The sequence below is a fragment of the Leucopleurus acutus genome (assembly GCF_964270905.1).
Source record: "Leucopleurus acutus genome assembly, chromosome: 8".
NCBI classification, from domain to species: domain Eukaryota; kingdom Metazoa; phylum Chordata; class Mammalia; order Artiodactyla; family Delphinidae; genus Leucopleurus; species Leucopleurus acutus.
Window position 1 is genome coordinate 104,299,638 of NC_139151.1, and position 66,954 is coordinate 104,366,591.

Here is a 66,954-nt window from a genome sequence, read left to right on the forward strand (position 1 = left end):
CCGAGTTGGAGCCGTCTGCATCCCAGCCCGCTCCTCGAGTGCTGAGGAGACTCCTGGGGACCCTTTTCCCACCCTTACTCACCACGGCCCTGCACGGGAGGGGGATTATCGCCACCGTGCAAATGTGGAAAAAGGCTCAGAGAGCTTATGTGGCTTGCATTCTCCTCCAATTCTGTCTCCACGCAGACGGCAAAGTGGTCTTTTAAAACATCTGATTCTTTTCTTCTGTGTGTTAGTCTTAAATAAAACTTTTTTTTTTTAATTAAAGTATGCTGCCAAGTCACTCCTCTGCATAAAACCATCCCTTGGTTTTCCACTGTGGTTAGAATAATATGTGAACTCTTGACTAAGGCCCACAAAGCTCTGGTCCCTGCCTACCTCTCCCAATCGCATCAAGTCCTTCTCTGCCCCTCTTTCATCTCACTCAGCCACACAGGCCAAGCTCGTTCCCATCTCAGGGTCTTTGCACGTGCGTGCTTTTTTCTATGCCTGGAAAGCACTTAACCTTGCTCTTTCACAGGGGGATCTTTTCATCATCGGTGTCCCTGCTCCAGTGTCACCTCTCAGAGAAGCCGTCCCTGACTATGCAATCTAAAGTCAGTTTCACATCACACAGTGCTTACCCAAAATTACCTTATTTTACACTGTCTTATTCACCACTGTGTCCACTGTGCCCAGAACAGTGTTTGGCACTAAGTAGGTCCTCAATAAATATTTGTGGACCACATGAATGAGCGCTTCGCCCAAATCCCAAATGCTTTCAAGTGCGAACTGGGATTTGAACTCAGGTTCACCTAGCTCTAGGGGTGCTCATCCTCCTGCACTCACCCGACCCACTTCATTTTATGACTTCGTGTACAGAGCTGAGTCAATCCTGCTTCTCAGTTTATGACACATCATCACTATGAGCAAGGCCCCTCTTGAGTTACGTTATTTTCCCTCCTTCTCTCCACCGTTTTCCTCCTCCCTTTCATCAGATCCCACATCAGTGTGCTCAGTCGGCTGCCTTGAATTCTGTCTGGCCCCCTACTCCACATGGCATTGGCTCGTATGTGGATGTGTTTGCAATTTAAAAACATGGAATCATGTATAAAACTCATTCTATTTACATTTTTTTTTTTTTTTTTTTTTTTTGCTGTACGCGGGCCTCTCACTGTTGTGGCCTCTCCCGTTGCGGAGCACAGGCTCCGGACCCGCAGGCTCGGCGGCCATGGCTCACGGGCCCAGCCGCTCCACGGCATGTGGGATCTTCCCGGACCGGGGCAGGAACCCGTGTCCCCTGCATTGGCAGGCCGACTCTCAACCACTGCGCCACCAGGGAAGCCCTGAGGTATTTTTATATATACTAGTGGATTTAATTAGTTGAACATTCATTTAGGATTTTTCATATTTATATTTATTAGTAAAATGGGTGTATATTTTTCTTGCCTTATGGTATAGTTATCTGGTTCAGAATCAAGATTAAAATAGCCTCATAAAATATGTTGGTTGGCTTTCCCTCTTTTTCCATTTTCTGGAGCAATCTGTATAGGATACAGACTACTTGTTGCTTCAGAATTTGGCAGAAGTCGCCTGACAAACTTCCTGTGTGGGTAAAAAAAAAAAAAAAGCTAAAAACAAACAAAGCATGTTTCCCTTTCACCCCAGAGGTTCCACCTCTCTCAGGGGACTTTGGGGGGGAAATGAACCAGCATAAATATCTGAAGCCCTTAGCACGTGGGGCAAAGGGGACGGACAATAATTCTTCGCAGTTATGAGGATGGAATGAAGACAGTGCACAGGTCCCAAGACATTCCCTTTATTCGGTTACCTAAACCTCGAAAGTGGGAGCAGAAAACTCTTACAGCTATTCTTCACAGCTAGTTTCCAGAGGCGGAGAGAAATGTTGTACTACCCCCGAAGTGCCTCACTTCTATCATTCCTATATTTCCTAATACTCACTGGGCAACTACTATGTGCCAGACACCGCGGAGGATTCCATGGTGACGACACATCCAGCCAGGACCCCACAAGGGACTGTCAGTCTCTTGGGGAGTTTACGGTTCCCACAGGAACACAGAAACCCTCCTTCCTCTCTTTCTTACTCCTAGTTTTACTTATTTATTTATTTATATTTAAAGAGAAAAATCCAGGATGCAAAAGTCACGACTATTGTGCTAGGTATGCTAAAAGAAAAAACCCAGAAAGGAATACACAAAAATAGTAGTTTTAGGGGGTGGCGTTACCGACGGGCCCCCAGCCCCCGCTCCATCCTAGTTCTGTAACGCTGTTATACTATTCCTACAACTTAAAATAGAGTGGCACACGGCCACTTGGGAGGGCCCAGTCTATATCAGTTCAATGACACAATTGCTAGGGACGCCCCCGCCCCGCCCGGCCGACTCTGGCCCCGCCTCTCTCACCTCCCCTAGACAGCCTCAGGCCCCGCCCCTGGTCAGATCCGCGCGCTCAGCCGCAGCGCAGAGAACCAATCACTGTCCGTTTCCACGTTCAGGCCCTTTACGGCGTCTGCCCTTAGCCAAAATGGCGCCAGTTCGGAAGTTGCCGAAGTTGACGAAGCAGGTCCGGAAGCTGCCGAGCGAGTCCGGAAGTTGCCGAAAGAGAGCAGCGGGGAAGGAGGATGGCGGATATCATCGCAAGACTCCGGGAGGACGGGATCCAAAAGCGTGTGATAGAGGAGGGCCGAGGAGAGCTCCCTGACTTTCAGGATGGAACTAAGGTTCGTGTTTATCCCCTTCCCTTAACCGTCCGTGGCGCGGTGCGCATGCGAGGCGGGAGGAGGCTGTAGGCGAGAGATTGCGCATGCCCAGATAGCAGTGGTCGGTGACCCTACCTCTCACATGCCGAGCTCGACGCTGATTGGTCTGGATTTAAGTAGAGGGTGAATTCGGATGCGTCTGCCCCCGCCCCCTGGCTTGGCCGTGTGGCCACATTGGTTGGGGAGGCCGTCAGTCATTATAAACAGGTTGCGGGAGGTGGGAGGGTTGACCCTATTGCTTGCACAGACCCAGCGCTGGAGAAGACCCTAAACCGGATACCTGGGCTCTGGGAGGGGCCCCTGGTTTGCAAGGCTCAAAATCTATAGACGGAAGGGTCTTCTGAAAACACAGACCAGCTCCATTTCTTAGATGGGAAAATCGAGGCCCTGGGACGACGCACCAACCGAGAGAACAAACAGGCCCAGAGGTTGGGTCTGCCAGACCAGAATCCTTTTGGCAGCCTTCCGAGTGCTCTTCGTGGCATTGCTCGGGACAGATAAGGGCTGGGAAATAAAGAGCCTCCCATCTTCCTCCTTTGCACATCCAGGCCCCCACCTCCAGCCTCTCCGGCCCCTTCCCCCAAACAATGTACATCTCCAGGCTTACCTGCTTCTGCTTATGCAGTTCCCTCCTCCTGGAGGGCCTTTCCCTGTTGCCACTTGCCTGTAGAGTAAGGAGTTTCCTGGGGGCAGCCCCTGTGCCCAGCAGAGCAGTCACATAGGACACGCATCTTGAGCGAATGAGTAAAGATCCTGGCCCCCAAAATAACTGAAGTGACATACCTTGTTGATGACTACAACAGTTTAACATTTAAAACATACTGGGGCCGGGCTTTCCTGGTGGCACAGTGGTTGAGAGTCCACCTGCCGAAGCAGGGGACGCGGGTTCATGCCCCGGTCCAGGAAGATCCCACATGCCGCGGAGCGGCTGGGCCCGTGAGCCATGGCCGCTGAGCCTGCGGGTCCGGAGCCTGTGCTCCGCAACGGGAGAGGCCACAACAGTGAGAGGCCCACATACCGCAAAAACAAAACAAAACAAAACATACTGGGGCCACCAAAAGTAAAAGCTACTGTGCCAAGATCCAGCAGGTAAAGATCCTAGCCTCTCTCAGTGTGAGTGATTTGAGGCAGAGCTGCACAGCCCTAGTGATCAGTGATACCAAGAGGGATCCTTTCCCAGATGCGAGAAGGGAGGTGGATGTGGGTGGATTCCCCCATGGGCTGGGGGGTTGGTGGCCTTGAAGAAGGTCCTGGCAAGGGAGATCCTGGATGGAACAGACACCAGCTGGAGAGAACACTGTAAAAATAGTGAAGATTTGTGAACAATGACCCTGAAGGAACAGGTACAGGTAAATTAAAAAACCAATCACCAGCATTGATTGAGGGCTCAGATGAGCACCATGCTAAATGCTTCACAAGTTTATTTTCTTTCCTTCTCACAAGAGGAATAGGTACTATTGTTGACCCCATTTTACTGATGTGGAAACAGAGCTCAGAGGAGTGGCTAGTGGTGGTGGCAAAGAGTGTGGGTTCCTCTAACCATATCCTGTGGAGGGTTCAGTGTTTAGACCTCTTCTCTCTTCACTCTCCCTGAGATGATCTCATCCAGGCTCATCTCTTTTAAAAAACTCTCCATGCCTGGGCCACTCCCAGATGTCTATCTCTAGCCTTCCCTCTCCTTTAAAGTTGATATCCGGCTCCCTACTCACCATCTCCACCTGGATGTCTGGTTGGCACCTCAAACTTCACCTGCTCCCCCCAAGCCTTCCCATCTAAGTTAAGGGCACCTCCAGCCTTTTGGTTGTTCAGGCCCAAAACCTCCCAGTCTCCATGGCTCCTCCTGTTCTCTCACTTCCCACAGAAGATCCTCAGAATACACCGGTGGTCTGACCACTTCTCACCACTTCTGCCACTACCACCCTTGTCCAGGCCGCCATCATCTCTCTCCTGGGTTATTGCAGTAACCACCTTCCTGCTTCTGTCCTCCCTCCGCTCCAGCCTCTTCTCATCCCAGCAGCAGCAGAACCCACGTCAGATCATGTCCCTCCTCTGCTTGGAGCCACCCGCTGGCTCTCAACTCAGAGTGAAAAAACAAACTCCTCACCACTGCCTGCAGGCTCTGTGGGGTCCATCCTTGCTGACCTGGTGACCCCGTGATGCACAACTCCTTGCCCTTGTTCACTCTGCTTCTGCTACACTGGCTTCCCGTTTTGTGAGCACCCCACACACTGTCCCTCTGCAAGGCTTTTGCACCTGCTATTCTCTTGACCTAGAAAGTTCCCACCCCTTCCTACCCCAGCACCTGCCTGGCTTGCTTCTCCCTTCAGATCTCTGGGGTTTTTTTTGGCCACACAGCACAGCTTGTGGGATCTTAGTTTCCTGACCAGGGATCGAACCCAGGTCCCGACAGTGAAAGCACTGAGTCCTAACTACTGGACCGCCAGGGAAGTCCCTCAGATCTCTGCTTAAATGTTGTCCTCGCAGAGACTCCTGCCCCCTGAACTCACCCTGCCTTACCTGCTGCATTTTGTTTTCTGACCCATAGCACTTAGCTCAACCTCACACAGCACATGTTGAGGCCCATCTCTTTCCTCTAGAAGAAGTTCCATGTGAGCTCCATGGGGGCAGGGACTTTTGTCTGTTTTGTTCACTGCTGGGCCTAGCACAGAGCTCAGGCATGTAGTAGGTGCTCAGTAAATATTTATTGAAAGAATGATTAGTGCCAGACTGCTTGGGCTCCTGTCCCAGCCCGTCCACCCACTAGCCATGTGATTTGGACCCCTTCCCTCTCGGTGACAGTATCCTCACCTGGGTGATGCGGTAAAGCCAGGTGTAAGGTTGGGCGGTGACCCCTGGGAGAGCCCTGTCCCTTGTGCCATCTGCAGGCTGCGAGCTGGGCTTGTCCTTGGGGGATGGGGGAAGGCTGTGCCCTTGTCTGATCCCATTTGCGGCCCGCAGGCCACGTTCCACTACCGGACTCTGCGCAGTGACGAGGAGGGCACCGTGCTGGACGACAGCCGGGTGTGTGGCAAGCCCATGGAGCTCATCATCGGCAAGAAGTTCAAGCTGCCCGTGTGGGAGACCATCGTGCGCACCATGCGGGAGGGCGAGATCTCTCAGTTCTGCTGCGACGTCAAGGTACCCGATGCCCTGTGCCTGCCTGCATCTGTCTGCCCGCACCCAATGGCTAGGCCACCACCGACTCCCTCCAGGGCACCACACCACCAGGACACTGGCGTCCTGGCCCCTATTCCACCTTTTCCTCTCCCTTAGCCGGACTGCAGCCAGGGACTGGCTCTCAAATGCAATGACCCACACAACTCCTTACTTCAAACTTCTCTGGCTCCTGGTCACTGTCGAGCTAAAGTGTAAGCCATAGATGCTCACATGGCCCTGCAGGGTCTCCCTCCCACTCACCTCCCTGTGTTTCCATCCCTTTCTTGGCCAAGATCCTCCCTCCCACTTCAAACTGAATTCCTGGGTCACCACCCCCAGGAAGCCTTCCCTGACTACTGGTGGTTGACTTGAACCCCATCTCTGGGTTCTCCAGCCCCTCATGCTCTGCATGGCCAGGATCTGGTCCTCTGTCTGCATCTAAGCTACTTCAGGGCAGGGATTGGGCCTGTTTACCTTCAAAATGCGCAGTGTGGGCCAGCCCAGAGCCAAGACTCAGAACACATCTGCTGGCTGGATGAATGTTAGCCGAGCAGTCTGCCCTGTGCAGGGTCAGTGAGAGGAGCTGGTTAGACTGGGGTGAGGGTGGTCTGGCTCCCGCCATCCCAGCAGATGTTCCTAGTGAAAGGTCAAAAGCTAGGTCTCCAGGAATTCCCTGGCGCTCCAGAGGTTAGGACTCAGCGCTTTCACTGCCGTGGCCCCGGGTTCAATCCCTGGTCGGGGAACTAAAATCCCACAAGCCTTGTGGCCAAAAAAAAAAAAAAAGCTAGGTCCCCTATGCCTGAGGGTCTCCGTTGAGGGTTTTGAGGTTGCTGCCCTAAACCCACCTCGGAGATAGGCCCTGAAAGGGGTGGGGATGGGGCAGCACAGAAGAGGCGCCAGGAACAGAATGTGGAGGGACCCCAGTGATGGGGGGGAGCCCAGCTTGTGGGCTGCAAGCCTGGGAGAAGGAGGAGGGGCAGAGGTAAGAATTCCACTGGGCTCGTAAGGACAGGGGAGACCGGTTGACAGCGGGAGTGTGTGTTTGTGTGGAGGTTGGCGGGGTAGGCGCTTGGCTTGGGTTGGTGGCCAGAAAGTGTGGCAGGAGCTGAGGCCCGCACCGGGCTGGAGGGCTGAGAGGCTGGGGGAGTCCCGAGGGAAACGCCCTCCTGTGTTTCTGCTGAACCAGTTCCTGCCCCTCTCTGGGCCTTAGTGTCCTTTCTCAGATGGTGATGGGGCAGGGGGCTGGGCCTCTTGGGCTGGTGACCAGCCAGCCCATTGGTGCCCACTCACCCTCCGGCAGCATGTGGTCCTGTATCCGCTGGTGGCCAAGAGTCTACGCAACATTGCAGCTGGCAAAGACCCCCTGGAGGGCCAGCGGCACTGCTGCGGCATCGCCCAGATGCACGAGCACAATTCCCTGGGCCACGCCGATCTGGACGCCCTGCAGCAGAACCCCCAGCCTCTCATCTTCGACATCGAGATGCTTAAGGTGAGGGGCCACCAAGCCCCAGGCACCTCGCCAAACTCCCACTGCCCAGCTTCAGAGCGGGTGCTGGTCCCACCTGCCTGCCCAGAATTGGTGGGCCCACTGACTGTTGGTTGGGCTTGGGATGGGGCAGGCACAAGGACACCTTTGTGGACCCCCTGGCAGTGTCCTCCCCCTCCTTCAGGTCACTGCAAGGGCAGGGATTTTCACCATCTTGTTCGCTGCTCTATTTCTAGGACCCGGCACAGTGCTGGGCCTGTAGGAGGTGCTACATAAACAGTTTGTTGAACGGTCAGAGAATGAACAAGTGATTCTGTTTCCGGTGTCCAATGTCCCAGGCCCGGCCAGCCCAGAGGCTGGCCCTCGGCCCTGACTTGGCCTACACCCCGGCAGGTGGAGAACCCTGGCACGTACCAGCAGGACCCGTGGGCGATGACGGATGAGGAGAAGGCAAAGGCAGTGCCGGTCATACACCAGGAGGGCAACCGGTTGTACCGCGAGGGCCGTGTGAAGGAGGCTGCCGCCAAGTACTACGACGCCATCGCCTGCCTCAAGAACCTTCAGATGAAGGTGCCGCCTGGAGGCTGCAGTGGGTGAGTGGAGGGGGTGAGGTGGGGCCAGGGGGCCCAGGTTTCAGCACCTTTTGCCCTCTCCCTCCCCCCATGCCCCCAGGAACAGCCTGGGTCCCCTGACTGGATCCAGCTGGATCTGCAGATCACACCACTGCTGCTCAACTACTGTCAGTGCAAGCTGGCGGCCCAGGAGTATTACGAGGTGCTGGACCACTGCTCCTCCATCCTCAACAAGTATGATGGTGAGCACCGCGCGCTGGGCCGCCAGGGTGGGCCAGTGGTTGGTCCGTAGAGCAGCCTCCTCCGTAACCCCTGGGTACTGGGGCACGAAACTGAGCCTTTAATATCACCCCCACTCTGAAGTCCCGTGGGAACCCGACCAAATATCGCCCACCCAGGCAGGACCATGGGCCCTGTTGCGCCAGTGAGATATGAAAGGGGGTTCGGGGTGGGGTTGGCCTCTGCATGGGCTCCGTCCCATGATGGGCCCCTGGTGCCAGAAGTCAAGCTAAGTAGCTGGCTGGTCCCCCCTTTGTGCCCTGTGTGCCTGCTGCCCACTGGCACCCCCTGCAGACAACGTCAAGGCCTACTTCAAGCGGGGCAAGGCGCACGCGGCAGTGTGGAATGCCCAGGAGGCCCAGGCTGACTTTGCCAAGGTGTTGGAGCTGGACCCCGCCCTGGCGCCCATCGTGAGCCGTGAGCTGCGGGCCCTCGAGGCAAGAATCCGGCAGAAGGACGAGGAAGACAGGGCCCGCTTCCGGGGCATCTTCTCCCACTGACAGGGCCCTGCTGGCCCAGCCACCCTGCCCAGCTCACTGCTGCTGCGAGCAGCCCCCCCGCCCCCGCCGTATCATGCTTCTCTGTATATAAAGGCCTTATTTATCTCTCTCTCTCTCTCTCTCTCTGGGCCTGCTGAGCCGATCCATTGGCAGAGCTGGGGTCGTCACCCCTCATTTCCTGGTCCTTGGGTGGTTTGGGGAGGCAAAGAATTGGGGTTCTAATCCCAGCTGCCCATTCACCAACTCAGATCTTTTTGGGCCCCAGTGTCCCCAACAGAGAAGTGAGGGTGGTCTCTGTCACAAAGGAAGTGTTTCTCGCTGGCCAGGGCTAAGCTGCCTGGGAGCTTTCAGTCTTAAGGGGGAGACAAAGCAAGTGCAAGCCAGGGGGCCTAGTGTCCGGGTGAGGCGGGCTCCCCTCCGATCCCATGGCCTCAGCTAATGCAGGCAGAGGTTCCAGTGAGAAGCCAAGTGTGGCCCCTGGGAACTGAAAGGCCAGCCCAGGTGGTGATCGGAGGGCGGGGGTAGGCTGGCTCTCCAGGCCCCAATCCCGGCCCTGTCCTCTGACCTGCTGCGTGACCCTGGGCACATCCTGACTCCTCTTCGCCCTTCAGCATCTCTCTTGAACTGGAAACTGGGGGCTGGGCTGCCCTGTGATGCCAAGTAGGTGGGCAATCAGGTGGGATGCAGGTGGTGTTTATTTGCATGGATTTACACACACTGGAAAAGCCTCTGGGCCCTTGCTGCTCCCTCCTCCCACCCCCAGGGCTGGGTCCCCCAACATGAAAGGGAACGAACACCGAGGGGCAAACAGAGATGCAGGATGTGGGGCTGGGGGCCCAGCCTTCCACATGCGGCCACGTGGGCCTCTCAAGTGTGTGAGTAAATAACCCAAGTCCAGCCACAGTTTGGGCCTCACTCTTCGCCGTCTAGCTTGAGGCTGATGCTTCGGGCCTTGCCTCGCGCCAGGGTGGTGGGCGGCGTCCCTGGGCCCTCCCGCTCTGCCTGGCTGGGGCCCCTCGAGCGAAGCAGCTGGCTCTGTTTTCGGAGGAAGTCCACAGGGGCAGCCCCGCCATAGCTGCTCTTGGCCAGGGCGGCCCTCGAGGGTCCCACGGGGGCATGAGGGTGGGAGCTGGCCTCCAGTTGGCCCAAGTGGGCCACATAGCCATCTGACAGGAACTGCGGGCAGAGGTGGGCAGGGATGAGGGGATGGCTGGTCTCAGGCCCACACGCTGCCCTCACCTGTCCTCCCCAGGGTCCTGGGCAGTGCTGGCTGCATTATAGGCCTGGCACAGCCTGACCAACCCCAGGCTGAGCCAGGGCACCTTTATTCCTGGCTCTGCCTCTCTCTGGGTCTCATCTTGAGTTTCCTCATCTGTAGAATGGGATTTTGGAGGAAAACAACAGCAACTAACGTTTAGCAAGCACTTGCTTTGCGCCCAGCCCCGTGCATGCTGATATGCAGTAAATCACGTGCTCTTCATGATAGCTGTTGAGGTCTGGTCCATCTTATCATTTCCATTTTGCAGACGAGAAATTGAGGCTCAGAAAGGTCAAGGCCTATGCCCAGGATCGTGCCAAAGTGGAACCAGTACTCAAGGTCTTGAGCATAGTATCAATCCTGGCCTGCCCAGCACCTCCAAGCTGCTTGTGACCCCCATCCTAGGAGGAGCCCAGGTTCCCTGATGCCAGCCATCCTTCTCACAGCCGCCTGCCTTAGGTGCTTCTTAACACATGGGTGGTCCTTCCGGCCCAGACCCAGGCTCCCACTCCCCAGCTGGCTCGCAGTCCCCACCTTCACTTGGTCCTCACCTGGCACTGCGCCTGGAGCTTCCGCACGGCGCGGCCCACGATGTAGGTCTGGCCCGGGGGTAGGCCCAGCGCCGCATATACGGCCACATCTTTGGGGGACCCGTAGCCGGCCACGATGTTCAGTTCCACCTGTGGCCAGAGAGGCCAATCAGCAGCCCCGGGGGGGCGGAGTCGTGAGGCAGGGGGTGGGGTCTGGTGGGCATCCGGTTCAGAATGTTCCGGGTCGAGGCCATATGGTCTACCTCACCAGGTCCGGGTGGGGTCGGGACCGGCCGTATCTCTCTAGTTGGCCCCAAGGACAAGGGGCCCCTGGGACCACGAGGGCCTTGGTGGTCTGTTAGGTTCGGGGGCCGATGGGGGTGAGACCAGATGGGCCTCCTCCCGGGGCGACGGCGGGGACGGGACCCTCCCCAGTCGCCGCACCTCCTGCACCAGGCTCTGCAGAAACACCGCCTTCTGGCGCAGCGGGTCGTGGGTGAGGCCATCGCAGAAGGAGACTACGCCGTGGGGGAAGTTGTGCTGTGACAGCCAGGCCACCACGCGGTGCTTCTGCATGTCGGGCCGGCCCGTTACGTACACGATCAGGTAGCCCGCGTCCTGCCAGTGCCTGCAGGGTGGGGCGGCGGTCAGCTCCACGCGCCAGGGGTGGAGACCAGTCACCACGGCGAGCCGGGCGGCCGCTCCTACCTGACCACGTCCACGGCGCCGGCGCGCACCTTGGGGTCGCTGCCCATGATGGAGACGCTGGCGGTGAAGGAGCCGTCGATGCTGAACACCACGGCCTCCGTGCTGCGGGCCACGACCGTCAGGCAGCACTCAGCGTACGTGTGGTCGCCCCTACGGCCCAAGGGCTGCTTGAGCGACATAGGGGCGGGGCCCAGAGGAGCCCCACCCCGCAGAGGCCCGGCCCACCCCGCGCTCACCTGACCACCATGCGCACCGGGTAAACGCCGATACCCAGCGCACGCTCCACGGGCACCGGGAAGGTGAGGCGGCCCGAGCTGTTGGTGACCTCGGTGCCAAAGTGAATCCACTTGCCTGACAGCGGCTGCGTCATGATGTAGATGTCCACCTAGCAGGCAGAGGGGGCGAGAGGGTCCCCCCGACGCTGAGCGGAGGAGGGCCGAGGCGGGCCTCTTGTTGGGGGAGGACGGGGTTGGGGGCTCAACCTAGTGTGACTGGGAGCTGTCCGTGGGACAGGAGGCAGCACCCGGACCTCCCGCTTGGGGCGAGTTCGGCCCGAGGGCGGCCGGTCTACCCGGGACTGAGGCCTCTGTGTCCTGACCTTCTCTCCGGTGAGCGTGACCACGTCCAAGGGCCCGTACATGAAGCGCCCGTTCAGCACCTGGGGGCGGCCCTCGCACACCACCGTGTCGCTCGCCCGGTGGTTGGAAGTGACGTTCTGGTGGGAGGAGACGGCGTGAGCCCGCAGCAAAGAGGTGACAGGGATGCGGGAGGTGCTGGTGAGGGGGACCCGCCCTCAGACTGGGGTGCTCGGCCTGGAGGAGGCGGGGTCGCTGCGAGAGAGGGGCGAGGCCCGAGGGGTGGGCGCTTTTGCTGACCCCGATCTGAGGTCATGAGGGCCTCTGTGTGGAGGGCGGTTCCGAGGGGCCGGAGGCATGACAGGTTGGGGTGCAGAGGATGAGGAGGTGGCGGGATGGTTAAGGGAGGAGACCAGTTGGTACCCAGGGGCGGGGCCGAGGCATGAGAAGGTGGGGCCAGGACCCAGGACCCAGGGTCAGCGGGCGGGATTGGACCCCGGAAGGTCTTGAGGGGCGGGGATCCTGGGGAGAGTAGGCAGGGCCTCGCTCTTGAGGGCTCGAGGGGCAGGGCACGTACCCGGATCTTGACCTGGGTGCGTTTGCGCTGCCACTTCTCCCTGGGGAAGGCCGGGCTGTAGATGGACGGCTCCTCGCACTCGGCCAGCTGCGGCTGCTCCTTCTCCATCACCTGCGAAGAATCGGACCAGCAAGGCCACGTGAAGGGGGCAAGGGTGCCTGGGGCTGCCCCTCCCCCAGCCCACGGCTCCCTATCATTGTCCGGTTCCCTCTCCCACCCCGCATCCCTGGGCCCACCTGGCGCAGGATGAAGGCCACCACATCCGCCGACTCCCAGTAGCTGGCGTGGAAGAGGTGGGGCAGCGAGACGGTGGGGAAGGCGGTGAGCGCCTCAGGGCAGTACAGCGAGTAGTCAATCCGCTTGGTCCCCCACCAGCGCTCCAGGACTGTACGGCCACGGTGGGCAGTGAGTCAGGGGTGGCCTCCCACCCCATGCCCACCCGTATGGCCCCTAATGCTCTTCCCTCCCTCTTTTCTGCCAACCCTGCTGAGTCTGGAGTTGGGTGCTAGGGCGCACTCATTCCAGAGCAAACGCTTGGGGCAAGGGTGTTTCAGCTGGGCGTTGAAGGTGGAATAAGTACTCCCTGCCCAGGCTGGGTGGCTGGCTGACTTACTCTTAACCACCTCACTGGTGGTGCTGAGGGCAGCTGGCTGGGCTGGCAGATCACTGCCTAGCTCACTGCCCTTCCAGAAGGCTCCGCTGGTAGAGGTGGGCGTTGAGGGCACCAACATCTCCAGCTCCTCCAGAAAGAGGCCTGAGTGGGTCTGCAGAGTGTCAGCTGTGGGTGGACGGGCGACCTCAGTGGCGGGCTGGGCCAGGCCACCCTCCTGTCTTCCCACCCAAGGTTCCAGGACAGCCTGGCCCCCATCCCTCCCCCATCCCCCCTGCCAGCCCTCCCTGGTTGGGTCTTGGCTAAGGCTGAAGTGCCCCACATCTGGGTGGAGGTGAAGGGTGGGGGCAGCCTCTCCTGTTAGCTCACCCCAACAGCCAGCCGCATTCCTGCCAGCATGACTGCCGCCACCACCTGGACCCAGGCCCACTTGTCTCATGGGGCCAAAGGGCTACTCACTAGCATGCACATGAGTACACACCCCAAACCAATACACGAACACAAGTGCATGCGGAGACACAACGCATCCCTACACACAGACACAGCAGCCCCTCTCCCCGCCGGCGGTGGGCGGCTGCTCTCAGTGTCACCACCTCCTCCCTTCAGCCCAGTTGTCACCACTGCCCCCAACTTCTGGGCAGAGAATGTTAGAGGGTCTTGGGGATCCAGACTGCCCAAGGGGCCAGGGGAGGGCTCCCTGGTCCTGGGAGTGGTGACATGAGAGAGTACCAATGATGTGGGAACTACCTCATGTCTTCTTGGGAGAGGGGGGCCCACACCCATCCCTCACTGTTGGTGCCGTCCTCTTTCTCCCCTTTATCTTGGTTGGCGGCATACCCAGCAGCAGGGATGAGCCGTCTCCCAGGGGGAACTTCTGGTAGCGCGGCACAGCCAGTGGGGCGATGGCCTGGAACTTGGGGGCCAGCAGGGGCTCAAGGCGGGAGGCGCAGGGGTCGGCCGCATGGAAGAGGTTGTAGATCTGCTCACAGGCTGGCCGCATCTGGGCCACTGGTACCCAGAAGATAAAGGGGGGAGGGGATTCATCTGGGCATACTGGGAGGCAGGGGTTGTGGGAAGCGGCACCCTGACATGCTGTGTGACCCTGAACCAGCACTTCCCAGACTCTACTCCCTGGGAGGTCCCTGGGAGTGCTTAAAAGTGAGACAGGTCTCTCGGCTAAAAAGAGATCAGAGCCTTCGATTTGCTGATGTTCAAGATGAAGCGTTCCCCATGCCTGTTGGACCCCCTCTCATGAAAGCATCTGTGGGTATGCGTTCCTCCTGGTGCACTTTGGGACACTTGGCCTTGGCAAGTCCCTTCTTTCTGGGCCTCAGGTTTTCCCTCTCCAGCCAAGCCATTTATTTGTACAGTGGGGAATGGTATAAACACCCCCTTTTCAGACGAAACAAAGAGGAGATGGGGGAGGGGCAGGTGAAGCCCACCCCCACCCTGAGGGCTCACCCTCCAACGTGGGCATCACGGTTTTCCGCAGAGCCAGCACCAGGCCCAGAGGGGAGCCAAAGAGGAAGAAGCCGGAGACCTTGAAGTCAAGGCGGGTGGCACTGGTGAGACCATCAGGAACCTCAGAGGCGGCAGCGGGTGGACAGGAGGCTGTGCTTGCCCTTCGGGGTTCCCCAGAGGAGGTGGCCGAGGGGACCGTCTGCAGGCTGGGGGAGGGGGGGGAGGGTGCTCAGTGCTGCTGCTTCCGCAGCCCAGCACAAGCCCAGTTTGGGGTTGATGGGGCAGGAATGTCACCTGTTTTGAGAGCCCTCGGGCTCAGGACTGGCCATGTCGCTGTGGGTGTGCTGGGCAGGCAGCACTGAGGGCTCTGGGCTGGCCCGGCCCAGTCCCTCCACCCCATCTGCCAGGGGATCCCGCACTGGGCCAACCTCCGGGGAGAGCAGCTCATTGTTCTAGACGGAATAGGGGACAGAAACAGCCTTAGGACTGGAGACAGTCGATTTCTACTTATTTGGAAGTGAGGAAAGAGGCTTGGGGGTTGGGCAGGGACTTAAACAAAGAGTAGAGCCCCAGAGGAGGTGGAATGAGGCAGCAGGGGACAGGCCGGAGAGAGGGCATATTCCAGGGGCAGAGAACTCGAGCCGGGGAGACACCGGCCTCCTGGGGAGGCGGGTCCAGCCACACTGACCGTGCTTCCGCGGCGGCTGCTGCTGCGGCTCCCAGTGCCCGCGCTGGCGCTGTGGCAGAGTGCGTCAAAGCCCAGGATTCCACCGACGCCATCCCCAATCAGCACCACCTGGGTGGAAGGGCAGCGCCATCAGGAGGGGCTGCAGCAGAGGCAGGAGGATGGGGGGCTCCCGCGGCAAGTTCCCCGGGAACATCCCTAACTCCTGACCTGCCCGCAGAAGCCGACACCCTCAGACGAGCGCAGGAAGGCGGCGTAGGCCTGGTTAGTGCGGGCAATGACCGTGGCCACAGCGCCCTGGTATCGGGAGGATGAGGTGGCCAGCAACGGCAGGGCAGCCAGTGGAATGTGGTCCTGGGAGCGGGACAGGCTGTCACCGTCATGGCTGTAGGGACTCAGGCTGTAGGAGGAGGGGGTATAATGGATGGGTGGGGGGCCTCCAGGCCCTCCACTGCCCCCTCTAAGTCCCCTTGACCTGTTGGCAAGTCCTAGCACTGGAGGGCCTTTGTGGGGACTGTCGGTATCCCAGAGGCCTTTGTGATGGAGCCATTGACTAGAAACTGAAATCCAGCTGGGTAGGTGACTAGCCCAGGTGTTTGGCTTCCTGGCCTCCTCCCCCTCCCCCCATGGGGCCTCTCTGGTCTCAGGAGCCCCCAAGTGGCTGTCCACACCTTGGGGACCCTGTGTGCCCCCCACCCTCCCATCCCTGACCAGTACTTGGAGACAAGGGCATAGGCAGCGGCACAGATGGGTGGGCAGGGCACCAGGCGCAGCGCCACGTGGCCCAGGGCCTCGGGGAAATGGACGCGGGTGATGGCCTCGAAGGCCAGGCTTAGCGTCTGCACATCCGCCTGCTTGGAGCTGGTGTCTCCAGGGCCTGAGTCTAGGATGTTGCCGCTGTGCAGGATGAGGAAGAGGGCGTGGACTGCGCATGTCTCCGCCCCCAGTTCCCCCGCTCCATCCGGGCCCTGCGGGGCACAGGGGGGGTGCCAGGGATGTCAGAGCAGTGGCCTGGCCGGTGGGTGGGCAGAATGAGACGCGGGGTGGCCGACCATACTCACTTCTGGGTCCCTGGGTGCTCGGACCCCATCCCCAATATCTTTGGTGGACTCGGTTCCAGGGTCTGCAGGATGGGGAAAGCCAGTGAAGGGGACTGAGGGGTCTGTGGGGATCCCTTCATCTGGTACTTCAGGTACCCCTGCTCTGCTGTCTGCCTGAGCACCCGCCCTCGCCCCCCATCTTCCTCTGACCTTCTCCTCTCACCCGACTCTCCCAGGTCATTTCACGTTTCTGCGTCTTTGCACATGGCCAGTCCTGCTGCTGACAGGCATGCTTCTCCGCACAAGCCCTGTTTGCCTGGAAAATTCCCTCTAATCCTGCCCTGTCCAATATGGTAGCCACTAGTCACATGTGCCTACTTAAACGGAAATGAATTAAAATAACAATACCAATTTCAGTTCCTCAGTCCCACTCGCCACATTTCAAATACTTGCTAGCCACATGTGGCTAGTGGCTAGAACATTTCCATCATCTCAGAAAGTTCTTTTGGACAGAGCTCGTCCAATCCTTCAAAATCCAGCTTAGACATCACCTCCCACGTGAAGCCTTCCTGGACTCCAAATGAATTCCTCCCTTCTCTGTGCTGTGTCTGAACCCTGAATACACGCCCCACATCCATCCACCCACCCGTTATCTGCTCATTACTCGTCTGTGTATTTAATGAGCACCCTTTCTGGACTGACATTCATCTCAGGACCCCATTAAACTTAGGAATGAGTTGTTCTCCAAGTCCCCACCGCATACGGAGTGCTGGTGGCTGGCAACTGGATGCGGGATCTTTACCTGGCGCCCCTTCTGCCTCCATGGGGCAGGCAAAGGCGTCGATGAAGTCATTGGAGTTCCACTTGGTCATCTCCTTGGGGAAAACCTCGTCACTGTCCGAGAAACCTTCTGAAGGGACGAGGGGCTGTGTCATGGGCTGGCGGGAGCTGCTCAGGGACCCCCCCCCACCTCCCCTAACAGGTCTGGGGTGCTGACCGTGGGCATCAAAGAACTCCTCCTCAGAGCTGTTCTCAGAGTCTCGGGCGATGTTCTGCATGCGCCACTCGGACAGAGTCTGGGGAGACACGCCCCCTGCAGGGCCACATTGGCCTCAGCCTGGGAGTCCAGCCTGAGGGCCGCTCCCTCCCGCCCCTGTGCCTCAGCCTCACCTCCATGCTGGGACGAGTAGGAGGAACGGGAGGACGAGGACCACTTCTTGCCAAAGCTGGCATCGGGCGAGGCATCGGGGCCTGGGGGCACCTCGGGCCCATCGGGGGTGCCAGCACGGCTGGTCCCAGCCCGGGCCTCAGTGCTTGGCTTCCCGGGGGGCTGGGCCTCGGGCCCCTCACTGCCTGTGTTGCACTTGGCCATGCGCTGTGCCAGCATGCGGGCGGTCTCTTCCTCCAGTGCCCGGATGTCAGCCATGCTCAGCTCTGTCCACTCGTCCTGCCAGCACCAGGCCTGGCGGTGGGCCCGCAGCATCACCCGACGCAGACCTGTAGGGGCCCAGGCATCAAAGCCATGTCCTCCCCACCCACACGCCCCAGCCCCGCGTTTCCCTGCCACTGCAGCCACATGCCCAGCCCGTGAGTTCAGGTAATGGCTCCCCTGGGCACACCACCCACCCAGGCCCACAAAGTATGGCGGGGTGAGCGCTGTCGGGAGACGGGAGTGGAAACTGGGGCATCTGTCTTCCTGCCTCGCCTCCCTCCCTGCCCACTGCCTCTTTTATCCCTCTGGACACCCCAACTCTGAGCGCTGAGCCCACCCCGACACCCTGGGAAGCTGGGAGCAATGTTTGTTCTTGCTTCTTTCAGCTGGCTTCCTGCTGATTTCTTCACAAGAGTTAACAATTAAGGCGTTGACAGTTAATGAAATTGTTGATGGTTAATGAAGGTGTTAAGAGTTAGTGGAAGTGTTGGCGCTTAATGAAGCAAAACATGATACCCATTCTGGGATATTTTCATCCTAAGCAGAGGACTAAACTTAGAGACTTCAATATCTAGGAAATACAGTCATGATGATTGAATTATTGTTGTAAACTTCTGGAAGGAAGCCCACCAGAACCTTAATAGTGGTTATATGTGGGTGAGTTTCATTTTCCTAATTTGTGCTCTTCGGCATTTTTCCAAATTTAAGATACGGTGCCTGTATTACTCTCCGAGTTAAATTTCCTCATCTGTAAAATGGGAATAAGAATTGTCCTTACCTTGAGGGGTGTTGGGGGTGTTAAAGGAGATCTTGCATGGGAAGTGATTAGCAGAGAATTGGGCATGTGGTGATCAATATTAGCTTTTTACTATCTGGCCCAAACTCTTCCTCATTTACAGAAGGGAAAATTAAGGCGCAGAGATGGGAAGTAGCTCCCTGGAGGAGAGTTTCCATGAGGGTCCGTGGTGGAATGGAACCCAGGTCCCTGGACACCCCCATCCTTCTACCTGCAGGTAGTCTACCCTCAGACCTGGGAGGTGGGGCAGGGCTGAGCCACAGGAACTGTGGGGTTAGTTTTAGGGGGGGCATGAAACAGGGCCTCCTGGATAACAGGGCCAAAGGATGGGACTCGGAGAGAGCGACAGAGTCACAGCTTTGGCCTGCACTCCTTAGCGTGTTGCAGGTTAGAGCTGGTGACCCGCCTGAGAGCCTCTAAGTCTCGCTTGACCCACAGAACACTGGAGAGTCTTACAATTTTAATGGATGAGAAGCAGCATCTCTGAATGTCAGAACCGGCATGGACCTCAGAGATCACGTTGTCAGCTTCTTGCCCGCCTGACTCTCACCTGTACCTCAAGGCTAGGCTCCCCCAACCCCTAGCTAGGCTGTGCGGCTCCCCTCTGCCTCAGTGCCCACCACATCAAACGGAAATGACGGCTTTATGTTTCTGTGGCCCCAGTAGACTGAGAGCATCCCTGGCTCAAACGCGCAGCCTGGTGCATGCCGAGTAAATAGAACCTCGCAAGGCTGGGCGCTCACCGACATCGTGGATGAACTGCTCAATCTTGGCCTGCATGCCCCAGTAGCGGAACTCAACCTTGCACAGCTTATAGGCGCACATGAGGGGCCCCGTCTGGGCTGCTGTGCGTGCCCAGTCATCAGCCAGTGGTCCTCGGCCTGTCTTGGCCGAGCGGTACAGCCGGGGGTCTTCTTCTGCTTTGTACTCGCCTGGGGCCACTGCATCCCGCACAATGTCGATGGTATCTGGGGGGGTTCCGGCAGCGCTGAGCAACAGCAGCCCCCTCCGGCCCCTGCCACTCCTCCCCCACCTCGGGATTGGGGGGGCAACTTTCATGCACAGGAAGCCTAGACCGGGAGAGAGCCTGGGACTTGTCAGAGGCCGCCTGTTGAGGTGGCAGGTGTCCTGAGAGGGGCTCCACGGTCCCCCCGCTGGCTCCAGGCCTCACCCAGGATGCGCTGTCTCCGCTCAGCCCCACTCAGGTTGAAGACATTCGGCTGCTGCCCCCCATCAGGCAGGTAATAGGTCTCTATTTCAATGGAGAATTTCTCCACAAAGGGGCAGGTGTACCTGGGCAGAGGGTGGGGGTGAGGGTCACGGCTGTGCCCACCAGGGCTGTTCCCCTCCTGGCCCCAGACCTGCCCCACCCACTCACCGGGTGCGGGTGTAGGGATAGGCATTCCAGGATTCCTCCTCCACCTGCAGGGCGGCCTTGGGCAGCAGTGCCCGGAACCAGCCTGGGATGTGGGAGCCCACGTGGTACACCTTGTGTGTGTACTGCCCACTGCCACCGGGCCCATCCGTGTAGGGCCGGTTGGCCAGGATCTCCACGCCACTGCCCTCACCACTTGACTCTTCTCGGCTCTTTTTCTGCAGCCCAGGGCAAGAGTAGAACGGGCAGCTCAGACCCAGATCAGCTCCTGGGATGGGATCCCAAGCTAGACCTGGTCCCCTGTGTAGCTCTGAGGCCCTAGTCCCAGCCGTTCTAACTCTCTGAAACCTGACCCTGGTCCCCTGTAGCTCCTGGGGTCAGGATTACAGCCGCTGTCCAGTCCCCTATGGGGTTCTGCAAGCCAGGACTCATTCAGTCATTCAAGTATTTGTTGTCTGCTCTATTCCAGACATTGTTTGGGATTATGTTAATTGGGATCTGTTGATGTACAGAACACAGACCCCTGCCTGCCCCTGTGCAACGTATGTTCCAGTGGAGGGAGATAGATAACAGACAGAAAACAAAAAAAAGCAAATTAGAAGGTGCTAAGTGCTGTGGTAAAAAGAAAGCACAGAATAGGGTAAGGGGGATAGGGCTGGGGGTTGCAATTTTGATGGGATGGTCAGGGAAGGCCTCATTGAGAAGATAACATGACCTTGATCTGAAGATGACCTGGGGGAAGGGAGGGTGCTGAGCAGGTGTGAGGTGGGGGCACTATTCGAGGCAGAGGGGAAGCCAGTGTAAGCTCCTGAGGTGGGCGCATGCTGCGTGTGCTGCTGGCAAGAATCCAGGAGAGTAAAAGGGGCCCCCACCTTTCTAGGACCCCAACACCAGCTCCTGCCACACCCCTCACAGTTGGAGAGCACTCAGATCCCGTCCTTACATAGCTCTGGAGTTTGAACCTGGCCCACTTAACCCTCTGAGGCCAGATCCCGGACCCCTTGCCTGCTCAGGCTCTGGTCCCACATTTCTGGGGAGCACGTCTGGAACGGGCACCAACCCTCTCCCCTCCCTGAGAGCCTGCTCTGGTTCATTCTTCCCGACGTCCAGGGCCAGACCTCTACCCCCTTCCTCTTAGCCCAGACCTCAGCATCTGGGGTCCCTGCCTGCTCCTCTCTATGACAGGTTTGGGGCCTGCTCCTCAGCCCATCTCCCTGACCGCCTGGGGCTGCCGAGGTCCTGCCAAGGCCCTCTGGGAACCCCTCCCAGTCTTTCCCTACCACCTGGGACCTGCTCCTCACTTTCTGCCTCCCGCTCCTTTGCATCCTCATGCGCTCCTTTGCTTACTCCCAAAGGATTACACATTCTAAGGAGGATTAAAGGAGGTCAGATGGGGGCTGAGCGCCCAGGAGGGGCTGGGCACTTGGGGTGGGGAGGCACCACTAGGCCCTTCTGCCGCTCTTCCCACAGACTTTAACCACCACCACCCCTCCCCCACATCCGACCGGGGAAGCTCTCTCTCCTCCTCTGGCCTGAGCCCTTCCAAGCCCCAGAGCGGGACTGGAGGGGGATTGAGCTGGGCCCGGCCCCTGGTCCCAGGTGCGGCCTGCGCGCTCCTGCGGACACCCAACATGAAGCATACCTCCCCCCACCCCGCGCCTTGGTCGCCTACTTCCCACCGCCCTCACCTGGATCATGTAGAGCTGGGCCACCTGGTACTCGTCCAGGCTCATGGGCAGCAGAATGTGGTACTCCTTGATGAGCATCCTGAAGGCGCTCGGCCGGCGGTGCGCGGCCTCCGCTCCCGCTGGCGCAGGACACCGCGCGGCCGTCAGTGCGGGGCGGCGGCGGCGCGCGGCCCCGAGCCCTGCGCGAGGGCCGAGGGGCTCGGGCCCGGCGACCCCATGCCCGGGCTCGCCGCAGGGCAGGCAGAGGCGAGCCCAGCTCTGCAGCCAGCGCCGCGGGGGGCCGGGAGCCTCGGCGAGGCTGAGCGCTGACCTCTTTTCCGCGCAGCCCCCGCCCCCCGCCCGCCCATCGCCACGGCAACCGCGCGCTGACGCTGGCCCCCCGGAGCCGCGGGCTCAGGCCGGCGGGCTGGCTGGCCAGCCTTGCCTCTTCGGCCGCGTCCGCGTCCAAGCCCCTCGGAACGGCATCCCTCGGGGACCCGCCCCCAGGAACCCCCGGGCCCCTCCTTCCGGGCCCGCCTTCCACAACCGGCCCCTCGGGGCCCGCCCATTGCATCCCTTTCCCCGAGTCGGTCCCGTGTCCCCCACTCTTGGACGTCCACTTAGAACCTTGTCCCCTGGGGTGTCTCTACGCGGAGCAGCCCCGTACACCCCTCCTCAGCATCTCTGTCAGTGTTCCCCACCCCCCGCCCCCGAACCTACCTTCAAAGACCAGATAACTAACACCTCCGCCCTTTAGACCTGCCTTCCCCACCCTGGCCGGCAGCCCAGTCCCCAACTCTCCCCTTCCCAGCATCCTTTCTGGACCCCCGGCACTTGTCTACGCAGCCGCCCCATCATCCTTCCCGAGGGCTGACCCCTCTTTGGGCTGAGGCAGAAGTATCCCACGGGCCCCCGCCCTGAGAGACCCCCTCCGTCCACCTGCGCCTCGGTTTCGTTGCAGCCCCTACCTACACCTCGCACGCACTGAGCAGACGAGAGGCCCCCGTTGTCTCCACTTCCTTCCACTCCCCGGCGTCCCCGTCCCCCGCCGTGCTCTTGGCCCGCCCGCCAACGTCCCGGCTCACCTCTAGTTTAGGGCGGGCGCCCCTCACCCGTTACGGGCTGGGGCGGACGGGCGGCGGGTCAGAGCCCCCAGCGCCCCGAGCCCCGGCCTCGGATTCCAGCGGTGGCCGGACCCCCTGGAGGCGAAGCGCGGGCCCATGGCCCCGACCTTCCTCCAGGTCTGCCCGCCGGTGCCCCTGCTGTCCCTCCCCGTCGCCCGCCGCGTCACTGCGGCCGCCCCGCCTCCTTCCTGGGCCCGGCGGCCCTCCCCCCCACCCGGGCCGGGTCCGGGCAGCCCCGCCCGCGGCGGAGGAGGGCGGCCCCATTCTTCCTTCCCCTAGGCGGCGGGGAAGAAGAGGCCCTTCTCCAAAGGCTGGCGCTTCTCAGTCCCGCTGTATTCTTTGGGATCCCCAAAGCACTCTGGGTTCCCACCTCCACCCTGGCCCAGCCCTCCTGTGTGCTATGGAAATATGACAGAGTCCCATTCCCAACTTCCCAGGCCCTTGGATCCTGAGGCCCAGGGCGGGGGAAATGCCTCCCCGTCCAAAGTGCAGCCAGAAGCTGGTCTCTGACTTGCCTCTACCTAGCTGGTGCGGTTCCAGTGCCCCAGACCTCTCGGGTCATTCTGCCACACACACAGGCAGAGGCCTGCAGTCACTCCAAATCTTTGCGCTAGTCCCTGAATGGGGACCCGTGGCTTTCTCCACCTATATCTTCTGGGTCCACAGTCTGGTCAATGGCCACCAGATCCTGTGCAAAGGCTGAGACAGCCTAGGGTTGGGCTCGTGGGACCACACCCAGTCAGCTACAAGGCACTGGGACAGTGTATGGCAGCACCGAGCTAGGTCTCACCCATGTTGGAAACCAGTTCTCTCTCCTTGACTGTTTCTCAGGTCCTGTGGGGAGGGAAGCAGCAATGCTCCCTTTCTTTCCTCTCTGAGGACTCAGAGATGGGGTGTATTCAGAGCCTCCAGGGCTGATTCCGAGCTTAGGATGTTAGGGCATTAAGGCATGTGAGGGTGTGGCTTAAGTGAACTGGCATTTCCACCAGCTAGGCACTGCTAGTCCAGGGAAAGAACCCTCTAGGCTCAGGCTGGAGACAGTGCCCTCCAGCCGTGGAGGCAGCCAAGGCCCTGCGCTGCCCCCTGGTGGCATCACGTGAAGGAGGGCAGGGCGCGCGGCTACTGGTGCTCAACCCTTTCCACTACTTACAGCTGGAAGGCTGAGGGCCAGAGAAGGGCAGGGTTCCACTCAAGGTCAATGGACAGTGGAGGCAAGGCAAAGCCAGGCTCCGTGGGCCTCTCTCCCACCCACTGCACCCCACCTTCCGCCCATCCAGGCTTAGCAAAAGCACCAGACTCAAAAACTACGAGCTGAGAGAACAACTCCAAATTATCTTTTATTCATACAAAAAGGGCATATTTAGCAAAAGACACACTGAGAAAAGAGTCGCCACGGCCCAGGAGACAGGGCAGGGAGGCGACAGGCCTTCTGAGGCCCTGCTGGGGAGAAGGGGTCTGGGAAAAGTGGTGAGAAGTCCTGGGTAAGTGCTGAGTGGTGGGGGCCACAGAAAGGAGGAAGCTCCAGTTGGATCGACACTGTTGGCAGGTCATGGGTGGGATTCACAGTGACCTCGCTGCTAACTCTTTTGGGGGTTTCCAGTTAGTGCTGCCGACTGGAGCGAGAGCCACCCACTGGTTCCTGGAGGGCACCCACCAAAGGACACAGAACAGGAAGCCCAGGATGGGAAGTGCAACTCGGGGTGAAGGCCAGGGAGAAGCAGGTGCTCTGCAGTGGCCAGGAAAGGTCCAGATGCTGAGGCGGAGTCGAGTCCTGTTACGTGCGGGCGTTCCGCTCTGTCTCTGCCAGGCACTCTCTGACTAGCGCCCGGGCATGGATGATGCCTGGGGTGTGGATGCGGAAGTAACATACAGGATCTCAGCGACCCTCCACAGTCCCAAGTTCACCCGCCAGTGAAAAACACCCTCCCTCTCCATCCCCTTCCCTTTCAGTAAAAGGGACTATAATCTAATGAGGGGCTGGATGAGATTAGAGGTTTAGAGGTTAATCCTCAAATTTGCCCTGTTGAAATACAAACTCCCAGGTCCTTCCCTGGAAATTAACTCAATGTCAATTCAATTTAAAACGCCTCTCTGGGGGACTTCCCTGGTGGTCCTGTGGTTAAGACTCCACGCTCCCAATGCAGGGGGCATGGGTTCGATCTCTGGTCGGGGAACTAAGATCCCGCATGCTTTATGGCGTGGTCAAAAAAACACACAAAAAACCCCAAAAAACCCCGCCACTCTGGATAGTGATCCTGGCCCTAGTCCAGGCTTGGCTCAGGTGGCCTCCAGATGTCTTTCCTTCCCTACCTAGTGAAGCACTGTCCAGTGTTTGTCTCCCGGGCAGGGGCGGTGGGCCTGGCCTCACTTACCTCTCTTCAGGCGCTCCATGGCGCTCTTGCTGCCAGCATAGGTGGGCCGGATCTCTTTGCCCATCTCCTCTATGACCGACAGCAGGTCGGTGTAAGTGCTCTGGGAGCCCTGGGCGCCAGGTGGTTTCATTGCCTATGTCAAAAGAGAACAGGGCAGTGAGCTCAGGCCAAGAAGGGGCCCCCAGTCCCCGTCCATAGGCAATCCCTCGGCTCCACTCACCTGCACATAGCCCATGGAGGGCGGTCCAAAGTCGTTAAACAGTGGTCTGAAAGGGGCAGCGGCTCCTGGCACCGAGCCCGACGGCGATGGGACACTTCCGGCTGCAACATGCGCCAGTAAGAGGTCAGCGTGGGGCAGGGACGCCTCGCCCCGACGTTCCAAGCCCCGGACCAGATTCGCCCGATTCCCTCCAAAGGGCTTCATTCCAGGCTGCTAAACTTCAGGACAAACCCCTCCCCCTGCGCTTCACCAACAAGCCCTTACGTGACCACGCCCACTTCACAGGCCAGCGAACTGAGGCTCAGCGAGGGTAGGCGGCAGGCCCAGTATTGCAGAACTCAGGCCGTCTTCTCTTCGAGACCTCGACCGCCCGGGCAGGCAAGCAGGGGTGGAGCTGGATCCTCACCTGTAGGGACCGGGGTGCCGGGCCCAGGGGTGCTGGAGCCGGGGGTGCTGCTGGGGGCGGGGGCGATGGGTTTGTAGGACATCCCCAACTCCTGGGTGCGGCAGACGCCGGCCGGCCGCTCCTCCCGGGTTGGCTGCCTGGCCGCTCAGCCGCGCTCTGATTGGCAAGCCGGCAGCACGCCCCTGGTAAATAGAGCTCAGGCCGGAAGGGCGGGCGGGCACGAACGCTCCTTCACTCCCGATTGGCGCGCGAAGATGTCACTCGGGCCTTCTCATTGGCCGAGACCGGCCCCAACAGGCCGCAACCGCTGCTGATTGGTCTCCGCCTTCCGGACCTCGCACCTGTCTGCTTCGGATTGGGCGGTGGCCGACGCCCTCCGCAATTGGCGAGTTCGCGGCCCGGGCCGGCGCGCTCTCAATCCGATTAGTCCCAAAACCCGAGAGGCGGGGCCTCGGAAGCCTGGACCTGGGTCTGGTCCGCCGCGGTTCGCGCCGAGCCGGGCTTCCCGGGCTTGGGTGCCGCCCTCGCGCCTCACTCACGTTGCTTCGTACGTCAGCTTCCCGCTGCCCGGTCCCGGTCCAGCTGGGCTGCTGTCGCCGGCGCCGTCGCCGCCGCCGCGCGCGCGCGCGCGCGCCTTTCCTCAGCTCTGAGTGCCGGAGGACGCAGGGCTTTGACGTTCCCAACCCTGCGCCCCACCCCGTGCGCTTTTACGTCACCTTTCACCGGTTCAGCAACCTGTCCTCGATCGGCGCATGCGCCCTCCTGAAGCCTCCATCTGTTCCCATGGCAACGGGTCAGTCACCAACGCTGTTGATGCGCCTCTTCCTCCCAATTGCCTGGACCTCGGGTCTAGGCTGGTGTAAGGTCCAAGGGCGACCTCAAAGGCTCCTCAACCTGCACCCCACCCCCCACCCCCCTAAGGCCCCACGCCGGTGCCTCATAATGACAATGGCAGGAACAGCTAACCTTGAATACTAAACTGCATGCCGGGCCCTGTACCATGCGCCGTCCTGGATCATGGACTACAGCACCATCTGGAGTCAGACTGACTGTTCGAATGTCACACCACCTCAGCTAGCGATTTGCCCTTGGGCAAGTTACCTCAATAGGCCTCAGCTTCCCCGTCTGTAAAATGGGGACGCTAATAATAACTATCTCTTAGGGTTGTTGTGTGGATTAAGTGAATATTCATAAAGTGCTTACTGTTTCATTCTTAAGCATTTGTCAAAGAGTGAGCTTCAATCACGAACATTTTTTTAATGATTTAAAAATCATTTAGGAGGTCAGGGGATCCCAGGATGGAATGCAGAATATGACAAAAGAATCAAACTGTATCACAAATGTATGAAACAGCTTCAGTGAAGGGAGTGGGGGAATAAGGTGCTAGTCTGAAAATGAGGGGTGTCTGTAAGAAAAAGACTAAAAGCACTGCACATAAGCACTGGACCCTAGTTGATGACGTGGTTTCCCATGGGGGTATGGGTTAACAATTCGGAAACCACTACACATGTACGTTGGAATCAAAAATTATGTCAGTGTAGAGTGGATGATTTCTCACTGTTGGAATGAGAAGTTACAGGTAAGCGAGGAGGAGGCGGCTAGAATGATCCATGTGGTAACGGATTAGAGTTGGAGGTATCAATAGGAACTCATGTTTAGCTTGATATAAATACAGTTGGTTACATACAGAAATATTTTAAAATTTCTATGTTCACAGGTTAGTATACATATATATCTCATCACTCTATCAGCTGAGACGGCCTAGAAGCAAGCTTGCACCCAGATCTTGGTTTCGAATACCATTCTCCAATAAAATGAAGCAGGGTTCCTTGGAGAAATGGCAGATTCTAGGACTGGGGCAGGAATAGACAAGATGATTCTGAAGCATCTAGTTGTGCCAGAAAGTAAGAAAATGCTAAAATGAAATAAAAACCCCCAAACCCAAACACCCACAATAATGGCGGTATGTCAGAGGGACACAGGAGCCAACTGAAAGAGCTCCCAATGGCCAAAGGTAGAGCAATTTGAGCAAGAAAATAAAATAATAGTACTAGATTATAACTTGTATAAAATAAATATCTATGAGTCCATATTGATGTAAAAATGATAGCGCAAATAAATAAATGGAGAAGAGACAAACTTCCCGGACAGAAGAATTTCAAGTAATTTATGTAGAAACTCAGCCCTTAATGAGGTGAATTATAATGCTCCACCCCCCTTAAGCGCGGGCTGTGTATAGTGACTTCCTTCCAGAGTATAGTATGTAACAGGAGAAAGAAAAAGAGTAATTTTACAGTACAGAAACCTGACAAACACTACCTTAAGCCAGGTGATCAAGGTCAACAGCATCAGTGATATCATGTTGATAGTATGCACCCTTCATATGTTGGGATGAGAACCCCATTCTAATCGTGAGAAAAACATCAGAAAAATCCCAATTTAGGGACATTCTATAAAATACCTGACTGGTCCTCCTAAAAACTGTCAAGAGGGACATCCCCGGTGGCGCAGTGGTTAAGAATCCGCCTGCCAGTGCAGGGGACACAAGTTTGAGCCCTGGTCCGGGAAGATCCCACATGCCTCAGAGCAACTAAGCCAGTGCGCCACAACTACTGAGCCTACTCTCTAGAGCCTGCGAGCCACAACTACCGAGCCCGCGTGCCACAACTACTGAAGCCCGCGCACCTAGAGCCCATGCTCTGCAACAAGAGAAGCCACGGCAATGAGAAGCCCATGCACCGCATCGAAGAGTAGCCCCCGCTCGCCGCAACTAGAAAAAGCCCGTGCGCAGTAACGAAGACCTAACGCAGCCATAAATAAATAAACAAATAAATAAAAATTTTTAAAAAACTGTCAAGATAATTTAAAAAAACAAGGAAATTCTGTAAAACCATCATGACCAAGAGAAGCCTAAGGAGACGTGATGCCTAATGTAACATGGTGTCCTGGATGGCACTCTGGAACAGAACAAGGGAAAAAGTGATAAAATCTGCATAAAATGTGGACTTCAGTTAATGTGCCAGTATTAGTTCATCAGCAGTGACAAAGGTACCATTCTGACGTAAGATGTTAATAGAGTGTCGTGGTTAATTTTGTGTGTCAACCTGACTGAGTCATGGGGTGCCCAGACCTTCGGTCAAACATGATTCTGGGTGTGTCTGTGAGGGTGTATCTGGATGAGATTAACATCCATTGAATCTGTGGACTAAGTAAAGCAGATGGCTCTTCCCAATGTGGGTTGAAGATCTGAATGGAAAAAAAAAAGGCTGAGCAAGAGGGAATTTTGCCTGCCTGACCTTTGAGCAGGGTCATCAGTCTTCTGCTCTCAGACTGGAACTTACAACATTGAATTTTCTGGTTCTTGGGCCTTCGGGCTTGGGCTGGAACTGTATCACTAGGTCTCCTGTGTCACCAGCTTGCTGAATGAAGATCTGGGGACTGCTCTGTGCCCAAAATTACCCAAGCCAATTCCTTACAATAAATATCTTCACATACACACACACGCACACACACGCACGCACGCACGCACACACACCCCTCGTATTGGTTCTGTTTCTCTGGAGAACCTTGACTAACACATAGGAGAAGCTCGGTGTGGGGTATTTAGGAGCTCCCTGTCCAATATTCAAAATAATTCTGTAAACCTAGAACTACTCTAAAATACAATAAGTGGATGTAATATCTTTATCTGGGTGATGGTTACCCGGTGCACACACATGGAAAAATCCACTGAGCTTTACATTCGTATACGTTACTGAATGTATATTATACTCCAACTATTTAAAGTGGACTTAAGGTAAAAATCTCAGCCGACAGCTTCTCTTGGAAAACCAGAAGATGCCGTAGCTCCCGCCTGCTCCAGCTGGCAACAGTCAGTGGAGTTGGGTGGAAGGTGCCCCCTTTAGGCGGGGAAGGGGCTCTTGGCTTGCACAGTCGCTGCCTGCTTCCTGTTCCTCCCAGGCCTGCTGCCTGCTCCAGCTGTGTCTGTTTGGAACTTCTGAGCTAACAGCCTTTCTGGGGTGGGAGGGCACGTGTGAGATTTGGGGGAACTGTGGGCACTTCTGATGCCAGCAGACACACGGCAGCCAATTAAAGTCATCCCCCCAACCATCCCCCCTCCCTTGCTCCAGGCACAGGGCCTGACAAGCTGGGGCCCGTGGGAAGGTGACCTTGAGCCTGCTCTGGTCTTCCCCTGGCACCTGTCCATCACTCTCCCCAGCCCCTGCAGAGGGGACAGACCTCTCAGGCAGCAATGCCATCTGTGCCGGCCAGTGGAGGGTGGTGGGAGGGCGTGTGGGCCATGGCTCCCGGACAAGCTGCAGGGCTGGGGCAACTCCTCCTCAGCCCCAAGCCTGCCAGACTGGCAGGAGAGATCACCCAATTGAGGATTAAGCATTAATTGTGATCTGCCAGGCAAGTGGTGCTGAGGCTGCGGCAGCCAGCCCTGGCACCTCGGGGTCCAGGCTCCAGGCTGAGCAGAGTGCCGGCGGCTGCCCGCCTGCTCTGTCTTAAGGCCATCTTGTTGGCAGTAGCCATGCTGAGGACCAGCCACGGGCACTGAAAGCTCCTCCCCCTTCCTGACCTGGACATCAAGCCCATCACACCTCCCGGCAGGTGGGAATGGCGTCGGGTCAGGCAGTGCTTGAGGAGGCTGAGGCCTGTCCTGGGTCTGCTCTGACCTGGAGGTGCCCTTTCTTGTTGGCACTGTGATTTTAGAGTCCCCAGGCCTGGGTGAAGTCCCACCTCTGCTTCATCCTAACCTGTGTGACTGTATGCCAGTTCCTCCCCGGAGCCTTCTGGTGCCAGGCAAAGGGGCCAGATGAGCCTGGGGGCAATGAGGGATCATGGCCAGTTTCTAGAGTGTGACAACACGCAAACGGCATTTCAGGAAGAAAAATGTGGCAGCACGCGCTGCATGGCCTGGAGGGGAGAGATGGCAGTGGAGCTGCGTGACCTCTAGCAAGTCACTGACACCCGGCCTCTGGGGTTCCTCAATATGGCACATGGGGTTACAAAGACCGTGGCAGGGCTGGAGTGAGGAGATGTGTCATTTGGTCTCCCCGGGAGGCAGACACTAAGCTGAAGTTAGGGACATAAAAACGAGGACGCACGGTGAAGCAGGATTGGGCAGACAGCTTCCGATTCGAGGCTGACCTGACCACACCTCGGCTAACCTGGAGGGGAGCTCGGAGCGGAGACCACCTATGTCCTCGGTCAGTGGCTGGGGGCTCCCGGGAAGAGTGAGGTATCAGCCCCAAAGCTGAGGTATGTCCTGAAGAGGCCTGTCAGCTCACTCACTCCTCCCAGCCGACCAGCAAGTTCTTTTTTTGGAGGGAGCACCGCGCAGCACCCTTCTAAGAGGAAATGGGATGGAGCTTGGGAAAAGCCCTCAGGCACGTGCTCCTCTCATGTCATCCTGGGTCCGGTAGGAGCCCTTCACAGGATGAGGGGCCACCGCGCACCCAGCTCTGGGAGAAGCAGCTTGGGTTTACTCATCCGGGGACGTTTCCCAACACTTGCTCTGGGCTGGGTGCAGGATCCGGGGAGGGCCCCTACCCACCCAAAGTTCACAGTCGAGGGGACTTCACTTTTGGGGGCCAAATACCTGCAGGGTGAACAAGTGAGTGGTGAGAGCTGCTCAAAGATGCTTTATTGTCAGAGAAATAGAGACGGGCGAGGGGGCTTGGTGGACGAGTGGGGGTGGAGGTGAGGGCAGGCAAGGGCATTGCACACAGGCCGGGGCAGGGAGGAGAGGATGAGGGTCCCAGCTGGAGGCGAGGGGCTCTGGTGCCAAGTCCTGTCTGCTGCCTCCAGCTTCTGTATAGGCTCAGCGAGACATCATTCGCACAAACTCTGCCAGGACAAAGCCAACGTTTTCTGGTCTGCTCTCTGGACTCCCCAGGAGTGAGGCTAATATACTGGCCTTGAGGTGGGAGGGAGTGTGGTCAAGACAGGGCGTGCAAGGGAGTCCCCTGAATCTGGTAGGGAATAGGCCAGGAAGAGGGGCTTCATCTTACAGGGAAAAAAAACCAAATCTTGTAATTGAACCTATTTTCCTCTTTGCTTTGGCTGCTAGGAAGCCAGGAACACTCTGGGGCCTACCTTGGAGAATTTCTACACACTGATTTTCCTTGGCTTCCTATTTTTATTTAATCCTTTTTTCCCTCTTTTGGGAATGAAGCATAGAGAAAGAGCTGGGTTCTGGGTAGGCTGCCCGCATTCAGATCTTGACTCCATCCACTTCTTTTGCTAAGCACTCACGCTTCCCTAAGAACCGACTTTCTTCTCCTGCTTATGGGGATAAGAGTTCCTTCCTCCCGGGTTTTCGTGATGATTACCTAGGAGAGGACACAGGCGTGCTTAGCACAGCGCCTGGCACACACGGATTAAGGCTCTTCCTCCGTTAAAACCCTCCCAGGGCGAGCGGTCCTGAGCTTGGTGAGCGGTGGACGGTACCTTCGAAGTCGACCAGGCCGTCCCCGTTGAGGTCAATGTCATGGAAGATCTCGTCCACCTCCCGCTGGCTGAGCCGCTCTCCCAGCAGGGCCTTCAGGGCCGCCCGGAGTTCACCCAAGCTGATGCAGCCGTCCCTGTTGGTGTCGAACTGTGGCGGCGTTGGTTGCGGCATCAGGTCACAGACCGAACCGTTCATTCGTGCAGCCCCTCACTCACAACAGACAAGCAGCCCCGCCCCCTCCAGCCCCGGTGACCCCACCTCCCGGAAGGCGTCCCGCAGCTCCCTGACGCCAATCATGTCCGCAGTCTCCGCCAGCAGCTTGGGGCCCATCAGCTCCAGAAAGTCGTCAAAGTCCACCTTCCCGCCACCTGGGGGCCACGCCCATCAGAGACCTGGGACCATCAGAGACCCCTGCCCAGCCCTGGCGCCCTCTGCCTTTTGTCCTTCCCTTCTGGCCTGTGTCCCTCTCCCCTGCCCCACTAAATGGGCCTTTCCCTCCCTCTGGGTCTCACAGGCTGGGTTATCTGTGTCTCCTGAGGGCTTTTCTTAATTTTTCTGAAGAGTTCAGTTGGGTTCAAGTCCTGGCTCCAATGATCTGACTTTGTGACCTTAAGCATGTCACTTAACCTTTCAGAGACTCAGTGTGGAGAATTTCTACACACTGATTTTCCTTGGCTTCCTATTCTTATTTAATCCTGTTTTCCCTCTGTTGGGAATGAAGCATAGAGAAAGAGCTGGGTTCTGGGTAGGCTGCCCGCATTCAGATCTTGGCTCCAACCACTTCCTTTGCTGAGCACCCACGCTTCCCTAAGAACGGACTTTCTTCTCCTTATGGGGATAATAAGAGTTCTGCCCTCATCTAAAAAGTGGGCATGATGGTCCTTGACTCACCCACATCCTAGGGGATGGTGAGATTCTCTGGAGGCAGAGAGCTTGCCTTGAGAATGACCAAGGTCCCGAGCTCTGGGGGCCAACCTGTGTAGATACCTCTGTTCCCTGGGCTGCCCAGCTGCCCTGGCCATGGGCATGGCCTCTGGAGAACTGGGGGTGGGGCAGGTCTCAGGCACATACTGATTTGCTGTGAAATCTCGATGAGCTCCATCTCCGTGGGCATGTAGCCCATTGTCCGCATGCAGGCTCCCAGCTCTCCGTAGCCGATATAGCCGTCCCGGTCTCGGTCAAACTCCTGGAAGGCGGCCTGCAGCTCTGCCAGGCAGGGCAGAGTCAGTCCTTCCCCCACGTCACCCTGGACCCCATCCTGGATTGGACCTTCTCCCCTTGGTCCAATCATTTCCTCTTTCTAAACACCCATTTCTCTTTGCTGCCTCAGGGCCTTTGTACATGCTATTCCTTTAATTCATTCTGCAAATATTTAAGGAACATCTGCTATGTGCCAAGCTCTGCTCTAGGTACTGGGAATATGGCAATGAAGAAAGAAAAAAAAGGAAAGAAAGAAAGAAAGAAAGAAAGAAAGAAAGGTAGGAAGGAAGGAAGGAAGGAAGGAAGGAGAAAGAAAGAAAGAAAAAAGAATGAAAAAGAGAGGAAGGAAGGAAGGAAGGAAGGAAAGAGGAAGGAAGGGAGAGGGAGAAACAAATCCTTGACCTCTTGGAGCTCACATTCTGGACACTCTCCCCTCCTCTTTGGTCCTTAAGTCACCTAATCAAGGAGGACTTCCCTCTCAGTTCAGTCCCCTCTGGCCCATTTGTTCACTTCCTTGAGAGCACTTAGCACCATTTGTACTTGTAGTTGACTTATTGACGTCTGACTCCAGAGGACACAGGCCATATCTGTCCAGTTTGTCACGTTTCCCAGTGCTCAGCACTGGGCCAGGCACACAGTGGGCACCCAGGAAGTGTTCGCTGAATGAACAAATAAAAAAAGGGGACCGTGACCCACCTGGCAAGTGGGACCAGGGAACTGACAGCTGGGGGTTCTCTCAACCCCTCCCTGCTCAGTCTTGTCCCCATATTCTCGCACGGATCCCCTGCGGCCTTCCTGCTCCTCCTGGAGCCTGCTCAGGCCCCCACCCAATGCCCCGCACTCCGGAAATTCTAGTTCTTTCCCCAACCCTTTACCTTCAATCTCCTCTGGCCGCAGCTCCCGGTCCTGAGGGGACACAGAGGGGTTAAGAATTCCCTGGACCCCCCCAGGCACCTGCATCCCTTCCTTCTTGTCCTTTGGGGCCCCCTACAACATACAGGCACAGGGCCAGCAGTGACACTGCTCCGACCCATTCCTCCCACCATTCCTGTTGATGGACCTGGGCACCTGGCCCCTCTTCCCTGTTCCCCGTGCCCACCCTCCTCTAGGGCCAGAGCTCCATTAGCCAGAGATGGATCTGGGGCTGGGCAGAACCTTGGGCTTGGCCATGGGGGCCTCAGTGTCAGCATATGTTCCTCTTGTTCTCTCTGTCCCTCTCCTGGGAGCCCTGTCCCCTCCCTGACCATCCTCTTGGTGGCTGTCTCTGCCATTTCTCTGGATTGCTCTCGGCCCCCTCTTCTTTCTTTCCTGGCATGTTTCCCTGGGTCTCCCCCATGTTTGATCCCATGTCTGTTTCTCCACTCCTCTCTGCCCCTTACACCCCTGGGTCTGTGTGCTTTGCTCTGAGATCCCCACTCAATCCTCTCCCTCCACTCAAGGAGAAGGTGGGCACAGGCGGCAGGCAGGTGGTGACCGTACATATGAGCTGGGTGGCGGCGATGCTGGGCCTCAGGAAGACGCAGGCAGGCCCCACCAGGCTACTGAGTACGGAGTAGCAGCCCTGAACACCCGGCCCAGGGCTCCTCTGCTCCTTGGGGCTGGGGCCCAGGCCATGGCGGGACCCCCTTGGCGGGGAGCCAGGCCACTGCCAGCAGTCCTGCAGCAGAGCCAGCCATGAGCTGGGACAGTGACCCCTCTCCCCCCTCCCTCACCAGCCTCTCCTGTCATTAGAACCCAGCACAGAACAGTGGACCCTCACCATCACTCTGTGCTGGAAGGGTCCACCCCCTCACTGTTCAGTTGGGCAAACCGAGGCCCAGAAAAGGCAAGAGACTTGGCCACGGTCACTCAGAAAGGCAATGGCAGAGTGAGACCCTGAGCTCATGTGCTGAGTCTCCCAGGCCAGGACTGACTAGCAGAGGGCAAGGGTAGCAGCAGGGATGGGGCAGTCGAGTGGGCAGCTGGGGGCCCTGACGAGCTTTGGCAGGGGAAGCCCAGTGGCCTACAGGAGCCAAGACCAGGATGGGCCAGAGTCTGGGGGCTACCAGGGAAAATCTCGGTCTAGGGTGGTGGGAACCCACCCCTCCATCCCCCAGCTGCACTGTAACCCCAGCTCAGCCTCTCACAGGGCTCTGCACCCCCCCCCCCACCAGAACCTTTCAGGGTCCAGCCAGCCTCCTGGCCTTGGCTTTCCCCCTTGACACTCCTACCTTAGGCCCCCGGTGTTGGGGCCGCTTGGCAGAGTTTCCCATGGGCCCTTGAACCATGCCAGGCCTGGAGTCCCGGGGGTAGCCCAGGGCTGGGCCTCAGCGGGTGCTGTGGGCTCCCCCCAGCCCCCAGCCACTCCCAGTGAGAGTCTGGGAGCACTGCAGGGGATTTTCCTAGGGTTTTGTGGCGGAGATTGGGCGTGGGTGGGCAGGCAGGGACCCTTGGGCACAGGGGCTTGGGTTCTAATCTGGGATTATCTCTGAGCATCTCTGCTGGTGAGGGGGGCCACTCGGGGCATAAGGCCCCCCTGGAAGGCACAACCTCCCCATGCTCATGAGGGTCTTCCAGACACTCCCTCTCCAGGACCCTCTCCCCCCACCACTACCCCTAATCTCTTCTAGTCAGGAGAGATTTAATGTCTTCAGAAGCAGGGCCCGGACCTGGGAGGAGGAAACCAGGTGGCTTCTGTGCTAGAGCAGGCTGGGTCATCTCTCCCCAGAACAGCAGACCCAGGAAGCCCCTGGCCCTCCCTGTCGGACCCTTGCGCTCACCCCAGAGCATCCACCCAGCCAGCCTGCTCGGCACACCTGCCTGGACCTGCCCCCTGCCCCTTGTACTTGGGCAAGGAGCCGAGGGCAGCTGACTTTGGGCTCTGTGGGCTGGAAGCAGGCCTCAGTGAGGGCAGAGGTGGGGAGGGATGCCAGCCTCCCTCCTGGGCAGCTGAGTGACTGCTGCCCCCTCTGTCACTGTGCACGTCCGAGGTCCCCTCCCTGGGCTCAGCCCTGGGTTGGCCCAGCGGGCCGCGGTTGGGATGTGGCATCCCCACTGTTCCCTCACGACCCCCCAGCTGAGGATGGCTCCGCACCCCGGCCCCCTTTACCTGCCCGTAGGCGGCCTGCACCTGGGTCTCCAGCTCCTGGAGGAGCGCCCGCCGTCTGGTGGCTGCTGGGTTGGCAGGGGCCTGGCTAGGCCCTGGAGTGCCCTCGGAGGGGCTGGGGTCCCCCGTGGGGAGGCTGCCATCTGCCGGGCCCTGGGGAAGGGCCATGGAGACAAGGGCTTGGCACCTCCTGCTGGCTGCGGGGCACTGCCCCACTCCGCTGTCCAGGGTCCTGCGGAAGGACAGCTTAGTGGGCAGCTGTGGGTGTGGTCCCCACAGGGTCCCTGCTACTCTTCTCCCTGTTCCTCGCTCCGCGGGCTGATGGCCCCCAGGTCCTCCAAGGCTCCTGTCTTTCCTAGCTCCCCAGGCCCCTCACACAGCCCCTCCCTGAAATCCTAGCCTTCCCCTGAGCTGCCGCCCTCATGCTGGCCACAGGCTGCGCCCCGGGGCCCCTCCGCATCACATCGGCCTCTCTGGTTCCTGGGCTCTGCGTCTCCCCACATCCTCTTCCACCTCTGATTCTGTGTTGTTCTCTGCCCCCCTCTGTCCCCTCTGCTCCATGGGTGTCTCTCTTTGTCCGTCTCACCTGCCCTCCCCTCTCCACCCCTGTCCTCTGTTGACAGTCTGTCCAGCTGTGTCTCTGTGGGTCTCTCTGCCTACTCATGCCCCATTTCTTTGTCACTTCCCTCCCTCTGTTGTGTGAGACTATTTCTCACATTGGTCTGTCTTTCTGTCTGTCCATCCTTGCCCTTCCTATTCTCCCTACCATCCCCCTTCCCAGGATGGCTCCTGGATTCTGGAAAGACCATCCCCCCCAAGTCCTGCCCCAGACCTCCCCGCTTCTCCCCACCCAGAGCCCCGGGGTACCTCTGCACCTCCCACTTAGCTTCTGCCAACCTCGTAGGCCAGGCAGCCCGCCGTGGCCTCTTGTGCCCCCTTGTTATGCCCCGGCCCACTTACCGTGCAGCTGCCTGCCCCTCACCTCTCCGAATGAGGTCAGTCGTCCTGCCCCGGCCCTGCTCCAGGCCCCTCATGATTTATTCACCTGCCCCCCGCATCAACCTTTGTCCAAGGGAACCAGATCCCACCAGGCACCTGCCATCTGAGCTGGTGGCTCTGGCCTCTTTCGGCCACTCATGGCCATCCATTCACGTATTTCTTTTGCAAACATCCGAGGTCTGCCGGGATCCAGCCCCGGGCCGGCTGCTGGGGCCACATGACAGACCCCGTCTGCCCTGAAGGCCCTGCTCTCAGGCACATCTAATTCAGAAAAGGGCCAAGAGACAGCCTCCAAGTGCTTGGGGGCACAGACTCAGGCATCAGGAAGGCTTCCTGGGGGAGAAGGGGGGATGGGCGGCATTCTAGGCGCTGCCCACCAATGTTTAACTTGGCCCTGGGCAAGCGTCAGCATCCCCGGCAGGGATCAGCTGTGAACGGGCACCGGCATCCAGCAGGGTCTGTGGGTGGAAGCCCTCAGGAGGGAGGCGGGGGTGGAAGTCCCTGGAAAGGGTGATGGTGGCAAGAGGCTGGAGGAAACTTCAGAGACTGAGTCTTCAGCAAATGTTGGTGAAGCCCCTGCTGTGTGCCTTCCCGGGTGCTGGGAACCAGTCCCTGCCTCAGGCCGGCTGTGGAGGAGCGAGGGCAGGGGAGGGCCCGACAGGCAGTCAGGGGGACCCTGCGGTGACGGGGGCTGAGGCAGTGACCTGTGAGCCAAGGTCAGAGGGATGAAGGGAGTGACCGCGTGAAGACGGGTGGCCATGCAGGCAGAGGGACATCTTCCACAAAGCCCTGGGCAGGGCTGAGGGTCTAAGGAAAGGCCAGGGCTGAGAGGCGAGTGGACGCCGGCCGGCGGTCTAGGGTGGGAAGGGCTCATTGTGACCATTCACATCGATCATCTGGAGGCTCAGCTACAGCATCCTTCAGCCCCTCTACACCCCGGGTCACATCTCCTCCCAGAGGCCAGGAGCGCACTGCATCCCCGGAAGCACAGCAAACATCCCTCAGAGACAGGGATGCTCCTGTTTTCTGCAAGGTCATAGAAAGGGCCTGCAGGCCTGGCTTCCCCCATGCATTTGCTGTGTGACCCTAGGCAAGATATTTCACCTCTCTGAGCCTTAGTTACCTTATCTGGAAAGTGGAGGTGGACCTAGTATCTGTCTCATGGTGCCTTTGTGAAAATTAAATGATAAAAGGCCTAGCAGGTTCCCAGCGCATAAGAAGCGTTCAAAAAATGGTGGATGTCACATGTGATGAAAGATTCCACGTCTAAATAACCATCTAAGAAGGTGGGAAGTGTTGAGAAATGTGTGTCCCAAAGTATAAGCCAAAGGAGTGGGAACTATAACTGGTCAGGGAATAGTGGGTAGAAGTATTTTCAATGAAGGAGCAAAGCCTTCGTGTCCAGCTCCAGTGTCCAGGATGGCCAGGTGGATCAGTGGTGGACAAATGAATGGACGGATGGTTGGGTGGATAGGTGGGTGGTTGGATGGGTGGGAGGCTGACTTGATGGATTGGTGTTTGAATGGTTGGTGCTTGGAAGGATGGACGATTGAGTAGCCGGATGGATAGATGGACAGACGGACGGATGGATGGATGGATGAATGGATGGACAGGTGGGTTGCTGACTGGATGGAAGGATAGGTAGGTGATGTGACGGGCTAGTGGTTAAATGGTTGCATAGACAGATGGACAGTTGGCTGGCTGGATGGGTGGGTGAATGAAAAGATGGATGGATAGACAAGTCGAGGATGATTGGGTAGGTAAATGAGTAGTAGGTGAGTAAATGGAGAGGTGGATGTCTTTTGTTCGTTTTTTTTTTTTAATTTTTATTTATTTTTGGCTGTGTTGGGTCTTCATTGCTGCACACGGGCTTTCTCTGGTTGCGGTGAGCGGGGGCTAGTCTTCGTTGCAGTGCGCTGGCTTCTCCTTGCGGAGACTTCTCTTGCTGCAGAGCATGGGCTCTAGGCACGTGGGCTTCAGTAGTTGTGGCACGCAGGCTTCAATAGTTGTGGCTTGCGGGCTCTAGAGCGCAGGATCAATAGTTGTGGCGCACAGGCTTAGTTGCTCTGCGGCATGTGGGATCTTCCCAGACCAGGGCTCAAACCTGTGTACCCTGCACCGGCAGGCGGATTCTTAACCATTGCGCCACCAGGGAAGTCCTGAGAGGTGGATGTTTTGATGGACTGCTGGTCTAATGTTTGGTTGTTGGATGGCTGAACGATTGGGTAGATGGGTGTATGGATGGACAGATAGATAGGTGGAGGTGGGTAGATGGCTGGGTGGATGGACTGCTGGTGTAGGTCTTTACAGTCTTCATTCAAAGAGTCCATTAGGCTGGAGACCATATCTTATCTATTTCAGTGTCTCCCATGATGTCCAGCCCACTCATTGCTGAGACACACTAATTAATGTGTGAATAAAGACTTTTTCTTTATTCACCTATCCACCCAGGAAGTGGGGGCTTCCCTGGCGGTCCAGTGGTTAAGACTCTGCGCTTCCAATGCAGGGGGCTCGGGTTCGATCCCTGGTCGGGAAACTAAGATACCACACGCTGCACAGCACAGCCAAAAAAATAAATAAATAAAAATAAAAACAAAACCCAATAAGAATTTCTAAAAAAAAAAAGATGTGTCTATTTATCTCCTCCTACTCTGAGCTGAGCTGTGATTGCTCTGATGGCAAACGACGTCTCCTTCTTTACTCCGTTCCCTACAAGCCAAACCCAGGCTTGGCACCTGGTAAACACCATACACAGATCCACATTGAGACACCACTTCACACTCACCAGGACAGCTAGAGTGAAAACAGACAGACAATCACAACAGGTGAGGATGTGGAAGCTGGAACCTTCACATGCTGCTGTTGGGTTTATAAAATGGTGCCGCCACTTTGGGAAAGAGTCTGGCAGCTCCTCAGAATGCGTTACCGTATGACTCAGCAACTTCAGTCCTCGGTACATACCCAAGGGAATTGAAAACGTCAGTGCACACAAAAATTTGTACGCAAATGTATACAGCAGTGTTACTCATAGTCAAACAATGAAACAATCCAAATGTTCATCAGTGTATAAATGGGTATGAAAAATGTGTCTATCCAACCAATGGAATATTATTTGGCCATAAAAACGAATGAGGTACTGACACGTGCTATAACACAGATGAAGCTTGCAGACACTCTGCTAAGTGAAAGCAGCCAGACGCGAAAGGCCACATAGTGTACGATTCCATTTACATGAAAAATCCAGAAGGGGCAAATCCACAGGGACAAAACAGGTTAGTGGTTGTCAAGGGATGGGGGAGTGGGGTTGAGGATTGATGGCTAATGGGCACCGGGTTTCTTTTCGGGGTGATGAAAACGTTCTGAAATTAGTGGTGATGACTGCACAACACTGAATATACTAAAACCCACAGAATGTACCCTTTATAAGGGTGAATTTTATGTAGCAATAAAGCACTTATAGATATTTTAAAACCCACCAAAGACAGGTGCTGATATATACGTGGACTGGAGGTGGGGGATGGACACAGCGAGGTGTCTGCTCCATTTGGCTTCTCAAGCTGTGCTTCTGGGCCCCAGAGCAGGAGGCCATAGGGTGGCCACAGAGCTAGACCACAGGCTGGGCCGGTGGAGCCAGAGGGCTGTGGGTAAAAGCAGTCACTGAAACACCACAGCAGAGCGTCAAGCCAGCCTGGCGGACAGCTTCTCCAGGGGACCTGAGGAGTATCATAGCTGGAGGGTGTGTGAGCTGGCAGGAGGCCGGCCCCGCTGGATGGCAGGGTGCCTCCCACACTCCCAAGTCTGGGATGCTGGTGCACAAAAGGAGCGCATGCGTGCTCCAGGCCAGAGCAGGTGGTGGAAACTTTCTGAACCTTGGTGTCCTCTTCTGCATAATGGGAACAGGAATCCCTCCCTCCCTCCCTCCCTCCCAGGGTGTGATGGAGATGACGTGAAACCATTTATACAAAAGCTCTTTGTAAGCTGCTAAGTGCTGGGTAGATGTTACTCCAGCTGTGAGTCAGGGATAGATCCTGGCTCCTGGGCCACCTCCCCCATGCCCTCCCAGCCCCAGGCAGCTGTGGGCTCCAATGAGGCTAAGAAGTGTTCCTGATAAACTGCGTTTGGTGTTTTCCCATGATTGCGGTGGATACTTCTATGCCTGGACACCTTCCTCTTTCCTCGTGGCTCTGACAGGAAAGCCAGGCTGAGATGGGCCAAGCTCAGTCAGGTCCCAGTTCCCAAGGAGGACCGCCCCCTGCCCCCCCCCCGCCCCTCTGGTACCAGGAAGGGGCAGCCAGAAGAGGGCTGTGGGTGCAGAGGGGACCGCAGGGAGACAGGAACGGGCTCTGCCTGGAAGGACGCAGCCGTCCCAGGTCCAGGAGGTCCTGCTCATTCGTCTTTCTCTTTCCAGCTGCCGTATCCCCAGGCTCAGGCTGTATTTGAAGAGTACAGAGCACTTCGACTCAGTCAAAAAACGGTTTGGAGACTACAAGGCCTTGCAGAAGAAAGAATGAGGGTTAAAAGTGAGGCCCCTGAAGCCAACCAGACCTGTTTACTAGCTGTGTGACCTTGGGAAAGTCGATCTGTGCTTCAGTTCCCTCCTCTGTAAGATGGGATCTGAACAGGACCAAGTCTTAGGGTTGTAATATGTGTAAAGTTCTCAAGGCAGCCCTCAGTCCCTAAGGGTTTGCTATTATTATCAAGGAGAGAGGATGCGGAAATGGGTGTTTATTGACATAAACACCATTCAAGCAAAAACCATTTATGAAGCACCTACTGTGTGCTGGTGCTGGGGTGCTCAGTCCTGGCCCTCTGGGGGCCCTGAGGATGCTGTGTGTTCGGGGGCGGTGAGCAGGTGGAGCGACTGTGTGCTGCTAAGTGTGGGGGCCTCTTGTAAAGCCACTGCGCGTCAGGCAGGGTGCCCCCCTGCAAAGGGCTGGTGCGCCCCTCCAGCCCTGCTTCACCACACCCACACCTCGCCCCGACCAAGATCGAGATCCGCTCGGTGGTGACTTGGCGGATTCCTGGGGTGGGGCTCGGGGTGGAGCAGGACCTTAAATACGAGGCCTGCGGGTCCTCCCCACTTCCTGCCGCACTTGCACTCCGCCGGCCGCCGTCAGTGAGTACGGACTGGACCGGGTGGGGGGAGGGGCCGGCTGAGACACCCCCTCTCCTAGCAGTCCGACCCCCAGACTGCCTGCCTGCGGGGGTCCTCCTTCATCGTCCTGTCTGTCTGTCTCTCCTAGTGCCGCCCTACACCATCGTCTACTTCCCGACCCGAGGTGCGGCCGCTGCTCCTTTAGGAGGGCGAAGGGCATAGACAGGGGTCCCAGCAAGACCTCCAGTCTGGACAGCCCGCGGCGGAGGCGGAGGCGGACGCTGAGACGGAGGCGGGACCCCCTCGGGGGGCGGGGCCGGGATCTCGGGCTCGGGCCTCATCCTCTCTGGGGACAAGGGCAGGGCGCTCTATCCATCGTCTCTGGTCCCTTCCTGGGGCGCTGTGGGCTGGGTCAGCCTCCCTGTCCTCCCCCCCGCCCCCCGCAAGACACGCCGGGGGCTCCACCCTTTCTCCACGGTCCATCTGCTCCGCAGCAGGCTCGGAGGCTAGAGTTTGTCCTGTCCCTGAGTCCAGTTCCCATACTCCTGACTTCCCCAGGGCGCTGCGAGGCTGGGGTCTCTGCCCATCCCCACACCCCGTCCTCCCCTCCCCCAGGGCGCTGCGAGGCCCTGCGCATGCTGCTGGCCGACCAGGGCCAGAGCTGGAAGGAGGAGGTGGTGACCAAGGAGTCCTGGTTGCAGGGCCCACTCAAGGCCTCCTGTGTGAGTGACTGTGCTGAGGCAGCATTTGGGCCTTTACGGGGCAGCACGAGGGTGCGGGGCAGCTGAGCTCAGCGTCCCTCACCGAGCCCTTCCCCCTCCCAGCTGTACGGGCAGCTCCCCAAGTTCCAGGATGGAGACCTCATTCTGTACCAGTCCAATGCCATCCTGCGACACCTGGGCCGCTCCTTTGGTGAGTCCTGAGGTCGAAGGCAGCCCAGTCCAGAAAAACACCTGAAGGGTCCCGCCAAGATGTCCTGGGGCCTGAGTTGCTGCCACCGGTCCTGTGGCTGGAGGGCAGGCCACATGGCCCAAGAGGAAGGGGCAGGGCCTGGGTTAGGAGGGCTCTGGGTTATAGGGCTGGGGCTGCCGGTCCCCCCGGGCAGGGGCCATACAGGTCTGGCTACCCTCTAGCCAGTCAGCACCACATGGGTTCACTGTGCCTGTTTCCTGGATGACAGCTCAGAGGCAGCCACCAGCCGCCCCGTGTGTGCTGCTATGGGCTAGAGCCACTGTGGGTGTGCCCAGGAGCTTCAGAGTAGACCTCCTGCCCGTTTCTTCCTGCTCTGGCCTCACCTGAATCTGGAAAACCCATGCACACAGTGAGCAGGCCTGTGGCCTGTTTCAAGGGTGGCGGGAATGTGGCTTAGGGAGGTGGCTGCCTCTTCATTGGCTATCTTGGTGGGGAGGGGGGTGTCCCAGGAGGACAGAAGACCAGTGGGATGAGCCAGGCCCAGGCCCACCCTAACTTCTGCAGCCCCAGGGTGAGAGGACAGAGGCCTCCAGCCGCGGCCTGCTTCCCCGTCTCTCGCCCCACGCTCTCCTGCACTCCGAGGGACACACCAGTCTGCAGAGCCAAGTGCTGTCCAGGCCCCGCAAGCGGCCACTCCTCTGGCCTAGGGAAGCATGATCAGAGGCTTGGCCCACACTTGCAGGGGGACAACCTGAAGGAAGGGCTTGGGGCGATGTGGGCAGGGAATTTCTGACTCCCAGGGACCCAGGGTGTGGTCTCAAAGACAAGCGTGGGCTTCTGCTGGGTGTGTTCCTTGGGCTCGTGGAGATGGGAGCAGCAGAGTTGGGCAAAGACGACCCTCCAACGCAGGGGACCTGGTTTCCCAGCCCTGAGGCCTGCAGGCTTCTGGGGGAGAGGGGAGCAGCAGGGCCCCAGCCTGGACAGAACCTGACCCTCTGCCTGGCCGCTGACCCAGGGCTCTACGGCAAAGACCAGCGAGAGGCGGCGCTGGTGGACATGGTGAATGACGGCGTGGAGGACCTCCGCAGGCACTGCAGCCGCATCATTCATCGCGGCCACGTGAGCAGGCCGGGCTTGCACTCAGGGCCGGCGCTGGGGGGCCGCCCGGGCTGCCACGGGCAGCGCTCCCTTTCACAGGAGGAGGCCCAGTATGTTCTGGAGCTGCCGGGGCACCTGAAGCCTTTTGAGAGCCTGCTGTCCCAGAACCGAGGGGGCCAGGCCTTCATCGTGGGCGACCAGGTGAGTGCTGGGTCCAGCCCGTTGTAGGTCCATTTCTCAGAAGGGCAAACTGAGACCAGAGCAGGGACCTGACTGGTTCACTGGAGTAGTCAGAGTTCTGACCCCCAGTAGCCCCCCTCTCTCTTGACCCCATTCAAACCCCCTCCCGCCCCCTGTCCTGCAGATCTCCTTCGCAGACTACAACCTGCTGGACCTGCTGCTGAGTCACCAGGTCCTGGTCCCCGGCTGCCTGGACTCCTTCCCCCTGCTCTCGGCCTACGTGGCCCGCCTCAGCGCCCGGCCCAAGCTGCAGGCCTTCCTGGCCTCCCCGGAGCACGTGAACCGCCCCGTCTTTGGAAGCCGCAAGATATGAACCTGCTTGGCCTCCCCTGGCAGACGGGCTGCCCTTGGGACCAATAAACATGGTGAGAGGAAAGCTGTGCTGTGCTCACTGAGGGACCGGGTGGCCACAGGGGGCCCTCTGCCCCTTCCCAGGCTGCGTCTCGGAAGGTGAGGGCTGGGCTGGGCCCTGGAAAAGCCGCAGGTCCCCAGAGCTGCCGGGAGACAAAGAGGAGTTCCAAGTCCAGAGAGGAAGATGAGATCCCAAACCTCAGAGATCTACCCTGGACAACTTCCTGCAGGAGGGGGTTGACCCCCCCCAGGGGTACTCATGGTTATGGCAACCTGGGAACCATCTCCATCTGGGAGAAGGGGCGCCGTGCAGGGAACAGACAGTCCCTGACGTCTGTGTGATGAGTTCTGTCGTCCGCCACAGGCAGGGCGCTTGGTCTCTGCACACTCAGGTGCTGTGCACACGTGCCGCTTGGGAGTGACACGCATGCTCGGGTGTTTCACCCGAGTGAGTGTTGATGCTGTCCATTCTCTTGTGTCCCCCACAGTCACCTGCAGGCAGGGCCCAGGTGTAGGGCTGAAGGCAGGCCTGGGAGCTCTGGGCTCATCCTGCTGCTTGGGAAGCCGGGAGTGGGGGGTGGGGGGCGCGGTCAAGGGTCTCCTCCAGCTCCCAGAGCCTCTGTCAGCCCTTGGCGGGAGCACCCTGCCACCTGCCCGCTCCCAGCCCATCTCTCCCCTCCCGAAAGACTGTGACTGCCTCCTGCCTTCTGTGGCACCCTCAGCCTGTCCGGCCCCTCCCGCTGGCTCTTTGGACAACGTGGAGTCAGATAATTCCAGAATGCCTGGCACTCCCAGTGCAGAGCTCTCATGACTTCTTGCTGCAAAGTCCGCAGCCTGAGGAGCCTGCCAGACCCTCCTAGAAATGAACTCTTCGGTCTCCAGAACATTCCCCACCCCCTTGCCTGGTTCACCCTTAGAGCTGCTCTCAGCTCTCCGGACAGCCCAGCCCTCCCGCCCCTGCCAGCCTTTGTCCCTGTGGTCTCCTCCGGCCCCCCACTCTCCCGCCACCCCCATGGCCACGCCCCTTCAGCCCTCAGCTCGCTGCCCCTCCGCTGTGGCCAGGTGCCCTGGGCACTTCCCCTTCTCCTGTAGCTCCACTCTGTGGAGTCTGGCCTGCCCAGTGGTCTTGGCTCCAACCCTCCTCCTTTGAGGTCAGAGAGCCGATCAGGTTAATTTCTGTCTCCCCCGCCCCCAGGGGAGGTGCTGACTCACCTTTACCCGTCAGGAAATGGGTGTGCAAACACCAGCAAGAGCTGCCTCTTTGTGTCTGGGACACTCTACCTCCATGGGGGAGGCCGCAGGGCCTCAGTAGTGCCCCCCTCACCCCCAACAACTGACCCTGTTTCATAAGGGTCTCCTATCACAGGCCGGTCCCAGTTCACAGACCTGGTGGCCCCGCTCCATTCTGGCCCCACACTGGGGACTTCTCGCACTTAACCCCCTCAAGGGAGGAAACCCAGACTCAGAGAGGGAAGGCAGCTTGTCCAAGGCCACACAGCTTATCAACGGGAGAGCTGGAATTCAAACCCAGGGCTGAGGAACTCCTAGGTGGTCCTCGGAAAGGGAGGAAGGGAGGGGGCTGGGGCCGAAGGAGTGGGCAGGCGGCCATTTTCAGGAGCAAGAGTGACTTGGGCCCAGGCAGGTGCCAGGGGCTCCGGCGGGTGGGCAGCGGCACTGGTGGCCACTGTGGAGGCCTTGCCTGCCAGGCCAAGGACTTGGAGTTGACCCTGGGGCACAGGGGTCACCGCAGGCTTTTGAGCAGAAAGGAGGACTCTTAGAAATCTGAGCCTGTAAGCGCTCAGGGAGCCTCAGGCATCACCTAAGTCTACACACTCACCTTACAGACAGGGAAGCAGAGGCCTGGAGAGCGGAATGACTTCCCGGGTTCATGGGCAAGTGAGCGGGTGGGCCGAGGGGATGTCCTGGGCCTGATGCTCCTGGTCTGGGTGCCTGGCTGCCCCTTAAAGGAGCCTCTGCCTGAGACCCTCCAGCAGAAGCCTGGGGAAGAGGGTCTTTTGTGCATTAGATTTTGGGGGCTGCTGGGCAGTTTTGGTTTCTTTGGGTGGGAAACCCCCAGGAAGGCCCACTGGTCTCCAAGAGGACAGCGTAGAACCTGAGCCCCCATTGCCCTGGAGGCAGAGATTGGGCCACGGGGGTTCACGGCACAGGTAGAGGGGACAGTGGCCAAGCGAGTCCACAGAGCAGGCTTGGGGGACACGCAGGCGTCCTGCAGGTCTCGGGACAGTGGGAGGAAAGTTACTCTTTTGAAAACTTCCTGGGGCTTCCTTGGTGGTCCAGTGGTTAGGACTCCACGCTTCCACTGCAGGGGGCGGGGGTTCGCTCTTTGGTCAGGGAACTAAAGTCCCACATGCCGTGCAGTGCGGCCCAAAAATAAATTTTAAAAAAAAAGAAAGAAAAAAACCTTCCTGCAACCAACTGCTTCCACATTCTTTGGGGTGACTGGGCTGAGTGCTTTTGATTGCGCGGCTCCGTGACCCCAAGAAGGTGGCTAGAAGAGGCCCCTGCCGCTGAGAGGAGGGACTCCGGGGACTGGCAGGGCCCCAGTTTGGGCGTCTGGTGCAAGGTGGGGCAGCAAGGATGGGGGTGATGAGATCACCAGGTGGGGGAGAGACTGGGAGCCCCTCCAGCTGGAGAGGTGACAAGTGACCCCGGGACTGAGCTTCCTCCAAGCAATGCCCCAAGCATTTTACATGTATTTCCTCATTTAATCCTCACAAAAGAATCCACCCAGTGGATGCTATTAATATCCCCATTTTACAGATGAGGAAATCGAGGCAGGGTGAGGTAGAAGTAACCTCCTCAAGGACATGCAGCTGCTAAGGAGGCCAAGCCAGGTTTCGAACCCAGGCTCTCTGGCCTCAGAGCCTGTGCTTGTAACAACTCTCCCAGCGTGAACCAGAGTGGCTGCAGTTACCAGCAGGCAGCTGGTAACTCTGGTGGCCCCACCCTAATTATAGGGGGACAGGAGCCCTAAGAGAAAGGTTAGGCTTCTACCCTCTCAGGGTAGAAGTGGGACAGGTTCCAGTATAAAGGCTGGAACATTTAAAGACTGGTGACTGGGTTTGCTCCCCAGCTTGGGAGGAGGGACATGGCGGTTACAGACTCAAAACGCCGGTCCTCCTGGGAGCTCCTCGTCCTTAACCGGCTGCTGCTGGGTCAGAAGAGGTGGAATCTAGGGTGCTGGCATCAGTTCCTGCAAGGGTTTGCCCTTTAGTGGCAGCTCTGGGACTCAAGAGTCTCCCCTGGGGTACCAGCCTGGGGAGGGTGGGGATGAGGGGTGCAGGAAGTCACCCCAGACGTCAGGGGTAGAACCGGGGCTGCTTTGAGGCCTCGAGTCCGGATCTTGGCCCGTGGGCCTCGCTCCCCAGCCATGCCAGAGGCTGCGGGAATGTTAGCTCAGTCCTTCTTAGCCTTGCCTCTGGCCTTCACCACCTTCTCCTGGCTCTGTCAAGGTCCCAACTGGCTCTGGTTTGGGCTCCATTCCCCCTCTCCAGCCCACTTGGTGAGCTGCCGGTGGGCTCTCTTCCCTACCCTGGAGGTCGGAATCCCTGGCTGCCCTTCCCCAGATGTACAACCTCTCTGGGCCCGTTTCCTCTTCTGACATTCCGGGCAGTCACAGAGTGCCACACCGTTTACCAAGTGCCTTCTATGTGCCAGACACTTAGCGGCTCTTAAAACTTCCATTGTACAGGTGAGAAAACTGAGGTCAGAGCTGGAATTTGCACCCAGGCAGACTGCCTGCCAAGCCTACATTTTTCCCTAAGAGCCCCAGAAAATGCTCTCAAACGTGCTCTGGACGAATCTAGTCATCAACGAAGTGGTTATTTAAAATGTTAATGTTAGCACAATGTTAACTATCCTGATTGCAGTCAAGTCAAAGCCACGGGAATTTTAGAAGCAAGAGTCCAGGTCACGTCCAGCCACTGGCCTGCTTTGCTGTTTGCTTTCATGGCTGAGAGGCTGGAAACCAGCTCCGCAAACATGCGGAGATGAAACCAGGGGGAGCGTGAACACCTGGGAGGCTCCACTCACCGACCCTATGGAGACGTTTACCCCCAAGAACTGCTGAGGGTTTGTCCAGGAAGTGCTTTCGGCAACAAAACTTGAACTCCACATCTTCCCATTGGAAGACTTTGTTTGGACCGGGGGTGCCTTTGCATCTCCAGATGGGATTTTCCACAAGGTCAGGAAGGTAGCCCAGGATCCCGCGAGCTTTGCTTGCCGTCCCTTCAACCTATTTGCATGAGCCGTGTTCTTAAGAGAAGCACCCAGGGGAGAAAATAAAACGAAGGCTTTTGGCTCACCCATCGGCTGCATCCATGACTGGGTTCTGGCTCAAAAGGGTGCCAACAGTGAGAGAGTGGTGGCTTCTCAAAGGTTCAGGCTCAGTACGTTTAAGTCTTCAGATAGACCTACGGGTTAGGCCACACCTATGGAAAGTTACCATTCTGAGAGTTTGAAGCAGTGGCTGTTTCCTGTTATTCCAAAAATAGGGCAACTGGGACTTTGGCTCATAAATTCGGCCAAGGCAGAGTTAGACACACAACTGGGATGGCCGCTCAGCTCTGACCTGGCAATGTCTGTGTGCATCTCCTCCTCCAGCCCTGCCAGCCCCCATCATCCCCTGCCGGTACCAGGCCCTGTCCTCCAGACACATGTGACCCAAGCCCAGCTAGTCACCAAGCCCCAGCCCCAGGCACAGTGCGTGGTCCAAGGTGTGAGCCCTCGCAGGGAGCCGGGCCCATCAGAGTCCCTCCCGACCCAGCCTGGACAGCGCTGGCCAGGCGCCAGGAGCTCCCTCTGCGGCCAGAGCTTGCTTTTCTGTACAAGAGTCTGTGAGGATGTGACTTTGGAGCAGACTGTGGGGTTGGTTACAGCTGAGAGAGTGGAGCATGTGTGCGTGTGTGCGTGTGTGTGTGTGTGTGTGTGTGTGTGTGTGTGTGAGAGAGAGAGAGAGAGAGAGAGCGAGCGAGAGAGAGAGAGAGTGAGAGAGAGAATGAGTGTTTTTAGGCCACAGTTCCAGTCCCCAAGAGGCCAGATCCACTCTCTCCTTCCCCTGGTTTGTTTATGTGGCCCCAGACATAAGTTGAGTTGAGTTTCTGTGACTTCAGCTGAAAGAGACTGTGATAGTTTCCAAATATGTACACAAACCCCTTGACGATTTTCCCCTCAGAATTTGGAACCGATCTCCTACCCCTTGAGTGTGACTGGACTTAGTGACCTGTTTCTAATCACATGTGTGGAAGAGATGGTTGCGGGATGTGCAGGACGAGGTCGTGGAAGGTTCTGTGGCTTGCTCCTGACTCCCGCTCTTGGGTCACCAGACACCCATCATGAAGACACTCAAGCAGCCCTGGTGATAAGGAACTGAGGCTTCGTGCCAAAGCCAGCACTAAATCACCATCCATGTGAGCAAACTGTCTAGAAGGGACTCCTTACCCTGCCTTGCCCGTTTCTTTCCATGGGAACCACAATAAAGACTTCTGCCCACAGTTCCCCATCTTTCTCTGCCTCTTGATCGACCCTGGTGCGTCTTCAGGCCGCCAACCCCCAACCCCAGCGTGGCAATGCCTCGCTCTCCTGGGATCTGTGAGAAACAAACTCTCTTTTCGATGGTAGTTGCCTCTTGATCTGTTGGCCTCGTTATGCCTAAATAATCATAAAACCTGTATTTAAAACAGAGACCCTGGGCAGCAGCTGCCCGGCCAAACCACTTCCAAATTTCGGACTCAGAAATGGAGATAATAAATGCTTACTGTTTTAAGTAGCTGAATTTTGAGGTCATTTGTTAGGCAGCAATAGATAACTACTACAGAGTTGGTACCAGGCCAGCACCTTCCAGCCCCAGCGTGGGATGAACGTGGAGCAGATTTTAAGCTTCACAAAGCAAGGCAGGTGCTCTGAGGTTTAATGAGCTACTTTCCAGAGGTTTTCTGGTTCCTTTGCTTGAGGTTTGGTGTCTTCTCTGAGGCCACGCAGAAGAAGTGTTGATTAGTGCTTGGGACAAAGGCACATCCTTCAAACAGGAATCTTTCCTTTGATGATCCCAATTCCTGATTGCAAACCCAGCGTGGCCAAACACCCCCATGTACATTCCAATGATTAGTTTTTCCACGCAGCTCATTCATGTTGAAGAGCAGCTGATGAGCTCGACTTGCCCCTTACTTGCTGTGTCATCCAGATCTTGATACCCCAACAAGAAAATACATCTAAGACATTTAGCTCAGTGCCTGGCCCATAATAAGTGCTCAATAAATGGTTGAACACAATTTTTGTAAGAACCCAGCTCTGCAGATGTTATTGCCACCCTTAGCTTCAGGGCAATCTCAACATCTTGAGAAAGCGGCATGTCTTCTTTCACCATACATTTTGTACAAATAAGCAACTGAACAAGAGGAAAAAAAAAACTGATGGTCAGTTGACCTCTAGCAAAACCTGAAGTTTGACATTTTCAGCCAGTCATCATTCTGCACTTGTGTGTAGAACGAAACAAAGAAATATTACTCCGTTGCGATTTTCTCTCCAAGTAAAGATTTTTAAATCGAGTTTTTTATTATTCAGTTTTTAAGATCAACACGTTATTTAAGAATGAAAACCAAATGGATTGTTCTAATCACAACAGGTCGAAAAGCTATCTTCTCATAGACAGCCCTCGATAGGTGATTCTTCTGTTTAAATAGTGTATTAGTCAGTGTTCTCTGGAGAAACAGAAACAGTAGGAGAGATATACATAGATAAGATTTATTACATGATTATGGAGGCTGAGAAGTCCCACAGTCTGTCGTCTACAGGCTGAGGCCCAGGAAAGCCAGTGGTGTGGTTTGAAGGTTTGAGAGCTGAGGGCTGATGCATTGCGTTGGCCAAAAACTTCATTTGGGGTTTTCCGTAATAGGCTGATTTTTGTTTTTTTTTTAGAAGATGTTGGGGGTAGGAGTTTATTAATTAATTAATTTATTTTGGCTGTGTTGGGTCTTCGTTTCTGTGTGAGGGCTTTCTCTAGTTGCGGCAAGTGGGGGCCACTCTTCATCGCGGTGCGCGGGCCTCTCACTATCGTGGCCTCTCTTGCTGCGGAGCACAGGCTCCAGATGCGCAGGCTCAGTAGTTGTGGCTCACGGGCCTAGTTGCTCCGCGGCATGTGGGATCCTCCCAGACCAGGGCTCGAATCTGTGTCCCCTGCATTAGCAGGCAGATTCTCAACCACTGCGCCACCAGGGAAGCCCATATATTGATTTTTTGCCCAACCCCAATATTATAGATTCCAGTCCAGCTCAGAAGGCGCGAGAACCAGGAATGCTGAGGGCAGGAGATCGACGTCCACCTGAAGCAATCAGGCAGGAAGTGAATTCAACCTTCCCCTGACTTTTTGTACTATGGAGGCCCTCAGTGGATCAGATGAAGCCCACCCACTTTGGGGAGAACCATCTGCTGGAACATCTGTCCTTCCCCACACACGGCATTCCTACACCTGAACATCTTTTCTCACGTAGCGAAGTTCTTCCATGACTGCCCCGATGCCCTCTGACCTAGAACACCACTTGGTCTTCCTACAAGGGTTGATCCCAGCAGCCTGGCACTGGCCTGAGCCATGTTCAAGTGACCAATGCAGCTGCTCAGCATTCGCTCTGGTCAAGGTGTGAGATGCACGGATTGACAGTGTCACTTTGTAAACCAGCAGTTTGTACCAGCTGTCAGGGTGGCCCTTGCTGCTCCACCTCTATGCATCCAAAGCACTGCCTGGGCCTCCGGTTTTCAAGGGCACATTTTATTTTGTGTTAGGATGCTCGTTTACACATCTGCTTCCCTATTCTGTGATGTGGAGCCTTTGGAGAGAAGGGGCTGCATTATTATTATCGTCTTCTTCTTTTCCCACATTTGTTGTTATTTTTTTATTTTTTGCGGTACGCGGGCCTCTCACTGTTGTGGCCTCTCCCGTTGCGGAGCACAGGCTCCGGACGCGCAGGCTCAGTGGCCATGGCTCACGGGCCCAGCCGCTCCGCAGCACGTGGGATCTTCCCGGACCGGGGCACAAACCCCTGTCCCCTGCATCGGCAGGCGGACTCTCAACCACTGCGCCACCAGGGAAGCCCGTTGTTGTTATTCTTTTAAAAAATATTTATTTATTTATTTATTTGTTGAAGTTTAGTAGATTTACAATGTGTTAATTTCAGGCGTACAGCAAAGGGATTCAGTTATACGTACATATATATTCTTTTTCAGATTCTTTTCCATTTAGGTTATTACAAGATATTGAATATAGTTCCCTGTGCTATACAGTGGGTCCTGTTGTTTATCTATTTTATATAGAGTAATGGATGTAACCATATTCGTTGTTTGCTACGTAACAAACCACCCCAACACGTAGTGGTTTGAAACAACTCTCATGTCTTATTCCTGCCAGTTCCGTGGCTTGGTCAGATATCTCTTCTGGTCTGGGCCAAGTCACCTGGGGCTGGATGGTCCAGGTTTCCCTCATTGTCACCACCTGGGCCTCAGTGAGATGCCTGGGACCTCCATCAACATGACCCCTTATTCTCTCAGAGGCCTGCCCGGAACTGGATAATGTGGAAGTTTTCCAGCGGTAGGAGAGAGCAGGCCTCAACGCGGAAGTGCTTCTCAGACCCCTGCTGGTGTCACTTTTGTTAATATTCCATTGACCACGGTAAACCACGCTGCCAAGCCCAGATCACAGGAGGTAGAGACGTTCTTTAGCTCTTGATGGGACAAGGGGCAAATTCACCTTGCAGAGGGGCTTGTGCAGGACAACGGGAAGGACTTGGGGTCAGTTTGCCATCAGCCACCAATGCTTTCAGGCAGAAGGTGAATGATCACAAGCAGAACAGAGATACGAGAAAGCAAGCAAGTCAAGAGGTGACCATGTGAGTCGTGTCCAGGGTAACCGTAGACGACTAGAAACAGAGCGTATGTCATATAAACTAAGAGTCAAGAAACATGGAAAAAAATACTCAACCAATCCAAAGGAAGGCAAGAAAGAAATGAAAGAGAACAGAACAGGCAGGGCAAATAGCACAAAATAAGACAGGTGGAAACACGGATCTATATTAGCAATTAAACTGAATGTAAATAGACTATCCTCACAAATATGCCCAACTGATTCTTTACGAAGAGGCAAAAACAATTCAACGGAGGAAAGATCGCTTTTCAACCAGGGGTGCTGAAGCAATTAGACTGCCATAGGCCCCCAAATGGGAGAAAATGTTCAGAATCTAGGGCCAGGCAAAGAGTTCTTAGACTTGACACTAAAAACGTGACCCACAAAAGGAAAAATCGATAAATTGGACCTCATAAAAATGAAAAAGTTTGCTCTGCACAATGCCCTATTAAGAGGATGAAAAGACTAATTATAAGTGGGAGAAAATATTTGCAAACCATATATGCAACTAAAAACTAGTATCTAGAATATGTAAAAAACTCTTAAAACTCAACAGGTAAAAACCCCAGCAATTCTACTTGAAAATGGGTAAGACATGAAGAGACAGTTCACTGAGGATGATACAGATGGAAGATAAGCACATGAAAATATACTCAACTTCATCAGCCACTAAGCAAATGCAAATTAAAGCCACAATGAGATATCACTACAGACACTTCCCTGGTGGTCCAGTGGTTAAGAATCCATCCTGCAATGCAGGGGACGCCAGTTCCATCTCTGGTTGGGGAACTAAGATCCCACATGCCGCGTGGGACTAAGCCCCAGCGCCACGACTAGAGAGAAGCCTGAGCACCGCAATGAGCATAGAGCCTGTGTCTGTGCATGCTGCAACTAAGACCCGACGCAGCCAATAAATAAATATATTAAAAAAATCACTACACATTTATCAGAGTGGCTAAAAAAATAGTGACAGCACTAAATCCTGGCAAGGAATTGATGAAGCTGGATTACGCATGTATTGCTGGTGGGAATGTAAATTGGTGCGTTTACAAACTGGAAACAGTTTGGCAGGTTCAGGTAAATCTAAACATGCAAATTATCGTACAGCCCAGCCATTGCGCTTTGGGGCATTTATCCCAAAGAAATGGAAATTTGCTGTCACACACGAAACACCTGTATATGAATGTTTATAGCAGCCTTATTGATAACAGCCCCAAAGTGGAACTAACCCAGATATCCTTCAATGGGTGAGTGGTTAAACATACCAAGGAATACGACTCAGCAATAAAAAGGAATGAACCACTGATACACAGGACAACTGGAATCTAGAGAATTGTGCTAAATGAAAAGAAAAGCTAATCCCAAAAGCTTGCATACTATTTGATTCCATTTATATAACATTCTTGTCGTGACCAAATTATAGAAATGGAGGACAGGACTTCTCTGGTGGCGCAGTGGTTAAGAATCTGCCTGCCAATCCGGGATGATCCCACATGCCGTGGAGCAAGTAAGCCCGTGCACCACAACTACTGAGCCTGTGCTCTAGAGCCTGTGAACTGCAACTACTGAGCCCACGTCCTGCAGCTACTGAAGCCCGCATGCCTAGAGCCCTAGAGCCCGTGCTCCGCAACAAGAGAAGCCACCACAATGAGAAGTCCGCGCACCGCAACGGAGAGTAGCCCCTGCTCGCTGCAACTAGAGAAAGCCCATGCACAGCAATGAAGACCCAGCGCAGCCAAAAATATAAATAAATAAATAAATTTATTGAAAAAAGAGAAAAAGAAATGGAGGACAGAGTGTGGTTGCCAGAGATTAAGGACAGGAGAGGGTGGTGGGGAAGGGGAGTGGTGTGGTCATAAAAGATGAGGTAACAGAGCAAGTGGTGAGGAACTGTTCAGGGTCCTGACTGTGGTGGTGGCTACGTGAACCTACACAGGTGATAAAACTGCATAGAATTAGGCACACACACACACACACATACACAGACACTCACACATGAGCCGAACTAAAACCAGGGCAATCTGAACAAGATGGGTAGATTGTATCATTGTTAATATCCTGGGTGTGATGTCACACTACAGTTTTGCAAGATGTTATCTTATCTCCAAAGGAAAAGTTTAGGTCAAAAAAAGTAAATAGACTTAAAGGCTCTATTTAAAAGACACAGGATGTCAAAATGACAAATGAAAGAACATTAAATTATATTCTATTTATAAGAAACAGACTTCATGCATAAGGATAGGGCTTCCCTGTTGGCGCAGTGGTTGAGAGTCCGCCTGCTGATGCAGGGGACGCGGGTTCGTGCCCCGGTCCGGGAAGATCCCACATGCCGTGGAACGGCTGGGCCCGTGAGCCATGGCCGCTGAGCCTGCGCGTCCAGAACCTGTGCTCCGCAACGGGAGAGGCCACAACCGCAACGGGAGAGGCCACAACAGTGAGAGGCCCGCGTACGGCAAAAAAAAAAAAAAAAAAAAAAGGCTCTGTTTAAAAGACACAGGATGTCAAAATGACAAATGAAAGAACATTAAATGATATTCTATTTATAAGAAACACACTTCATGCATAAGGATATAGAGAGGTTGAAAGTAAAAGGATGGAAAAGACATGCTGTGCAGGCACTAACTAAAAGAAAGTTAGTGCAGTTACATTACCATCAGGCCAGAAGCACTTTAAAGCCAAAAGTAAAATAAAGTAAAACTTAAAAAAAAAATAAAGGGAATTTTGTTAATATGAAAAGGCTCAATATTTATCTGGAAGTTATAAAAATTCTAAATTTGTATATGCGTCTAGTATCATGGCCTCAAACTATATGAAGCAAAACATGATGGAATTATAATGAGAAATAGACAAAACTGCAATCATTATGTGTGTGTGTGTGTGTGCGCGCATGAATGTGTGTGTTTGCCAATCTTGTTTCATTTATATTTTCTCCCAGTCTATAGTAGGAATTTTTTTTGGGGGGGGGGTATGCGGGCCTCTCACTGCCACGGCCTCTCCCAACGTGGAGCACAGGCTCTGGACGCGCAAGCCCAGCCGCCACGGCTCACGGGCCCAGCCACTCCGCGGCACGTGGGATCCACTTGGACAGGGGCATGAACCCGCGTCCCCTGCATCGGCAGGCAGACTCTCAACCACTGCGCCACCAGGGAAGCCCCTGTAGTAGGATATTTTAACACATTTCTCTTAGTAATTGATAGACCAGGCAGAGAAAACAATCAGAATGATATGGAAAAGCCAAACAACCACAGAATACACTTTCTTTTCAAGCACACATGCAACATATACAAAGTCAATTGTATAGAAATGTCAACACATTCAATGTATTGAAATTGTAGAGTCCATTGCCTGTGCACATGCAAGTGACCTAAAAAACAATTCCAAAAGGAGAAGTAGGGTCTCTGTTGTTATGGGACTATTTCAGAAGCTGAGAGTAATCTGATTTATTCATTGTCTGCTGATTTATTTATTTATTTGTTTGTTTTAAAATTTATTTATTTAGTTTTGGCTGCTTTGGGTCCTCGCTGCTGCGCATGGGCTTTCTCTACTTGCAGCGAGCAGTGGCTTCTCTTGTTGTGGAGCAAGGGCTCTAGGCGTGAGGGCTTCAATAGCTGCAGCACGCTGGCTCAGTAGTTGCAGCACTCGGGCTCTAGGGCACAGGCTCAGTAGTTGTGGCGCACGGGCTTAGTTGCTCTGTGGCATGTGGGATCTTCCTGGACCAGGGTTCGAACCTGCATCCCCTACATTGGCAGGCGGATTCTTAACCACTGTGCCACCAGGGAAGTCCCTCATCTACTGATTTAAATGTTAATCTCATCTAAAAAAAATACCTTCAGAGAAACCTCTAGAATAATATTTGACCAAATATCTGGGTACTGTGGCTTACTCAAGTTGACACATAAAATTAGCCATCACAAATATATACCTAGGAGTGGAGCTTCAGTAGTTAAGACAAACAATGTTTCAGAGTGGTTGAGTCATTTTAACACTCCCACCAGGAAAGGACGAAAATTCCAGTTGCTCTGTATCCTTGCTAACACTTGGACTGTGCCAAGTGTTAGCAGTGCCTCAGATTCTTCTAATGAGTGTGTAGTGTAATCTAAAGGTATTGTGGGGACTTCCCTGGAGGCACAGTGGTTAAGAATCCGCCTGCCAACGCAGGGGACGCGGGTTTGAACCTTGGTCCAGGAAGATCCCACATGCCACAGAGCAACTAAGCCCGTGCACCACAACTACTGAGCCTGCGCTCCGGAGCCCGCAAGCCACAACTACTGAAGCCCGCGCACCTAGAGCCCATGCTCTGCAACAAGAGTAGCCCCCTGCTCTCCGCAGCTAGAGAAAGCCCAGGCGCAGCAACGAAGACCCAACGCAGCCAAAAATAAATAAAAAAATTTTTTAAGAATACGAAAAAAAAAAGATATTGTGGTTTTAGTTTTCATTTCCCTGATGACTAATGATGTCACGCATGTTTTCTTATGCTTGAGGGTTGTGTAATATTACCACATGGCGTAACTCAAGACAACAAACACTTTTTTTCCTTAATTTTATTGAAGAATAGTTGATTTACAATGTTGTGTTAATTTCTTCTGTACAGCAAAGTGATTCAGTTATACATACATATATTCTTTTTCCTTATGGTTTATCACAGAATATTGATTATAGTTCCCTGTGCTACACAGTAGGACCTTGTTGTTTATCCATCCTATATGTACAGCAAAAACTTTTTTTTTTTTAACTTTGAGGGTTGGACTGTGAAATATGGACACAGGTGGCTAGTAATTTGCTCCCCCTTCAAACCAGTCTTTAAATATTTAGTCATCATGTATTTAGTTGGGCCATATAGAAGCTGCTTTAAAAAAAACAAAAACAAAAACAACATTGTTTATAGAAACAGATTCACTTTCAGGGGCTGAAAAAAAACCCTTGTAACCATTTCCTACTTCTCTGTAGTTCTCATTCGTGCTTCAGGTTGTGTACTAGTTGGATATAATTTCAACTGAAATTACAAAGCCTTCAAAAAGAGCGGCTGAAACAGGCTAGAAGTTTTTTCTCACTCAACTGGAAGTCCAGAGTCATCTGGACAGGCCTAGTATCCACTGTCCGTGGCGTTAGGGACCCAGGCTCCTTCCAGCTGACTCTGTCATGCTAAGGCTGCTGTCCTGTCTCCTCTGAGTTCCAGCCGGGGGAAGGGAGTTCTCTGAACCACACCTACTGGGGAGGCACATTCTAGGGTTTACAATGTAGATGATAAAATAAGTTACTTGCGGCCAACACCCAGCACAACCCCATGCAGCTTTTGGTTTGGAATTTCTGACTTTCAACTGACAATGACTTCTAGTGAAAATGCCTTGCAAAAATACTCAGCAAAGACAGGCAATGTTATCAAGAAGTTCTTTTTCTCTCCTTTTTCAGCGCTTCAGGGGGTGGGCCAATTCATACTTAACCAGTTATTTAAGGAATCAAGGTGGGGAGTATACTGGCTGCTCTATAACAGGTTTATTCCAGTTCTGTTTTATATAATGGCCTCCGGGGAAACTCCTGGTGGCCTCTGCCTAGGCCCTGCTCTGATTGTGGTGACAAGTCCCCGGTTTGACAGCAGAGTTTCTCCTACACTCTACCAAGCATCTCGTGAAGCCCGCAGATGTGCCACCCACCACAAGGGTGGAGGGCTCACTCCTAATACTAATACTGTCTCCTCCCATTTGTGTTAGGACGATTTTGACTGCAAGCCACAGAAACCCCACTCAAACAAGAGCGAATGTCTTGACTCGCCCGCTGGGAGGCGATGGATGCTTCTGACTGTAGGCATGCTGGCTCATCTCCAGTTCCGTCCCACTCTCCCTGGCTCCCCACACCTGCTCCCTGGACCACTCCCCCAAATCAGCTGCCACATACATGTCCTGGTCTCGGGCTCTGCCTTCTGGGGAGACCCAGCCTAAGACAGCAAGGGCTGGTTATAGTAATAGTTTTTGTGAGTTTTTCCAGTGTTGGGGTAACTTCTGTGGACATTTATTGACACAGTCTTTCAATGCACAGGGAGGAAGATATAAGGCAGGTTCCAATGGGCTTAGGGACTCTGTCTCATCCCCTGCTGAGTTTCCAGTGCCTTAAACAGTGCCTGGCACTTAGTAGATGCTCAAGAAGTAGCTATTGAAGGAGTGGGGGGAGGGCGGTCCTGTGGCTCTTGGCGGCATCCTCTGGTCCTGTCTCTCTGAGCTAAGTTTCTTCCTGGGGCGAGCCTCCCTCCAGGCCACTGCACTCCCTGGTTGTGCCTCAGGAGGGTGCCAGAACCTTGGCGTCTAGAGAAGAAGGGTGCTCCCCACTGCCCAGGACCCGCACCTGATGGTCCCTGGCTGGGGGTCTGAGGGTGTGTGTCAGGAAGGGGCAGGGAAAAACCTTGCCTGGGCCTGAGTCCCGACCCCAGCTTCTCCCACACTGGGATGGAGCTCATCGGTCCCTGGCAGGCGTAGGGATGGCTCCTGGGTGGTGTGCACTCCCTGGCGTCAGCCTCAGGGAACAGAGATCCTGGGAGCAGAAAAGCCATCTGGGAATATCCCAGGATAGGGGGGAGGGACAGAGGTCTGCATCCTGAGCTGGCCCAGTGGGCTCTGACCACCTTTTCTCTGCTAAGCTGGTCAGATGCGGGGAGAAGAGGCTGCGGCTCTGCCTGGGTTGGAGGGGCGTGTCTATCTGGTGGCAGGGCTATTATTATTAATTTTTAAAATAAATTTATTCATTTTATTTATTTTTGGCTGCGTTGGGTCTTCGTTGCTGTGCGCGGGCTTTCTCTAGTTGTGATGAGTGGGGGCTACTCTTCGTTGCAGTGCACGGGCTTCTCATTGCAGTGGCTTCTCTTGTTGCAGAGCACGGGCTCTAGGCTCGTAGGCTTCAGTAGTTGTGGTGCACGGGTTCAGTAGTTGTGGCTCGTGGGCTTAGTTGCTCCACGGCATGTGGGATCTTCCTGGACCAGGGCTCGAGCCCGTGTGCCCTGGATGGGCAGGCAGATTCTTAACCACTGCGCCACCAGGGAAGCCCCAGGGCTATTATTATATTTTAATATTTATTTATTTTTTGGCCATGCCACTCAGCATGTGGGATCTTAGTTCCCCGACCAGGGATCAAACCCATGCCCCCTGCAGTGGAAGCGCATAGTCCTAACCACTGGACCACCAGGCAAGTCCCAGGGCTATTTTTGCTGCTTTCTAAAGCAATGTGCCTTCGGCCCGCACCTGCCCCGGAGCACGGTGGATGCCAGCATCCTGGCGCTGAGGGGACACAGACCCTGGAAGAGCCTCGCTGCCACCAACTGGCCCTGCTCCCGCAAGGCTAGAGATGAAAGCCCTTCTGGGGTTTCCAGCTGCTCCTGGAGGGGAGTATTCTGAACGCGAAACTGCTAAAGGAGCTCACCCAGGTTATCAGGTTGTGCTGGGACGCTACAAACGATGTGAGCAGGGCCCCGGAGCACCAGGAATCCAGTCCCAGCCCCTCTCAACCCTCTGGGGAGCATTGGGGTAGAGCCACCTTCCCTTCATGCCCTGGTGAGTGGGGGGTCAAGTCCCTGGCTTGGTCTTTGCCGGCCTGAGCCCTTGGTCATGCCTCACACGGCGGTTGGTAGGCACAGAGTGGCACTGGATCAGCCCAAGAAGGGGAAAGAGGCCAAGGGCTTTCCCCAGCATCAGCCTGCTCCTGGGCCCCGGCACCCCCATGCAAAGTGGAGCTCCCAGCCCTGAAACGGGTCTTGTTGGCCACTTTCAGCGAAGCTCACACCCGAGGCCTACCAGATGCTGGGCAGTCACAGTGACAGGCCAGTGCTCAGCCAGGCCACTGGGCTCCTTTCCCCACGCGGGGGCGGCTGAACCCACCGAGCGAGGGGTCCAGGGCCATCTGGGGCTGCCACTCCCATCCCGAGCTTCCTCCTGGGGCCTGGCCCACGGAGGTGTCAGCCCAGGGTGCTAGGTGCTGTCAGGGTTGTGGGAGCAGAGAGGTGCTCCTGGGTCCCAGACCTTCGACTTTCTTGCTTTATTCCCTGGTTTGGCTGGAGCGAAACTTCACATGGATTCCTAAGAAAGGTGTGGAAGGTAACTTTTCTGAGACCTTCCTGTCTAAAAAGTCTGCCTTCCCTCTTAACCCATCACTGGTGGTTGGCCAAGCGTACATTCACAGCTGGGAGTCTTCCCCACCCCTACCTGGGAGGCCATGGCTGTGTGGTCTTCTGACCTCCACCCTCAAGGGGTGGGGGAAGCCCAAGGCCAGTCTGATTTCACTCCTTTGTGGGCAGCCTGTTTTTTTTTTTTGTCTCCAGGGAAGCTTTAAATCTTCTTTTCACTCTGGCTGTTGTAAAACTCCTCAGCCATGGTTGTAGGCGTGGGTCTTTTTTCTCTTCATTTTCCTGGATCCTTGAGGTCTTTCGATCTAGAGAGGCATGTCCATCAGCTCACAAAATTCTCTCATCTCACTTGTGCGATAATGTCATTTTCTCTGTTCTCTCTGTGGGTTGGATGTCTAAGCGCTTGGTTTCATTTTCCAGGTCTCATCTTTTTCTTACTTTTACTTCTTTTTAAAATGTCATAAAATGTCTCTCTATATTGCAACCCTTCAGTTAGACTTTGGTTTTGGCAATCATTTTGAGCTTCCAGGAATTCTTTCTAGCTCTGGTTCTCAGTTTTCCTCTCTGGGGAGAGGCCGTGCTGCCCTGCCGAGACTTGCTCCCCAGCCCTGTGCAGGGTGGTGGCGAATAGCCCTGGGCGTCAGCCCTCTTTGGAATTGCTTAGGAACACATTCCCCTGCCTGAGCTCACACCTCCTTCCCTGCCCACATCCAGTGACTGGTTGACAAACAAGTATAAACACCCAACCTTTGTCCCAACTCAGGACAATCTTCCAGAACCACCCATGGGATTAGCTCAGACCTTCACTGATAACCCCACTGCTGCCCGATTTATCCCTCCACCCAAGCCTGTCTCCTTCCTCTCTCTCCCGTGGGTGTTGACCCCAAGAACTCTCCCTAATAAACCTCCCCCATGCCAAGCTCTGCTTCCTGGGGATCCCAACCTGTAACAGCTGGTACCAAAAGTGGCCCGAGAAAGAGACACTCAGGGGAGTTTGGAGCAGGGTCACCCGTCACCCAGCTGGCAATGAAGATGCGTCACACTGGTGGCAGAGAGAGCCTGGCCCAGGTAGCAGAATGACTGCTGTACTTTAACCGGGGGAAGAGGGAAGCAGTGGAAAGGAAAGGAATGCACAGGCTGGTGAGGTAGATGAGGCATGTGAGAACTAGGAAGGCAACTGTACCAACAAGGATGGTGGAATTAGGTGTCCATCGCTAAGCCTGATGGAAGCTTTGGGAGAAAGACAGTGAAAGGCTGAGAATGATGAATCGGCATGAGAAGCTAAGGGGTGTGAAGGAAGATAGCTAGGCTTCCACCTCCCTGCAGAGCTGGAGGGCAGGGTGCCAGGCCTGGGACTTAATCCTGAGAGCAGCTCGGCTCTAAAGAGGGTACAGTTTCCAATGAGGCAGATCTGCCGTGCCCAGGTCAGGAGACTCTGCCATGCGGCATGGCAACATCTGGGCGGACACCCCCTGCCCCGCAGACTCTTGAATCCCCAGCTTCCCCTGAACCCTCAAGCCAGAAGTGGCCCATCCCTCCCTGTTAAGGGCTAATGCTCACCCTCACGCCTACCCCACTTGCTTGAAGAAGATGCAAACAAGACAACGTGCGGCCCCCCAGCCTCTCCTGACCACTGTGCAAATAACTAGACTAAGTCACCATACGACCTTGTGGGGACAGGCTGGGCTGAGAAGGGAGGAAAGAGACCGCACGGAAAGGAACCCAGCCAGCATGTACCAGGAGAACGTGCCAGGGACTGGACGGTGATCAAAGGAGGGCAGAACACACCGTTGGACCAAGGAGAGTTTATCGAACAGTTCCCAGGGTTATAGGACTTAATTTCTAGCAAGGACACCATGAAATGGGGCAGTTAAGCTGTTAGTGTGGCTCTTAGTAGCAATGTCCACAGTAAGTGAGGTAGAAATGCCAGGATTGCCATGGTAGACGGTGGGAGGTACAGGTATAAGGCTCAAAGAAGTAGGTACACAGGATTTCCCTGGTAGTCCAGTGGCTAAGACTCCCTGCTTCCACTGCAAGGGGTGTGGGTTCCATCCCTGGTTGGGGGGAACTAAGATCCCTCATGCCGCATGGTGCGGCCAAAAGAAAAAAAAAAAAAAGAAGTAGGCACGCAAGCCTGGATATTCTATGTAAGGCTGGAAACCCCACATTTACCAAAGCCGTAAGGCGTGTGCTGTCAAGAGGGCCTCACCATCCCTGAGAAGCTCAGTGGCAATGCCTCTCTGCAGGCCAGGGCTGACGGTAGGAGAAGCTGTACAGAACTGGACTCCCTGTGGCAACGGGGATGAAACAATGTAGCCTGAAACAATGTAGCCAGGTGGGCGCTTACTGCACCAGAAGGAAGTGGGAGCAATTATTGTAAAAAAGAACAGCATCAGATGGCAGCACAGGTCCGAACCGTAGAGAGATATGTTTGTTTGTTTTTTCACTTCAGAGCAGTAATTTGGTGTCATGGTGATAAAGAGGGAGAAGATAGAAAATATCTTAGCATTTCTCAGTAGACAGTGTCTCCCTGAATAAACATAAAATATCAAAATGCAACCGTGGCTCTGACTACTGCTGGAGCTTCTGATGCATTTCAAATTTAAGTGCAAGGAGAGAATGAAAAAGTCCTTCTGGACCTGTAGTTTTCAATTGTTGGAGATTGTGCGCCCCCAGGGGACATTCGGTGCTGTCTGGAGACACTCTAGATTATCCCAGGGAGGCTACTGGCTCGTCATGGGTAGAAGACAGGGATGCTGATAAGCAAACTGCAATATACAGGGCAGTCCTTCACAACAAAGGATTATCCAGTCCACAATGTCCAGAGTCACATTTGAGGAGCTCTATTTTAGACCAACCCTCTCATTTTACACATGATGAATCTAAGGCCCAGGGTCTCAAAAGTCCGGAAAGAAGTGGAATTTTCCCTCCCTGCCTCACGTACACAATAGGTTATGCTCAGAACAAATCTTACAATCAAACTATTGGATCTAAACTGCAGGAAACACATAGTTCTTACAGGAATCCAGGAATCTACCAACATGATCACTAACTTCCTTCCATGGAAATGTTAAATCTCATGGCTTTCCTTCTGTGGAAGAAAAAAATGACCAAGAAACAAAAACCAAAGTGGTCTGATTTTATTTTATTTTTTGGTAACATCTGAACTCTTATTATTTCTGTTTTTTTTAACTGAACTATAGTAGATTTACAATATTGTGTTAGCTTCAGGTGTACAGCAAAGATTTTATATATATATATATATATAGGGTTGGCCAAAAAGTTCGTTCAGTTAGTAAATACATCATTCAATAAAGTTCTTGGTAAGGGACTTCCCCGGTGGCGCAGCAGTTAAGAATTCGCCTGCCAATGCAGGGCACACGGGTTTGATCCCTGGTCCGGGAAGATCACACATGCCACGGAGCAGTTAAGGCTGTGTGCCACAACTACTTGAACCTGCAATCTAGAGCCTGCGAGCCACAACTACTGAGCCTGCAAGCCACGTCTAGAACCCTTACTCCGCAACAAATGAAGCCACTGCAATGAGAAGCCCGCGCACTGCAACGAAGAGTAGCCCCTGCTCGCCACCACTAGAGAAAGCCCACACGCAGCAACGAAGACCCAAAGCAGCCAAAATAAAAATAAAATAAAATAAAGTTCTTGGTGAAAATGAAAAATGTGTCTTTTATTTTTACTTGAAACTGAACGACCTTTTTGGCCAACCCAAAATATATGTCCTTTTCCAGATTATTTTTCAGTATCCCTCCTACCCGCCCACTCCTTTGGTAACCATAAGTTTGTTTTCTATATAGAGAAATATTTTGATGATTATTAGTACTCAGTGCTTCTAGGGGTAAAACAAATGGTCAGCCAATATGATTATTGCCCAGTCTGGACCACCCGAAGAAATCAAGAGTAGGTGATGGGGGCTGTGGACGGTTGGCCCCCAAAAGGTCACACTCCTTGTCCAGTTTGCAGACCTGAACCAGTTTTCAGACCCAGATTCACTGATGAAGGGCAGACCCGACCCCCAGCTCCTGAGCGGAACCTTCAGCGGGACCCACCCAGGCATTTGGAACATGGCAAGGAATCCTTGAATTTTAGGAGGAGCCCTGGCTGTTCTTGGAACTCTGAATTACAAGACAGTAGAACCAGTTTCTTGTCTCAGCTGTGGCTGGTCCAAATGTTGGGAATGATATGATGCTTGCCAAGTATCCCCACATATGCGTGACGTGCTGGACCACCCACACAGGACATGCTAAGAGACCAGCTAACCTATTTGGCCACCGTTAGCTCACCACTCATCTCAAGCCCATAAAATTGTTGAGGAGAAAGAGACAGAGAGTGAGAAATTCTTTGGAGTATATCCCTGGCCCCTAAACCTTACTCTTGGAGGTGGTGAGCAAAGAGAAGCTAGAATATGGTAGAGGAGGCTACTCCCTCCCACCTCCAGCTTCCAAGCCAGGGTCTGACCCAAGATGGGGTTCAGTGAAGCTCCAAGTTGGATGAGTTCAGGGCTTTGAAGATGACAGTGGACCAGACCGTTCAATGACCCCAAGGTGCCTGGAAGAGCTTTTATGACTTCAGAGTTAAGCTATGGATGTGCCCTTGATTTCTTCCAGGGAGAGGGAAGGACTCCTTCAATGGAACGCGTTCAGTAAGGGTGGGAAGAAAGAAAGCTCTGCCTGCTGGCACCCAGAGGTGTGCAGCTAGCTCAGAAACCGGGCATATACTCTGAGGTGGTGAGAGAACTGCGAGGGGTGCCCAGCTCAGCCTTGGGAGATGTTCCAGGAGCTCTCAGTGGCTCCCACCCTGGACTGGAATCACCGATAGTGCCTGGATGGCAGGGAGGTGCTGGGCATTGAAAGGGGATGATAGGGCGTTGCTATGGTGGACTCCATGGCAACTCTCTTGG

At 55.5% G+C, this 66,954-nt stretch overlaps 5 protein-coding genes across 10 annotated transcripts; 2 read left to right on the forward strand and 3 right to left on the reverse strand.

Moving 5' to 3' along the window:
- The first annotated feature begins 2,587 nt into the window (after positions 1–2,587).
- On the forward strand, positions 2,588–8,851 carry AIP (AHR interacting HSP90 co-chaperone). Of its 2 annotated transcripts, none has more exons than XM_082844889.1 (6): positions 2,588–2,719; positions 5,717–5,896; positions 7,215–7,403; positions 7,794–7,970; positions 8,073–8,214; positions 8,546–8,851. In XM_082844889.1, exons 1-6 carry the CDS (start codon positions 2,621–2,623, stop codon positions 8,749–8,751), a joined length of 993 nt encoding a protein of 330 aa, XP_082701015.1. In that variant the 5' UTR covers positions 2,588–2,620; the 3' UTR covers positions 8,752–8,851. The 2 variants fall into 2 exon arrangements, with proteins under 2 accessions (XP_082701015.1, XP_082701016.1); XM_082844890.1 differs by having other exon boundaries at positions 2,593–2,719; positions 8,073–8,206; positions 8,546–8,746.
- Positions 8,852–9,470: 619 nt separating this feature from the next.
- Positions 9,471–22,650, reverse strand: PITPNM1 (phosphatidylinositol transfer protein membrane associated 1). Of its 2 annotated transcripts, XM_082844875.1 has the most exons (24): positions 22,551–22,650; positions 21,487–21,605; positions 19,802–20,016; positions 19,595–19,716; positions 19,167–19,391; positions 17,366–17,692; positions 17,193–17,288; positions 16,998–17,105; positions 16,217–16,278; positions 15,873–16,123; positions 15,366–15,555; positions 15,159–15,266; positions 14,765–14,922; positions 14,471–14,676; positions 13,847–14,017; positions 13,013–13,177; positions 12,636–12,784; positions 12,400–12,510; positions 11,846–11,962; positions 11,484–11,632; positions 11,248–11,397; positions 10,984–11,167; positions 10,561–10,689; positions 9,471–9,927 (listed from the first exon to the last, which is right to left on the reverse strand). In XM_082844875.1, the coding sequence occupies exons 2-24, from the start codon at positions 21,562–21,564 to the stop codon at positions 9,664–9,666; spliced, it is 3,735 nt and encodes a 1,244-aa protein (XP_082701001.1). In that variant the 5' UTR covers positions 21,565–21,605; positions 22,551–22,650; the 3' UTR covers positions 9,471–9,663. The 2 variants fall into 2 exon arrangements, with proteins under 2 accessions (XP_082701001.1, XP_082701002.1); XM_082844876.1 differs by lacking the exons at positions 9,471–9,927; positions 10,561–10,689; positions 10,984–11,167 and having other exon boundaries at positions 11,279–11,397; positions 11,846–12,020.
- Positions 22,651–23,901: 1,251 nt separating this feature from the next.
- Positions 23,902–26,215, reverse strand: CDK2AP2 (cyclin dependent kinase 2 associated protein 2). Of its 2 annotated transcripts, none has more exons than XM_082844164.1 (4): positions 25,588–26,215; positions 25,182–25,282; positions 24,962–25,094; positions 23,902–24,431 (listed from the first exon to the last, which is right to left on the reverse strand). In XM_082844164.1, the coding sequence occupies exons 1-4, from the start codon at positions 25,667–25,669 to the stop codon at positions 24,364–24,366; spliced, it is 384 nt and encodes a 127-aa protein (XP_082700290.1). In that variant the 5' UTR covers positions 25,670–26,215; the 3' UTR covers positions 23,902–24,363. The 2 variants fall into 2 exon arrangements, with proteins under 2 accessions (XP_082700290.1, XP_082700291.1); XM_082844165.1 differs by lacking the exon at positions 25,588–26,215 and adding an exon at positions 25,446–25,579.
- A 5,199-nt stretch (positions 26,216–31,414) lies between these two features.
- CABP2 (calcium binding protein 2) lies at positions 31,415–36,497 on the reverse strand (the record flags this gene model as incomplete). Of its 3 annotated transcripts, XM_082844397.1 has the most annotated exons (7): positions 31,415–31,440; positions 32,044–32,191; positions 32,303–32,412; positions 33,116–33,250; positions 34,120–34,150; positions 34,728–34,901; positions 35,455–35,511. In XM_082844397.1, 7 exons carry the CDS (start codon positions 35,509–35,511, stop codon positions 31,415–31,417), a joined length of 681 nt encoding a protein of 226 aa, XP_082700523.1. The 3 variants fall into 3 exon arrangements, with proteins under 3 accessions (XP_082700523.1, XP_082700524.1, XP_082700525.1); XM_082844398.1 differs by lacking the exons at positions 34,728–34,901; positions 35,455–35,511 and adding an exon at positions 36,333–36,497; XM_082844399.1 differs by lacking the exon at positions 34,728–34,901.
- A 5,926-nt stretch (positions 36,498–42,423) lies between these two features.
- On the forward strand, positions 42,424–45,049 carry GSTP1 (glutathione S-transferase pi 1). The gene is made up of 6 exons (XM_082844887.1): positions 42,424–42,440; positions 42,572–42,607; positions 43,039–43,145; positions 43,248–43,335; positions 44,351–44,634; positions 44,798–45,049. Exons 3-6 carry the CDS (start codon positions 43,059–43,061, stop codon positions 44,984–44,986), a joined length of 648 nt encoding a protein of 215 aa, XP_082701013.1. The 5' UTR covers positions 42,424–42,440; positions 42,572–42,607; positions 43,039–43,058; the 3' UTR covers positions 44,987–45,049.
- Positions 45,050–66,954: the final 21,905 nt, after the last annotated feature.

Coding starts and splice junctions, on each gene's coding strand:
- GSTP1 (XM_082844887.1), top strand. CDS start 43,059: ATGCTGCTGGCCGACCAGGGCCAGAGCTGGAAGGAGGAGGTGGTGACC. Junction 43,336..44,350: donor ACACCTGGGCCGCTCCTTTG/GTGAGTCCTGAG, acceptor CCGCTGACCCAG/GGCTCTACGGCAAAGACCAG. Junction 44,635..44,797: donor CCTTCATCGTGGGCGACCAG/GTGAGTGCTGGG, acceptor CCTGTCCTGCAG/ATCTCCTTCGCAGACTACAA.
- CDK2AP2 (XM_082844164.1), bottom strand. CDS start 25,669: ATGTCCTACAAACCCATCGCCCCCGCCCCCAGCAGCACCCCCGGCTCC. Junction 25,095..25,181: donor CCTCCATGGGCTATGTGCAG/GTGAGTGGAGCC, acceptor CTTTTGACATAG/GCAATGAAACCACCTGGCGC. Junction 24,432..24,961: donor CATGGAGCGCCTGAAGAGAG/GTAAGTGAGGCC, acceptor TCCACACCCCAG/GCATCATCCATGCCCGGGCG.
- PITPNM1 (XM_082844875.1), bottom strand. CDS start 21,564: ATGCTCATCAAGGAGTACCACATTCTGCTGCCCATGAGCCTGGACGAG. Junction 11,398..11,483: donor CCGGTGCGCATGGTGGTCAG/GTGAGCGCGGGG, acceptor CTTGGGCCGTAG/GGGCGACCACACGTACGCTG. Junction 10,690..10,983: donor TGCAGAGCCTGGTGCAGGAG/GTGCGGCGACTG, acceptor CTCTGGCCACAG/GTGGAACTGAACATCGTGGC.
- AIP (XM_082844889.1), top strand. CDS start 2,621: ATGGCGGATATCATCGCAAGACTCCGGGAGGACGGGATCCAAAAGCGT. Junction 7,404..7,793: donor TCGACATCGAGATGCTTAAG/GTGAGGGGCCAC, acceptor ACACCCCGGCAG/GTGGAGAACCCTGGCACGTA. Junction 8,215..8,545: donor CATCCTCAACAAGTATGATG/GTGAGCACCGCG, acceptor CACCCCCTGCAG/ACAACGTCAAGGCCTACTTC.